Source organism: Solanum lycopersicum, chromosome 2, assembly GCF_036512215.1.
Source record: "Solanum lycopersicum chromosome 2, SLM_r2.1".
Taxonomy (NCBI): Eukaryota; Viridiplantae; Streptophyta; class Magnoliopsida; order Solanales; family Solanaceae; genus Solanum; species Solanum lycopersicum.
Window position 1 is genome coordinate 68,715,488 of NC_090801.1, and position 70,833 is coordinate 68,786,320.

The 70,833-nt window shown below is 30.9% G+C and overlaps 12 protein-coding genes and 1 non-coding gene across 62 annotated transcripts in view; 6 read left to right on the top strand and 7 right to left on the bottom strand.

The window, feature by feature from the left end:
* The window catches only part of LOC101251149 (triacylglycerol lipase OBL1-like), a 2,486-nt gene extending 1,937 nt beyond the window's left edge, over nt 1-549 (bottom strand). The window contains exon 1 of the mRNA XM_019212488.3: nt 26-549. Within this exon, the coding sequence (XP_019068033.3) occupies nt 26-323 (298 nt within the window). The 5' untranslated portion in view covers nt 324-549. The remainder of the gene's footprint in view (nt 1-25) is intronic.
* A 397-nt stretch (nt 550-946) lies between these two features.
* On the bottom strand, nt 947-5,454 carry LOC101267367 (triacylglycerol lipase OBL1). The gene is made up of 5 exons (XM_004231978.5): nt 4,971-5,454; nt 4,695-4,891; nt 4,115-4,148; nt 1,594-2,219; nt 947-1,411 (listed from the first exon to the last, which is right to left on the bottom strand). Exons 1-5 carry the CDS (start codon nt 5,290-5,292, stop codon nt 1,124-1,126), a joined length of 1,467 nt encoding a protein of 488 aa, XP_004232026.1. The 5' UTR covers nt 5,293-5,454; the 3' UTR covers nt 947-1,123.
* Nucleotides 5,455-6,716: 1,262 nt separating this feature from the next.
* Nucleotides 6,717-10,054, bottom strand: LOC101267075 (triacylglycerol lipase OBL1). Its single transcript, XM_004231977.5, has 5 exons — nt 9,454-10,054; nt 9,157-9,362; nt 8,644-8,677; nt 7,228-7,853; nt 6,717-7,151 (listed from the first exon to the last, which is right to left on the bottom strand). Exons 1-5 carry the CDS (start codon nt 9,785-9,787, stop codon nt 6,888-6,890), a joined length of 1,464 nt encoding a protein of 487 aa, XP_004232025.1. The 5' UTR covers nt 9,788-10,054; the 3' UTR covers nt 6,717-6,887.
* A 3,014-nt stretch (nt 10,055-13,068) lies between these two features.
* Nucleotides 13,069-13,141, bottom strand: TRNAR-UCU (transfer RNA arginine (anticodon UCU)). The gene has a single exon. It is a non-coding gene; the product is annotated as a tRNA-Arg (tRNA).
* Nucleotides 13,142-15,945: 2,804 nt separating this feature from the next.
* Nucleotides 15,946-17,466, top strand: LOC101250861 (transcription factor HEC1). The gene has a single exon (XM_004233580.5). The coding sequence runs from the start codon at nt 16,222-16,224 to the stop codon at nt 16,888-16,890; it is 669 nt and encodes a 222-aa protein (XP_004233628.1). The 5' UTR covers nt 15,946-16,221; the 3' UTR covers nt 16,891-17,466.
* Nucleotides 17,467-19,157: 1,691 nt separating this feature from the next.
* On the top strand, nt 19,158-19,884 carry LOC101266778 (protein RALF-like 34). The gene has a single exon (XM_004231976.5). It carries the CDS (start codon nt 19,276-19,278, stop codon nt 19,627-19,629), a length of 354 nt encoding a protein of 117 aa, XP_004232024.1. The 5' UTR covers nt 19,158-19,275; the 3' UTR covers nt 19,630-19,884.
* A 6,955-nt stretch (nt 19,885-26,839) lies between these two features.
* LOC101266471 (mitogen-activated protein kinase kinase kinase 20-like) lies at nt 26,840-28,250 on the top strand. The gene has a single exon (XM_004231975.5). The coding sequence runs from the start codon at nt 27,036-27,038 to the stop codon at nt 28,116-28,118; it is 1,083 nt and encodes a 360-aa protein (XP_004232023.1). The 5' UTR covers nt 26,840-27,035; the 3' UTR covers nt 28,119-28,250.
* Nucleotides 28,251-35,145: 6,895 nt separating this feature from the next.
* Nucleotides 35,146-36,594, top strand: LOC101250569 (mitogen-activated protein kinase kinase kinase 20-like). Its single transcript, XM_004233579.5, has one exon. It carries the CDS (start codon nt 35,350-35,352, stop codon nt 36,415-36,417), a length of 1,068 nt encoding a protein of 355 aa, XP_004233627.1. The 5' UTR covers nt 35,146-35,349; the 3' UTR covers nt 36,418-36,594.
* A 6,588-nt stretch (nt 36,595-43,182) lies between these two features.
* On the top strand, nt 43,183-44,760 carry LOC101250273 (mitogen-activated protein kinase kinase kinase 20-like). Its single transcript, XM_004233578.5, has one exon. It carries the CDS (start codon nt 43,407-43,409, stop codon nt 44,475-44,477), a length of 1,071 nt encoding a protein of 356 aa, XP_004233626.1. The 5' UTR covers nt 43,183-43,406; the 3' UTR covers nt 44,478-44,760.
* Nucleotides 44,761-49,821: 5,061 nt separating this feature from the next.
* LOC101266178 (uncharacterized) lies at nt 49,822-52,102 on the bottom strand. The gene is made up of 3 exons (XM_004231974.5): nt 51,254-52,102; nt 50,993-51,178; nt 49,822-50,403 (listed from the first exon to the last, which is right to left on the bottom strand). Exons 1-3 carry the CDS (start codon nt 51,740-51,742, stop codon nt 50,119-50,121), a joined length of 960 nt encoding a protein of 319 aa, XP_004232022.1. The 5' UTR covers nt 51,743-52,102; the 3' UTR covers nt 49,822-50,118.
* A 1,515-nt stretch (nt 52,103-53,617) lies between these two features.
* LOC112940046 (nuclear pore complex protein NUP98A-like) lies at nt 53,618-61,245 on the bottom strand. The gene is made up of 12 exons (XM_069294423.1): nt 61,122-61,245; nt 60,607-60,819; nt 58,790-58,932; nt 58,124-58,202; nt 57,515-57,796; nt 57,047-57,262; nt 56,410-56,903; nt 56,165-56,252; nt 56,004-56,067; nt 55,639-55,774; nt 54,755-54,877; nt 53,618-54,345 (listed from the first exon to the last, which is right to left on the bottom strand). The coding sequence occupies exons 1-11, from the start codon at nt 61,243-61,245 to the stop codon at nt 54,836-54,838; spliced, it is 1,881 nt and encodes a 626-aa protein (XP_069150524.1). The 3' UTR covers nt 53,618-54,345; nt 54,755-54,835.
* On the bottom strand, nt 53,802-54,206 carry LOC104644288 (nuclear pore complex protein NUP98A-like). Its single transcript, XM_026029632.2, has one exon. It carries the CDS (start codon nt 54,204-54,206, stop codon nt 53,802-53,804), a length of 405 nt encoding a protein of 134 aa, XP_025885417.1.
* Nucleotides 61,246-66,129: 4,884 nt separating the features above from the next.
* LOC101249705 (uncharacterized) overlaps nt 66,130-70,833 on the top strand; it is a 10,923-nt gene continuing 6,219 nt past the window's right edge. For 38 of the 50 annotated variants that reach the window (XM_026029633.2, XM_026029642.2, XM_026029641.2 and 35 more), the window contains exons 1-7: nt 68,497-68,782; nt 68,885-68,978; nt 69,280-69,350; nt 69,496-69,690; nt 69,842-69,919; nt 70,314-70,409; nt 70,654-70,728. In XM_026029633.2, the coding sequence (XP_025885418.1) occupies nt 68,645-68,782; nt 68,885-68,978; nt 69,280-69,350; nt 69,496-69,690; nt 69,842-69,919; nt 70,314-70,409; nt 70,654-70,728 (747 nt within the window). In that variant the 5' untranslated portion in view covers nt 68,497-68,644. Of the gene's footprint in view, nt 66,390-67,099; nt 68,783-68,884; nt 68,979-69,279; nt 69,351-69,495; nt 69,691-69,841; nt 69,920-70,313; nt 70,410-70,653; nt 70,729-70,833 lie in introns of those variants that run through there. The other 12 variants (XM_069293984.1, XM_069293987.1, XM_069293992.1 and 9 more) reach the window with 8 other exon arrangements.

Consider the following 70,833-nt stretch of genomic DNA (forward strand, 5'->3'; position numbering starts at 1 on the left):
ATTAAGAAAATTAAACTGGAATAACCTTGTAGGACTCTCAACAATAATGTAGGAAGGCTTTGGTAACTAGCAAGAAGATTTAGGCAGCTCTCTGAAGTTGAACCAAAGAAAAACAGAGGCTTTGAGATGAAATGAAATGCTTTTTGCACGGAGACCGAGAGAAAGATGTATCGTCGACGCTCAAAGGCTATCTCTTTCTCTGTCCAACTTTCTATGAATTTCTTGCTCTTAAGATCCCCTGAGAACAGAATACGTATGAGATCCAAAAGACTTGTTTCATCTGGTTTCAATTGAAGGTACTTGTTGCTACTCACACGTTCCATGATGCGTCTGATTAATTAACTATGGTAATTGGATCAATTTTTATTCTACTGAAATGAAGTAATGCCTTTGCAGATCAATCATTATCAAGTGCTAGCTTATTTATAACTAATGTGCACCTTGGATCTACTTTATTTAGCTTAACGAAGAAGAAAATAAAAACAGACTTGATTCTGTCTCTTATGCTTTTAGAAATCTATGGAATTTGCGTTCAGGTGACACTTTAGCATCTTTCAGGACATATGCCAGGCCAATATTATAGGAGTATAGTAATGGAACAAGTTCAAACAGGTGGCAATATATTAATATTATATTATTCTCACTCAATGTCAATCTTTTGGAAATTCTATTAAGTCTTCCAAGCTACCAATTTGAGAAGGCACATGAAAAGGATTCTAAGAGTGATACCATGGAAATCTACCTGTCCACGATACCTGGACGATCTTTTCCAGATCAAAAGTAGTGTGTAGTGAATCTTCGAGACTTATCGGATTAGGGCAACTAGCTTGTACGTTGGGAAATCTGTTTAAAATTATGAGTTAACATATATTAGTAGCAAAGTGGAGACGAAGATCCTTTCTGCCTCCCCAATTAAGAATATCCACCATCCTAACAAAAGTGCAAGTTTAGAACTCAAGTATATATTCCATTGGATAAAATGAATTTTTCACTTTGTTCTCCAAGGACTCGATTCAAGCTTCAAATCAATTAAATATCTAATAATACATTGGTGCAGGGAAAAACTAATATGTAGGATAAGAAATTCTAAAAAGCACACACTGGGTAGTTAATTATTTTATAATTATGCTGGTACTATGCCAATCTTTTGATACTTTGCAACGTCTTCAGTGGAATGATCAGATGATCCAAGCCTGGTAGAGTTAACATAATCCTGAGGACAATGAGCAGGCATGCCTGGGAATAGCAAGCCAATCACTCTCATGCATAAAAGAAGCCCGCCTTCCTGATACTTTCGTCCGTGTACACATGGTAGAATACAGCTTCTGATCAGCTCCCAAGCTGCGTTTAACATCTTTGGTATAAACATTAACAGAAACGACCCATTCTTGTCTGGTTCTTCAACTAAAATCTGCATTATTCAAACAACATATATTCGTTCAGGATAAGGAGTTAATAAGTTAAGAACTAATTAGTTAGATCTTATTTTATTTTATTTTTGCATATGTAGATACAAGTCGAAATTTACATCCAAATAAAGTAACATTTTCATGGACTAAATTTGTTTAAAAAGAGGTAGAAAAAGGTTCTTACTTTTTCTCTGTAGAGGCTATTGTAATAGATGCAAGTTCCAAAGTGCTTGAACAAGAAAGTAGAATTGTCAAATGGCAATCTTGGTACCATGTCATTGCTGTACACAACTCTGTAGTATGGAACCTCATGTTTTGTTAATTGTCCATTCATATATTCAATAAAACTTTCATCTCCAACTCTTGGTTGACCAAATGTGTAAATGCCCCCTAATCTTTTCAACAGCCAAGATTCCTCATGGAATGCTAATATTGCTGGAAACAAAATTGCAAGTGCTCCACCTAAGCTGTGACCGGTAACTAAAAACCTTGCCTTTTCATTTTTCTCCAGAAGTTGTTTGAGCAATTTTCTTAGGAAATAGTAGGCTGGAGGTGGCTGATTAATATTATTAGTATCAGTTTGTACAATATTTTTGGGCCATCCCAGGCTCTTTTGTAAGCCGAGAGCTTTCATAAATCCGGCATGGACTTTGCCCATGCCGGGAATGTCATACCAAGAGAGATTAAAGTCAGAAATCCAATCATCAGAATTGAAGAATTCAGTTCCTCTAAATGCAACAATAATCAGCTCAGGGTCCACGCTTTTATCTTGAAGCACGAATGCTTGTGTTGTAGCTTTCTCTTGATAATCTGTTCAAATCCAATAAAAAAACAAAATAAGGAAAATTCAAGATAAGGAATAATTTGTTCCCTACTAAAACGACACCCACACATCATTGATGATGTGTTCAATTATTTCTTGTTCAATTCGAATTTACAAGCAAATTTGGATTAAATTCAGATCACAGGGGTGGTGCTCCCCATTATGTGATTGATGCTTCAAGTAGGTGTAGGGTCCCACAACGTGTGTGTGCGCATTATTTGGTCTCCTCGCTATGACCCCCGGGTAATTTGTCTCACGACCTTTTATTTTCCGGCCCACCCTAAAAAAGATTAATATTATTCATTTATCTTTCAAAAAAATAACTCAAACTTTCAATTTATTAATTGATGATAAATGTATTTAATTAATTGAGTAAATTTCACTAGTTTCGTTTCATAAGTTAATAAGACTTCAAAAAATTTATTTTATTTTTTTGATAGAAAGCAAGATACATCTCAGTGGTTGGGCTAGAACAATCCTATATAGATTATAAAATGTGGGTTAAAATTACTAGTTTTGTTTTATGTCAAACATTATGCATCAATCATTTAGTTATAAGTGAACGTGCTTTCCTTTTCGATTTATAAGAAGTAAGGAAGAAATCGGGGTTTAATATTTATAAATAAATTATAGATTATTACATGATAATAAACTATTATTATATTAAATATAAAATGAACTTGAGATATATAGTAGAGTATTAAATATTAATATTGATCATTTTTATTTAATGTTAATTAAATTGTTTGTTAATCTAATTTCGCTCTCTTTCATTTTTAGAGAATAACCCTAAAATAGAAAAAATGATTATTCTAGACAAAAAAGAATGCATATAATTAGTGGTAGTATTATTAAAGATAAATGTAAATTATTTTAAAGCTCAAACCTATATATCTTAGCACACAATACTAATAAAGAGGCTACTGTCATAATTGTTCTTTAAAAAAGCAATAGTACAAGACTGTGAGATAGAGCTCAGCTCACGGTCTTATTTGAAGTGTACAAAGGTTTAAATCCTGCTATTTTGTCCAATTCATAATAAAAGTATTTTATATATAGTTTTATTATTATAAATTGATTTACATATATTTTTAATGTTATAAATATTGTTCATATATATTTTTATCGTTATAAAATTAATTTGAATTTTTTTAAAATTGTATATTAAAAAAAAATTCACGTATAAATTATTTTTTTGATTGATAAATATTATTTGATTTCTTATTCATACTTAAGTGTCATGAGAAACAAAACAGAATGTGAATGAAAACGGAGAAAATTTTTTTGAACTACATTTATTGGTTATGTTGTAATATAACTTTAATATCAATAAAAAGCTATGAGGCATCTTTAATAACTTTAAAGGAAAATGAGTGAAAAAATAAAAGAAAATTGACAATCAAATAATAAATTCAAGTTAGCCGTTGAATTAATTAAAAATGATTTAAAGTTATTTTTTCATTTTGATTTGAGAAAAATTATGTATGTAAATCATTTATATAACTGTAGCGTATATATAAATAACTTTTACGACGAATATATATATATCAATCTAAATGGCAAATTCGAGAAATGTATCATATCATTTGCCTATTTAAAAATAGTTATACATAATGAACAGCTCTAAATATAACTTTGAAGCAAAATAACTTAAAAATACCCCTATGGCAAGCAGATATGTTGCTGGTTCAAACTCCCTCTTATAGAACAAGAGAAATCGAACTTTACTTCCAATTGTAAAATGAGATTATTTTTGTTGTCACAAAATAAAAAGGGTAACTTAATTATATTATTTTCAATAATTTGAGCACTACTCCGTGATATAATCACTATGTTTGCAAAAGCTTATACATATTATTAGTAGGAGTAATAAATATCTTACCATTCCAGAAGTCAAATGATCCCACCAGATCCATCTGCATAATATTGAAACGCAAGATCTGAGCACATCCTTCTTCATTAATTATTAAGAAAAGAGAGAAATAAAATGGATGCCTGAAAACTTTTTCAAGTCTGATTTGTAAGAAAAAAAAATTAAAAAATATATTCATCTTAAGTTTCCCAAAAATGGAGTTAGAAAAAATAAGGTTGCTCCCACCCTACCTCTCTTAGTTATTACATATAGATAATCCCTTTGTTCCATTTTCTTTTTTATCGGTTCCAAAAAGAATATCACATTTTTTATATGATTAGTATTCAAAAGTGTTTTTTACTTTTGTTGATCCCACTTAATTTTAAATAGTACTCTAATATATTTATGAAGAGAGAGAAAAGTGAGTCTACTTTTGAACGACAATTTAATAAACAATTCAAAGTCTTCATTTATTTCTTAAACTCCGTGGCAGGTCATGTGATGTCACATAAAATGGTATAGAGAGTGTAATAAATATTAACAAAAACAGTAAGTAAAAAACTAGAAAACATTTTGGTTCATACCCAATATGTTAGCTCAGGTAGTTTACCTTCCAATGATGGTTGACAGTAGTTTCAACATATGCTTTGTTCTCATAAGCTGCTTTTGCAGCCATCATGCTGATTCCTTCATCATATCTTCTACGTCCTCCAACATTCTTACTAAAATCCAGATCAACTCTTTTATCCAAATTTCCAATAAATGACAAGTACGCAGCTGATTCCTTATCCGGTGATACAGCTTTACCTACAATTATTGTTCATAAATATCAGTACTACAGATCTAAAAGAAGAAAAAGTATTGGACAAAAAAATAAAATGCGTACATATTAAGGATTTGAAAAGAAGACGGAAGAATCCGCCATTGACGTTTTGAAGGTTAAGCCAGTACTCAATAGCATTGCCCAATCCAGCTAAAGGCTTAGCAGTTGCGAGTAAAATCTTCTGGACTAGTATAGATAAAAATATAACCCATCTACGTGACAAAGGCTCCTTAGTCATTTCTTCATTAGGGCAGTCGATGAAGTCTTTTTGTCCCAATTTTTTACCGGAAAGTAAAAGTTTTGCCAAATCTAATACGCTACATTCTTCTGGCTTTAGCAACATATAGTTGCTACAGAAAGATTTGTTGCAACTATTGCTCGCCATATACTGCAGATCGATGATTATTATTTGGTAAAGTAATTTATTTATTTATTTATAGAAGAGAAGTGCATTCCAGCTTGTATTGTATGGGTCTATTTATACTACTAGTACTAGTGAGAGGACAATTTTTGGAAACTTTTATTTCTACGCTCTTCATTATGTTTTAGGTGAAAATGGAGACATAGGTGGGGTACAAAATTATCGAGGATTAGAATAGGGTAAATCTAACTATGTAGATAAAATCTACACGTGTTACATGTTTTTTTTTAAATAATAATAAAAAATTATCAGGTAAAGTGCAAAATCAAAAAGGTAGAAATCATCAGTAGCGGCCGGTTCCTGGAAGCATTGGCAATTATAATTTTAGAGAAATCTTACACATGAAAAAGATGCAATTTTATTTAGTCGAACTTATTATTTTAATGGAAGGTATAAAATCAAGACATATACACTAACTTATATAATTAAGAAAAATTGACTACCTAACAACCATTGTATATTATCTTTGATATTAAACGAAGAAAAAAGATATTAGTACTGTATAATTTAAGTTGGTGTTTGCATAGTAGGGCTATATGCCTTTTGTTTATTAGGCACAACATCTTGAATATTGAAAAAGTTGGATTGTCAAATATACCTCTCATCTATTTTGTTAATAATATAATGATTATATTATTTAGTTTTATATAAGTACTTGATTATGTATATTTACCTTTGATATGACTAGGAGAATGATATAAACCTACTGGACCAGAAATTATAATGATAAATATAGTGTCTAGATCAATTTTAATTTCGATATGTTAACTAAGTATCAAGTAATTCGATTAAAAATATCATCTAGAATTTTTTGTTTCTAACAAATTTTAAACTTGAGATCGCAGGATTCTCGATGAATCACTGGGCCAATTCGAAACTATAATTAGTTACTAATTACTAAAAGAAATGATCCATTTGTGTAATAATTTAAATTAAATAATCAACTCAATCAAATTCACGTGTCCTGTATATTGTTTGACAAATCTTGTCTGATTTTGGTCTAGTAACGTAATTCTTTATTATATATATTACTGTTCCACCAACCTGTTAGACTTTTGGTATTATCACATTTTAAATTAAGAGTAATATTTAAGAGCCAAAGTTAATTATAGCAAGTTGTTTAGATAATAGTATTTTTTTTATTCATTTACTCTAGAATCAAATACATAGACATCATCATGTGTGGATATCCATCAGGTGTAAACGTGTAGACATCTGTAATGATTTTTTATTTTCATATGAAAAAAAAAAATAAAAGAGGCTATCTCCTCCTGATTGTTTGGATTATCGTTGATATTAAGCGAAGATCTTTTTTACTTCAAAGATGTGATTTTCTGTGTAGTTATTTGTTAAAAATTAAAAAGAATAGTTCATAAAATGATGATCTGTTTCGACAATCTCAAGTTAACTTTTATAGATAAACCACTTAAATATATAAAATGAATAATTTTGCTTTGTTCTCCAAGGACGCGGTTCAAAACTTCAAAACAATTTAAATATCTACATTGGTGCAGGGAAAAACTAATGAGTACGTTAAAAAAACACAAACTCGCCAATAATTATACCAATCTTTTGCTACTTTGAGACGTTTTGAGTGATCCAAGCCTGCTGGCATTAACATAATCCTGAGGACAGTGAGCAGGTATGCCTGGCAGTAGCAACCCTACCACTCTCATGAATAGAAGAAGCCCACCTTCTTGATACTTCCATCCGTTTACACATGGTAGAATACAGCTTCTGATCAGCTCCCAACCCGCATTTAACATCTTCGGTAAAAACAGTAACAAAGCCAAACCATTCTTGTCTGGTTCTTCACCTAAAATCTGCAGTAATATTCAAAAATAGTTTGATACATCCATATCTCTCTGGAGAAAAATAAAATAAATTTGAAATAATTACTTGTTTTTTGTAGAGGCTATTGTAATAGATGCAAGTTCCAAAGTGCTTGAACATGAAAGTGAAATTATCATATGGTAATCTTGGTACCATGTCATTGCTGTACACAACTCTATAGTATGGAACCTCATATTTCGCTAATTGTTCCTTCATATAATCAACGAAATTTTCATCTCCAACTCTTGGTTGACCAAATGTATAAACGCCCCCTAATCTTTTCAACAGCCAAGATTCCTCATGGTATGCTAATATTGCTGGAAACAAAATTGCTAGTGCTCCACCTAAGCTGTGACCAGTAACCACAAACTTTGCATTTTCATTTTTCTCTAGAAGTTGTTTGAGCAATTTTCTTAGGAAATAGTAGGCTGGAGATGGTTGATTAATATTATTAGTATCAGTTTGTTCAATTTCTTTAGGCCATCCGAGGCTCTTTTGTAAGCCGAGAGCTTTCATAAATCCGGCATGGACTTTGCCCATGCCGGGAATGTCATACCAAGAGAGATTAAAGTCAGAAATCCAATCATCAGAATTGAAGAATTCAGTTCCTCTAAATGCAACAACAATCAGCTCAGGGTCCACATTTTTATCTTGAAGCACAAATGCTTGTGTTGTAGCTTTCTCTTGATAATCTGTTCAAATCAAAATATATATATATGAGGAAAAATCGGAAGAAAGAAAAAATGGAGGGTAAAATCCTATCCGATAATTTTATTTTTTTTGGATATCTAAGCATGTTAAAATATAATTAAAATAATACAATATGATCTGTGTTATTAAATAGTAAATTTTAAATCATAAAAATAATTTTTTTTGTGAATAGCTTTTTAGCTTTAAAATATGGCATGAAGATCTCCCTGACAGAGATTTGATTCCCATACAAATAACAAAGAGATTGTTAATAGGTTGACTAACGACAATTACACTATTTGTATATTGTTAATGATCATCATAATAGGATTAAAATATTGTTTATGATGATCGTTGCACCTAATTGATGCTTTAATTAGGTGTCTGGGTCCCACCATTATTCTTAGTGGATTAGTTAGTCTCCTTCATATGGTTTTGGCCCTTTGGGCAATCTCGTGAGTTACTTTAACACTCAAAATTTATCTTTTTATCATGATGCAGCATGTATCTAACTGGTTTAGATCATGAATATGAATATGATAATCTTAGATCATTTTTTTAAAAAAAAGAATAGGATAATTTATTGATTAAAATGTTGGGTTATATTTTTTTACTTCAAATATAATGTGTCACGTCGTTAAATAATTATTAAAATATATTTAATTTAGACTTTATATTATATAATGATAAAATAGCTATACTAAACTGTTTATTCTACTACAAAATAAAAATAAATATAATTTTATTTTATTATTCTCGATGTTTGCAAAAGTTTACCCATTTATATCTTACCATTCCAGAAATCAAAGGAGCCCACGAAATCCATCTGCATAAAAATGGAACACAAAATCTGAGCACAACCTTTTCATTTACAAGGGAAAAAAAAGAAGAAAAAACGGATGTATTTAAATTGTATATATTTTTCTTAATAAATAGAAAAACAATTTATTTTTTTAAAGTGGAAATAGGAAAAACGAATTTTAATAAATATCATTTTATATTCCTTTCACACCTCTCTCTCACTTGAGCAACCCGACTGTGTCTTACATGTGCTCTACAGGCCCCTTTTGAACGGTTTCATTCTATTGTTGCTTGTGATTCGAAGAGTAGATTTGTGCTCAGCTGGATTCGTTGGACCATTTGGGACTATCTCTTTCTCATATATTCTTATAGTTATTGCATAGATTGATATACAACTATTTTAAGAATACTAAAATTTTGCTTAAATAAGTATATCATCTATATGGTAAATACATTTTCGTACCAAATACACCCAATATGTTATATGTAAGGTAGGTATTTTACCTTCCAGTGTTGGTTGACAGTATTTTGAATCCATGCTTTGTTCTCGTAAGCAGCTTTTGCAGCCATTATGCTGATTGCCTCATCATATCTTTTACATCCTCCAACTTCTTCAACAATCTTACTAAAATCCAGCTCAAATCTTTTATCCAAATTTCCAATAAATGACAAGTACTCTGCTGATTCCTTATCCGGTATTACAGCTCTACCTATAAATCGTAAATATATATATAGTACGACTCTAATAGAGAGATCTAAGTATCACATAAATTGAGACAGAGGATAATATATAGTACGTACCTCTTAAGGAGTTGAAAATAAGACGGAAGAAGCCACCGTTGACGTTCTGAAGGTTAAGCCAGTATTCAATTGTATTGCCAAACCCTGCTAAAGGTTTAGAAATTTTGATTAAAACCTTCTGGACTAGAATGGAAATAAAAAACACCCATCTACGTGACAAAGGCTCCTTGGTCATGTTCAATTCTTCATTAGGGATGTCTACATCAACGAATTCTTTTTGTCCCAAATTTTTGCTGGAAAACAAAATTTTTGCCAAATCAGATACACTACATTCTTCTGGCTTTAGTAGCATATAATTGCTGCAGAAGGACTTGTTGCAGCTACTGCTCGCCATTCTGCAGATAAGAGAAGGTTGTGTTTCAGGAGTATTATTTATATAACTACAATTCAAATTTCCATCTATTTGGAGGACTAGTCATTTTGACTTTTGATTTTTACGAAGTGGTATGAATTAACTTATTTTTAAATGGTTTTAAAGGTAATTTTAAAATGTTTAAATAAATTTAAACTCATTAATTAAGTCATAAGTACGAGCTAAAAACTAGAAGTTAAAATTTCTAACTTATTCCTTTTAATTATAAAGCAAAATTTCTAGATTCATGAATTTTGATTAGAAAGTAGAGAGACATATGGGGGTACTGCTGGCCCCTACAGAAAATTATTTTCATGTCCACTACTAATTAATTAGTCCGGTAAGGCTGTATGCTCTGTCTATATTAGGTAGCTACTTGATCCTTCCCATATATTTTACAACCAGTTGAGTTATTAAGATTTTTGCGCCATTCATTCTAATTTAATTATGTATTAATTTTCGTTATTTTTTAATTAATTTAAAAAATTAAAAAAAAATTTAACTCTATGTAAAACTTATTTTGAATGGTAAGTTTTAACTCTTTTTTTTCTTTCTAAATCATTAAAAAATAAGAACAAACATGTTAGTTGAACAAAAATCAAAATCAGCAAGAACAACATTTTCAGAATAGAAAAAGGAGTCAGTCCCATGAATTGACCGTAGATATAGTAGTGCTAAAAGTTAATAATTACAAAAAATTCATAAAAATGGATATAATAATATAAGCGTTGATATATTAATTTAATACGCGAGATATATTAATTTGATGTGCGAGATACACAAATTTGATGCAAGAGATACATTTTATACAAGATACACTAATCTGATGTGCGAGATACATTTTATGCATGATACACTAATATGATCAGCGAGATACATTAATTTGATGCGCGAGGTACATTTTATACATGATACACTAATATGATGCGCGAATACATTTTATACATGATACACTAATTTGATGGCGATATACACTACTGTGATGTATATGATACATTAATGTGATACGCAAAAATGAAAAAATTAAATATTTATAAAACTTATAAGGAATAATAGATTTCTCTATTTAATCCGTGGAAAAATGACAAGGCAGGTACCGAAATGGTAGCCATTAATGGACGTGTTAGATTGTTTTATTTAAATTTGAAAAAATTAGGTGCTTAAAATTAACTAATAAAAATATGACTAGTTGAATTCTTTTTTTAAAAAAATTACTTGCTCGTTTATTAATGCTATACCTTTGACATGAGAATCAAAAGTTAATCATTGCAAGTTTTAGGTAGTATTTTTTTTTTAATATTCATTCAACTGTAGAAACAAAAACATCATTATGTGTGATGTTACTTTTATTTTCATTAGAATATAATCAGTGGGGTGATCTCCTCTTGATTAGTTTGGATTGTCTTCTTCTTTTTTCCAATAAACAAAGGGTAAATTGGGCCCGGCCCATTTTATCAATTCAAAATCATAAAACGAAGTGGGTATCTTGATCATCTTTAATATTAAACGAAGAAAAAGATAATTCAAAAATAAGATTTTATATATAGCTATTTGGAATATTTAAATATGAGGTGATATATACAATAATAAAATGTCCAATATAATACTCACAAATAGAAAAAAAGAAATAGTGTGTACAATGTTAAATGTTAATCTACTTTGTGGTGGTATATATCTAATGCAACCATTTTTTACTAATTAATATATTCTGAATCTAAAGTTCCTATTTACTAATCGCTTTGGAGATGACAATTAATTTGTTTTGCTTTTTTTTAATTTATACCTTGAAACGATTTGATGAGGTTAAAAAGAAATTGGGAAGAAGGTAAGCTAAATAGCCAGTCCAATATTGCATAGATCATACACTTAAAAAAACACTAAATATCTATTTATATTACTCCATAAAAAATAACTTACACACATGAGTGTGCACTGTGAACTAATGCCTAAAACTTGATTAAGCACGTGCATAAGTTTTAATGGTTCAATTGGTTGACTATTTTAGAGTTTAATTCTTTACTTTGTAATTTCTTTCTCATTTTTCATTCTCTGTCCTCAATTTTTCTTTAAATTAATAAAAGAAACATCATTTCCACAGAATAGACAATGCAAAAAGAACAGTATACATTCGATGAACGGTATACTTCTGTCGGTTTATATTCTCTCTTGTGTATTTCAACTTCTATCATGATTTTTATTGATTATTTATTCAACTTTTCTGTTTGCAAGAATTTTTCAACCTAATTTATACAACACATACATGATTTAAATTGTTTACACAACATTTGTATTGCCACTTCTGTCGCATAAATAAATTTGTCATTTTTTCATATTTGATTGACTTAAATGTTTTCCAATCAACTTAAATTTCAATTCTTACTTTAGCCTTACCCCACCCTACCCCTGCAACCATAAAAAAATTTTAAAAGTATGATTTTGAAAAAATATTTTAGGGTTGAAAGTCTGCTCATATCTCAGGTCAGATTTTAGAATAGTCATTGTGGTCTCTTGTCCTAGATCAGGTGTGAGGATTGGGTCCTAAATTAATTGCGAGGGTTAAAATTTATTTTTCTAAAGAGCATTTTTTAGTCTCAAACCAAAAATAAAAGATAATTTCTGAAAAATATTTCTGTTGTTTTTAGATGTGAATTAAAGAAAACGAGAGTTATATTTAGCGAAAAATTTCTAATTATTAGTTGATTTGGAACAGGTCACAGTAACACTAGTTTTTTTTCATTTACAATATCCCTAAGTTCCTCCACGGCCTGTAGCATTCTCCATGGAGTTGTAGTTTCCTCATTCACATAGGCATTAAGTTTGAATCTGTTTCAGCAATCTAATTAGTCCTTTTAGACAATATTAATAGAGCCCAAACAACAGAGCGTTGCTTCCAGCCCAATTGCTTAGTACTGGGCCCAACAAACATAGAATAAGCCCAATAGAGCTCAAACTACAGAGCCTTGCTTTCAGCCCAATTGTTTGGTGCTGGGCCCAATAAACATAGAATAAGCCCAATAGAGCTCAAACTACAGAGCCTTGCTTTCAGCCCAATTGTTTGGTGCTGGGCCCAATAAACATAGAATAGGCCCAAAAGAGCTCAAACAACAGAGCCTTGCTTTCAGCCCAATTGTTTGGTGCTGGGCCCAATAAACATAGAATAGGCCCAAAAGAGCTCAAACAACAGACCCTTGCTTTCAGCCCAATTGTTTAGTGCTGGGCCCAATAAACATAGAATAGGCAAGGATGGACAAAAGAAAAAGTGACACGCCCAGTGGGACTCGAACCCACAATCGCTTGATTAGAAGTCAAGCGCCTTATCCATTAGGCCATGGGCGCTGATTGATGTTTTATGGCTGGGTTTGAATTTAAATAACCAAACTACACAACCGGTTTTGAGAAGTCTTTGGGAAATCCTTGATTTGAGAAGAGCCATTTAATATTTCTCCTCAAATATAAGTTATAATAATTTGCATACTTCTAAAACTGTATACCCTAATTATTCTAATACCAAATCAATCAGTGTTACTTTTGGTAATTTAAATATTTAGATATTCCAAACTCCAAAATTTCACATCTTATATTTAGTCCTATCCATATGTCATCAATTACTATCAACTCTTAGAGGTCTAATACCCTACCGGCTACCTATTATACATTAACCCCATAAAAAATGAATACCCCATGGAAATTATTTTACTAATAAGAGGTTCCCAGAACAAATTAACCTCTTATTAGTAAAACTAAGTGACCTTAAATCAAAGTGAAAGTGAATAATAATTTGTAAAAGCTGACTTGTTTTTCCTTCAATTTTTTGTGAAGGTGACTCCTCCACTGTCGGTTTAAAGGGATCATGACGCTCTCCATACTCCTCCTTTATAATAATATAAATATCATCAATCATCACACAGTGCCATCCAACAAATATCAAATTTCATATTATATATATATATATATATATATATATATATATATATATATATATATATATATTGTCGTAGCACCCTTCGAATCTTCTGGATTAATAATCAGATACATGCATATAACATCCTTCCTTTATTATTCTAGAGCTATTATCGTATATATAGTCGATCTCAATTTATTTAGTATCAAAGCATAATTGTCATTAGCTATATTGAAACCAGCTGTGGACTCTTCATTTCATCTAGATGGTACATATTTTAGAAGTTTTCTTTTGGGAGGGGAAAAATAAATAAATAAATGGGAAAAAAAAAGTAAGTTATCTTTTGGAACCACTTGCAGAAAAATACTTTATTTATGTTACTTATTACTATTGTATATATTATCTAACATTGCTGATGAGAAATATTTAAATCTTATAGAGGATACGTCCTACCCAGTACAATTATTTGGAATATATAGACATTTTTTTTCCTATGACATAATATAAGATTAGTAGGGTATAGCGCTCATTGGCTAATTTGATGGGAGTACTTAACAAAACAAACAATAAAATACTAAAATCAACAACAAATATGGAGTTGGGACTTTTTCCAATTCCAAATTGATCAGGTTACGAGGATAATTAATCGGGTTGCTTTGTGTTAATTTGTTGATAATTTCCAGACTCTACTACGTGTGAGATTACATTAAATACGTTATTTTCATATTGTGAAATTATATTATACATTCTTATTAAAGATTTTTACGATATAATTATCGAGGTTATATAATTTACCTTATGAGGTATTGCTGAATCCAAAACGAAGTGCGTAGGCCCCATTCTGATTTCTGATTATCTTCCCTGCATTCATTCCTGTGAGCATTTTATTTGGTGAGATCCAAGTTATTATAATTAGTGACTTATCTATTCGAATGATTGTATATTAACTTTTGAACATATTTGGCAAAGTTGAATGACATTTTCATTAAAAGAATTGGTTTAGTAATTTGTATTTAATCATTGGTAAACTAATGCAATTCTGTATAAGCATATACGCAAGTTTTCGAGTAGTATAAAATCATTGCTTCGTGTTGTGTTCTGATGAAGCAGAATATTTCAGAAAAGCCGTAACTTGTAAGCGGAGTTTGGACTTAAACATTTTCATGATGTTAAAATATAGTCAGACTGTCTGTTTTACCTGGCAGTTAAATTTCCATGTTTGGTCCAAAACAGGTCGTTTTCTCAACTTGAGAGCAGAAGCTGTTCACATATATTAGTGGCATAAAGTAAAAATTAAATGGAGTCTTAAACTTGAATTATTAATAACTTTTATACAATTAATTTTTTTTAGTTTTCTATTGATAATATAATCATTGTTATTTTAAATTATTTGTCATGACATATAATGCTTTGAATATGTCAAATTTCTTCTAATAATCCGTTCATTTTCATAAAAAGTTCACTTTTTCTACAAATAATATTTAATATTTATTAAAAAACTAATAATTTATAATCTATTATTATTAAAAATAAGGCCCCTTAAATTTGAAGTCCTAAATATCTTTTTTTAATACTGTCGTGATTGAGTGGAGCAGAGGGTCGGTCCAACTTCTCAAAAACTTACTAAATCGAGATCGAGATGCGTGCTATAGAAGCTATCATTATATTCAACTAAAACACTTGTGTAACAGGATGCCCATTATTCTTTCAGACCAAGGTAGTATTTGAAATTTATGACTCTAAACTCGTCCTCATCAAATTCATATTACATTTTAATCATTATATGTATAATTAATGTTTAATACTAACTTCTTTTATAGAAATAAATAATCTAAAGTACGAAAATACTAATTCGTCCTATAGAAAAAAAAACTAACAACCTTTTTGAGATCTTTTATATGTATAAATAAGTTTTTGTAAAGAGGTACGAAACCGGATCTCCACATCCATGATGCCTGTAGCTGAATGTAGAAATGGAAGATGGCATACTTTACAGGTAAGTTCATCTTTCTTGACTACCCCACTTCTGAAACCAGACTTGTTATCCTTCTGACAGATGTCATGTGTTGTGGGGTTATCATTTTGAGTTTTTTCAACTTAATTTTTCTATCTAGTTTTTCATTCCCAGGACCATACCTCTCTTTTAACTCTTTAGTCATGGCTACTCCTTTTTGGTTCATGCACCTTTACTCATAAGCATTCTCCTTTTATTTCATCTTCACACTATGAGTCAGGCTTTTGTAATTTGTGAAATTACCTTGTGAACTACTACTCTTAACGAAAAATAAATTAAAAAAATAAACAGAGTGGTCTGTATCATTGCGTATTATTTAGAATATAAAAACATAGGAGTAGGTCACAACTTGTCATATATATGCACATATAGCACTGACAATTCCATGCTGTGCTCAAAAGGAACACTTCTCATAGTGTGGTATCCCTTTTAGCCCATCTTTCATTCTAATATTTCTATATATCCTCTTGTTTTTTTATTTTTACCTTACAAAAACAAATCATGGATTTACAAAATATTGCTCACTCACTAGAACTTGGATTCTCCAATAGCAATATTGAAATGATACCTTTACAATCACCACTCCATAACTCCAATTACTTAATGAATTCTCCTCCATCTAATTTCTCATTCATGGGCAATCCAATTGAAGAGCCAGCCGCGATGCCAATACTCTCATCGATCGATGAAATTATAGCATCGACTCATGGTAATGGAAATGATTACTCATGTTTGCAGAGGAGGAATTCTATGGAGGCTATGAGGGAGATGATTTTTCGTATCGCGATGATGCAACCAATTCACATTGATCCAGAATCAGTTAAACCTCCCAAGAGGAAAAATGTTAAGATATCGAAGGATCCACAGAGTGTGGCAGCCAGGCATCGGAGGGAACGAATAAGCGAAAGGATAAGGATTTTGCAAAGACTAGTCCCTGGAGGAACTAAAATGGATACTGCTTCAATGTTAGATGAGGCTGTCCATTATGTTAAGTTTTTAAAGAAGCAACTTCAATCACTAGAGCAAGCCGCGGTTAATAATAGGCCGATGATTTCTGGATTTTCAACAGCAATGTCATCACCAGGGGGGCCAATGAATTATAATTCAAGCTCTATTAGGGCATGCCAGCCTCATCAATCCATGAACTCTGGTGCACAAATGCTTAGTTAAAATAAAATGAAAATAACATTTGTTAAAGAATGACAAAAGTCTCACATCAGTGGTTAATGAGATGGATAGACTTCTTATAAGGGTTGGACAATCCTCCTCCCTTTGAGCTAGCTTTTGGGGTGTGAGTTAGGCCTAAGACCTAATTTCACAGTTTCTACGCAGCGTCCTGATCATTACCATGCTAATGAGTAATGACTACTTTTTGTAAAGATTTGGTTAAATGGTGTGTATTTTCCAGCCTCATTCTTCAATCCCAAAGGCTAGTCTTAGGTTTCTCAATTTGTGCAATGTTAACTTTGTGCGAGAACTATGCTAATTTTTTCTGTATCGTTCCAATATCATAAGGGACTAGGTTTGCCTTGTGTTTACAATTCCAGTCTTGCGCTAGAAGCAAGGCAAATAGTGAGCAGAGTTGGACATTTTTTATTTAAAAGGTGTGGGTTCTTACACAGTTGAGTAGATTGATTGATATTTTCTCAACGTGTTACTAGACTTTGTGTGATAAGACTTTCTTTCATTTTCCTACCGTCATAAATGTAACTTTTTCTTCTATTTAAAAATAATTTGCTAATCAAACATCTTGTTATAGCAATAAGAAAAATATCAACGTACGATTGTTAGAAAGAATATTGTTGACAGTATTAAGATAATACATAAGAATCATCTTTGATTGACAAGACTAAAGATGCGCTAAATTTTTTGTGATAGAAATGCAATTGGCTTGGTATCTAATTAATATTCTGAGTGTTTTTTTATTTTCAATCAGACATTCGACCCACTATAATTAGCTAGTTATTATAAATTAGAAGAATTGGTTAACAAGTTGCACGTGAAATTACACATACAAATGTCTGCTCCTTTCCAAAAAGAAGTAAATCGAGAAGAACAACTAATGAGATCTTTATACCAACGAGGCATTTCGCTTTTCAGACCCACCTGTTTGCAACAACTTGGGGTGCTGTCTCACATATCTCCAACGACATTTTCTTTTTGTGCACGTATACAACAAACTTTTTTCTTCTATCAAATTTGTTATTTTTCATGGACAGTCTTACTATTAGAAAATATGACATTAATTATCAATTTATTGGTTATTGAAATTTCTTATTGACTATTTTCCGTTAGCTAAATGAGATTTTATTGTTTGACTATGAAATTGTCTGTCGCTAATTCTTCGTATTATTCTCTTTTATAAATCCTTTAGTTGTTTGTTTAATTAAGTAGTAGAGGTTGATGTGGTGGTTGTGCGGTGAAAGTGGATAGCAATGGTGGTTTTGCGAAAGAAACTAGCGGTGTTGGTAATAATTATATTGGTGGCGATGATCGACAACAATTAATATGTGGTAGGGATCAGTGTTGGTGGTTGTAGCTTCTATTATGCAGTCACAATATTATAGTCACGATAAAATCTTATATTCACGTGGGTATTTAAATTTTGTTGCAAAGATGCAATAAAAATGTTTATGTAGCGCGAATAAGGCACTTGGAAAAAGTAAATTTTTTCTTGTTAGTCTCTAGCTTCTTTAGTTGTTTGTTTGATTAAGTAATTAGGAATCGGTTGGTGTGAATGACAACATTAAATTATAATATGACTTAATTTGTATTCGGGATTAATAATTAGTAGCAGAATAAGTTATTGCTTTTTTTGGGTGGTATAATAATTTTGGAATAATTTATTTCGAAATTTGTATTCATGAATGATATTTTTATAAACAGATAAACTGTTCTTAAAATTTATTATTTTAAATACAACAAATCAAACACCCAATAAAATTAGTCTCATCATAATTTATCCCATCTTAACTAACTCCATCATAAAAATCTCATCATAACTTGAATTTCAACCAAACAACCCCCTTAGTATGCCTAAATTCCTCTTGTCAGAATAACATCTCCGGGGTAACCAGTGAGACAAATAAAAGATATTTGTTCTTGGGGTCACATTTTGATTTTTTACTCGATATCCAAAACCCATTTGAGAAGTGTCGCTTTCAATAAAATAAAATTTCATATTCAAAGCTCAAACTCAATTTCTTAAATTAAGAATAAAATAGTTTTATTACTATACCACAAACTCAGGTTTGATTCAAGGTTATATAATTACTTTTAAGTGTTAATTAGATGGTGTAGTTTGTAGTACAAACACAAAAATTAAGGAGGTAGAAAGCGTTCAATAAAATGTGTGAGCCCACAACATTTATCAAGGGCGATGAAAGTTAGATAACCTAACCGCAAATGTAGCAGCAAGAATTAATGGACAACGGGTTGCACTATTACCAAGACAATGCAGCCTTAATTGATGGACCCCTACAAACACTAGCAATCTGTATTCCAATTACACAAACACACATATTTCCAATTTTTTTTTGCATACAAACCTCAGTCATGGAGTCTCCAATACTTCTCTTCCTTATCATCTTCTTATTCACGATTGGCAAAAATGCAGTTGTTGTTGAAGCAGAAGTTGATAGATTTGGTTTAGAACAAGTGGTGAGTGAAGATTTTGAGTTGCCAATGGGAATGTCGGGTGATGATGAGATCCAGTTGGATGGAAATGGAAGATCTCTATTGTGGAACAAATTCAAGTACTACATTTCGTACGGAGCATTGTCAGCTAACAGAATCCCCTGCCCACCACGGTCTGGCAGATCGTATTACACGCACCATTGTTATCATGCTACAGGTCCAGCTCATCCTTACACTAGAGGTTGCTCTGCTATCACTCGTTGCCGTAGATGAACAATTAATATGATTTTCTATTTATTATTTTATCATCTATGCATTATAGTACCTTATTTGTCATTTCTGTGATATGGCTTGCGAATTGGGAGCTAGCTAGCTTTGTTCTGGTAGATCTACTACGTATGGACTGATATTTGGTGGAATTCTTATGTCTTTGTTTAGGTAAAATTAGTTTCAATTGTGTATGTGTTTTCCTATACACTCACTCTAATTTTCTCTTTCTATTCATATATGTTTGATTTTATTTAGCAACGATTTTGCTTCTATTATAGTAAGTAATAATAATAAAGTAATTTTTTACTTCTGCAAAAAAGTCATACGTACTTAAGTACCAGCTACAAGTTATAATACACTTAGGGGTCGTTTCATACAGGAATTAACAATGCAATGAATTAGCAATACAGGGATTAGTAATGCAGGGATTATTTTTATCAAGTGTTTGGTTCATTGTTTCTTATCTAATTTTGTGTGTGATTTAAATGTTTTTTTTTTAAAAAAAAACTTTACAATTATACCCTAGAGTTATTATGAGATTTTGTATTTCATGTAATTGAGTCAAATTAGATAATTAACGGAGAATATTATTTTTTTATAACATTTTTAACTAGTTAGGAGAATAAAATTTTTATTGTCATGTTCACTATTTTCTCACTTAAATTATTTGAGAGTAAATAATTGTCATCTTAATAAATTAGAGTTAATAACTCAAAAGGTCACACAACTATAATGATTATAGAGAAAATTTATTAAACTTTGTTTTGTATCAATAAATTTTAAAAAACTCTTTATCGTAAGATAAAATAAAAATATAAAATAAATATAGAAAAATAAATTAAAATATTTTTATACTCGAGATGTGTGTGTGTATATATATACACACACACTCTTGTTTTAGACTACTTGTGTAATGTTTAATGAACTTTCATTAAGAGACAATATTTTACTTATGAATTGTTCTTAAATTCATACATCAACATTAACATATTAGTCGAAATATAATATTTTATATTAATAATAAATAGATTAAGTAATTCATATTTTAGAAACAAAAAATTATATCTAAATAATAAAAGTTGTAAGCTAATTTATTTAAATAACTTTATTAGTATAAATATAAAATATAAAATATAAAATCAAAAAAATAAATTAAATATTAAAAGGATTTGAGGGGTATTTTTGTCTTTACCTATAATAGTCCATGGTATTAGAGCTAATACCTCCAAATGGAAGGAATTAGCAATACATCACATAATACCATGTAGGATGTATTAACTAATCCATGGATTAGTTACACATAGGCTCACATTCCTACCAAATACATATTAAATTATACCACATCTAATACATGGATTATTTCTTTTGATACATCCTACCAAACGCCCCCTTAGTAGTTGGTAAATGGTAATGAAGTACTTTCATAAGTCTCATATTATTTGTTTATATTATTTTGCATGTTTGCGTTTCATAGTAAATTTTATGTTTGTTACATAACTTTTGATTTGTAAAATTTGCTACAAACATCCAATTTCATACAAATTGTTTAGTTTTGTATAAATTCATTCATACATCAAAATTTGTATAATAAGATTAGTATTTGTATATTCATAAGTTATAGGATGAAATATATGTATCTGTATATACACTTTTTCGTTCGTTTTATATTAACACAAATATATTTTTAACCGAAATGTATAAAATAGCTAATTGTATATCGAATCAGATGGAAAAAAAAAAGGAGAATGTTCGTTGCGAATTACAATAAAAATAAACTATGACAATATCGTTTAATTTAAAATAATAATTTACTATTTCATACAATTTTCTCTATTATTAAATAATAAAAATATATTAGCGAAATTACTTGTCCATTTTACAAAATAATAATATAATTAATTAAAAATATGAAAACTTCCACTAATAAATGAGGTAGTAATTTCAGTAACAAAGCGGGAGGAAAGACGCTGGCCCAAGAAGAGCTGAAATCTAGGCCCAATATGAAAAAGACACTTTGAAGCCTCGTTTTGGTAACTTCGCGTCAAGTTCTGTGGTGAGAAACAAAATTATTATTGTGATTAATGGGTCAAACTCTTCAGTTTCACATTGAAAGATAATCAAGTTGTTTAATTTCTAGAAGAAAAATTAAAAATATATATAAAAATGATGACCAAGAAATATGAGGGGGTGTTGATAAGGTACTTGACCAAAATACAAATTTATTAAGTAATTAAAAATAAAATAATTATAAGAGATAGAGGTACACAATTGTTAAATTACTTATGGTATGACTCTCTAGATCTTTTAAGCAAAACAGTGCCCGTTGAAATTGACCCTTCCAGATTGTCTTTTAAACTCTTCAACATTTATATATTGAAAAGAAAAGGGCTACTAGTCAGTGCAATGACTCAAAATTGATCTTTTATTTGCATACTTATTGACCTGTGGATTTGTAGAGAATCTAATCTACAGATAAAATCAACTTTTCTTAGAAATATATCTATAAGTATTTTTATGAAGGATTTGATTTTATCAAGAGAGTACAATCAAACATAGCTAACATGGGACCGCTAAGAGGGAGAACTTGACCCTTTTTTGGTCAATGCATTCGCACCAAGATATATAACATAACATCAAATCAAACCACTAATAATTTGGTCTTTTTTTTTTTTATGGATATCAGCAGCCACGTGCTTAAATCTAATATTCCTTTCATACCATTTTATGTGGCAATATTTGTCTGGGTACGAAGTTTAAAAAAATAATGAAGTCTTTGATATATTTATTAAATCACCCTTCAAAAAAGTAACTCATGTTTTTCTCTCCTCATAAATGTATTAAAGTACTATTTTCAAAATTAAGTGGGATCAACAAGAATAAAAAATTAATTATACCTTTAAATACTTAAATATGACATTCTTTTTTAAACCGACTAAAAAGAAAATAGTGCCACATAAAATGGGACAGAGGGAGTAATATTTTTTACTATATCAAACACATCCTGAATCCTTATTAATTTGTACATGGTATATAAAAAAAAATTCCGTTGAAATGGGTTCGAGATGGCTCCACCCCTGGGGGAAATTGTGGAACTAAAGATTGGTGTCGTAAGTTTAATTAATTAAACATGTGATATGTGAGCTACGGAAGGATAAAATTTAGTTAATGTTCAATCAAAATATAATTCAAGATACATGCATGAACTCTACTCTTTTCACTCGGATTTGGATGCATAAATTAAAGCACCCTCACAATTTAAAATTAGAATAATTTTGGCTAATTAGTTTGTCTCTATCCTAATACTATTTCTTTCTGCTGATCGATAAAACTGATGTCCCATCACCCATGTTTTAATTTTTCTTCTTATTTAATATAGCCTAAACAGAAAATGAATATTGGATGTATAATGGATACTTGAAGTAGGAATGACTCAATTTTTGGTTTGGTCTAGATTCTAAATAGAGAAAGCAAGATATAGGTATAATATATGAGATGGCCATTTCTCTTTTTTTAGAAAGTGACTCAAACTTTATTTTATAATTCAAAATATCACTCAACTAATTCAAATATTTTTTCATCAAACTTTTTTAAACTAATAAACTAAATTTCAAAAAATAAAATGGTACCTATTTAACCATGGAATAAAAAACTCGCCTGTTCCCACATACTTGCATTCTCTTCGTCCGGAATTATTTGTCATGGTTTTTATTTTTAGAGTTAAAATTATAAAAATTTTGACTACATTTTAAGATGTATTTTTTCATCACATTAATATATAAAAAATTTCAATTTATAGTACTTTTCATATATTTTTAGAATGTTTAATTTTTTTGTTTAAAATATTGAATTAATGTGATCTAATTTAACTTGGAGAATTAATCAAATTAACTTTCGAAAAGTGAAACATGACAAACAATTCCGAACAAAAGGAGTAATATTTAAAAGATCATTCGCATGAGATAATAGCTATAATTTTGAGTGAATTACATATAAGTCACTCATTTATGGCTAATTATTTACTAAAGTCACTATATTTATTTTGTATCCACGAAGTCATTAAAGTTAATTTTAATTTTCCTACAAAGTCATTAAAGCTAAAATAAATTTAAGTCTGAGCCGGATTCATGTGACTGTATCGGATCTGGACCGGTCTGGTATATTGGGCCCAGCCCAACGACCTGTCGTATCCCCCCTCCTAGCCATTATGGACCGGGTGGGACATGAACCTGGATTGGACTTGGATGGTCCGAGATGTCCTAGTCACTGCACAGTCTTATAACAAAATACCTGTTACTTATGATTGATAACTAGAGAATTTTATTTTTTAAAGACTGTAAAAGACTTAAAAACATGTCTAAAGAATTCTTGGATCGTTTAAAGGCTAACAAGTCTTGTTTCATCCCAACATAGTGAATGTATTAATGATAAAAATCTTTGAAAACTGATTAAAAGAAATTGAACATGTGAGAGAATTGGAGTGAATATATAATAAAATACCTATTACTTATGGTTGATGAACGAGAGAAATTTTCGTCAAAGACTATAAAAGACTTAAAAGGCATGTCTAAAGAATTTCCTGGATCGTTTAAAGGCTATTTTTTTTTTATCCCAACACAATAATTATATTAATGATAATAATCTCTGAAAAATTCGATAAAAAAAATTAAACATGTGAGTGGATCGGAGCGAATGTATAACTGGTTTCACTCATTTTTGGTAAGCCATCAAAATGAGCCTTTTTTCCTCCCGTGTGTCTTCAACACCATTTGCAAACCGACAATGACGAGAAGCCTTACGCAAAATCAGCTGCTTTTGTCGATGCACGCAAACCTCTTAATTATTTCTTTTATTTAGGTTATATACAACCACGAAATCAACATTTTTCATAAGCAAAAATTATATTTTTCACAATACATTTTAATTATATAACTATAAAATACTCCAAATATATAATGAATTTGGGGCCTGGGCCTAAAGTAAGTGATTTACTTGCTTTAGGCTTCAGCGGGCCAGGTAAATACCCTTATAAATTTTGTTTCAAGTAGTACGAAATAACTTATTATAATCGAATTTCTATAATTATATTTCTATCAATTTTTTGATTAGTATGATTAACTTTTAAACGTTATTAGATAAATAATTTGTTAATCACCTTAGATTCCCATGTGGTAGTAATTCCGCATGAAACATGGATGAGATAACGTGTGTTTCACAAAAAAACATTTTCACACTCAGTAACAAAATGGGTTCTTTCCCTTTCTTTTTCATCGAGGACAGCATGTCCCATTTTTCGTTTGTTTAATTAGGCAATATGCATACATCTATTATAAAAAATAATTATGATATAGATATTTTATCAAGCTATCTCCTGTTAAATGATGTTTTAACAAATGAATATTAAATATTTGAGGGTAAAACATAAATAGATTATTATCTTTTTTCAAGTTAAAAATGACGAATAAAAATGAAAATCTATTTCAGATATAAATAGCAAGTGAAAGAGTATATGAAATACATTTTAGAACTAAGTTCTATATTATTGAACACAAGCAAACTATTTTCCATTCACAAGTTATGCTACTGTACAGTCCACTTTGGAAATCATGTGAAATTTTTTTTTTGACCAAACGTGATCTATCAAATGTGAACAAAATCTTCAACCTCTATCACTATGCATTCACAAATTATACAAGTATTAATTAGTGACTCCATCCGTGACATACCTTGAATGATAACATGCATTTATTTTTTTCAAAAGAATTATTTAGGAATATTAAACACGTTTAGGATGGTAAAACCATGAAACCCTTCTCTATAATTTGGATCAAATGCATCATTATCCAATACTAAACAAGTGATTAGAAAATGATTATGCAATGAATATAAAGCAGTCGGTTACCTTATATTTGCAATAATAATAACATCATATGAATTGTCGGTTGGGAATTAGTAGGTTGGGGGAAGTATGTTGGATATTGACTACACATTTCATCAATCTAAATTCCAAATTTAATAATTTATAAACTTAATAATTTCTTTCTTTTACATTTGTAGGAGCGGATCAAGCATATTAGTGTTTTAAAGCAAAAATTAAATGAGACTTTAAACTTGAATTATTAATAATTTTTATATAATTGATTTCTTCTAGTTTTCAAGTGATATATAACCATTTCTATTTTAAATTATTTTTCATTAGATATAATAATTTAAATATGTCAAATTTCTACTAATATTTTTTTTATTTTTCATGAAAGTTAACTTTTTCAAAAAAAAGGATTCAATATTTATTAAAAATAATAGCGTATAACCTGTTATTATTAAAAATGAGGCCTCTGAAAGTTTAAACTTACCTTTTTAATAATCCAAACAGTTAGAAACCTTTTTAACTGGATTAGTAGGAGCTAATCTTCTTATATCAAGGTTAAATCTAACAACTTTAAACACTTCTAATGATGGATTAGTCTAACTAATGAAACTGTTTGATTGTGATGTTAAAAATGTGATGCTGAATGTTCTTAATATGGGTCATGATTACTGATATGAATTAAATAATTACAAGTAGAGTAACCCCCCCATTTCTCAAACAAACACGTATAAAGGAGACAAAAATTTCAATGCACCTCACAATCACGTGTTATCAAATTCTTGCATCAACTAATTGTCCATCTCAATTTATACTTTATCCTCGAAATTTTGAGTGTCGATTATTAAATAATTTTTTTTGAAAAGTATTTTTTATATATATTTTTAGAAATAATTAATTATTATAATTTATATAATTTTATGCAATTTCATATATATATATATATATATATATATATATATATATTATTTTTTTACCTAGATTTATATGTGTAATTGAAATTAAACAAAGGGAGTACCACTACTCACTAGTAACTTTGCAAAATTGATAGATCAACCATATTAGATAGGTAATTACCAACATACTATTTTGAACTAACCCCAAATTTCTTTTGAAATTATCAGATTTTTAGTTTTAAATGTAATTTGTTTACTAAAGAAAATATCAAGGCTTGATTGAGTGGACGGTTCTTTGATAATAAAATGTGTTAAATACTTATGTTAGGTTGAAATATCTTTTGCAAAATCACGTGCACACTTTTTATATTAATTTACGTATTAAATTATTTTCTTTTGACAATTTGACTATTAAAAAAAAACTAATACGCACATGTGTTCGTCACTACTTTAATGAACATTAATTCATTTAATATAGCCTTAAATATGAACTTTGAAAATTAAAACTTAAAATAAAATTAGAAACCCCCAAACTTCTATATATAGAAGTCAGCTGCTTGAAACAGAGCTCATTGCCACTTCTCTTCTTTTTCTCTCAACAGACAGAAAGAAACCTTAAATTACCAAACTTCAGTTAATTAAACACAAAAATGGATTGGGTTAGAGGTGAAACAGTTGGCCATGGAAGCTTTGGCAAAGTTAGTTTTGTGATTCCGAGAAACCAGAGTACTCTGTTTTCTCCATCAATGGTGGTTAAGTCTTGTTCCGCTTCCTGCTCAGCTACTTTGATGAACGAGAAGATAATCTTGGATGAACTTAAGGGGTGCCCACAAATAATCAATTGCGTTGGTGACAGCTACAGTTATGAAAATGGCGAAAAGCTATACAATGTCTTGTTGGAGTATGCTTGTGGGGGTGCTTTGTCGGATAAATTAAAGAATTCCGGTGATCAGAGGTTGCCGGAGCTTGAAGTCAGGGAGTACACAAAGGGGTTACTCAGAGGGATTCATTATATCCACAAGAATGGTTTTGTTCACTGCGACATAAAGCTTCCAAACATTCTTTTAGGCGAAAATGGTCAAGTAAAAATTGCTGATTTCGGATTGGCAAAGAGAGCGGAATCAAAGAGAGATGATAAATTGAGATGTGAATTGAGGGGTACTCCACTGTACATGTCACCGGAAATGGTGATCGGAGGCGAACAGAATACTCCGGCTGATATCTGGGCACTTGGCTGTGTGGTGGCGGAAATGGCAACTGGTAATCCAGTGTGGAGATGTTTAGATATAAGTAAATTGTTGATGACAATTGGATTGGGTGACCAATTACCTGAAATTCCTCAAAATTTATCGGAAGAAGGAAAAGATTTTCTTGAAAAATGCTTGATGAAGGACCCGAAAAAGAGATGGACAGCTGAGATGCTTCTAGAACATCCCTTTGTTGCTGATGAAGATGACACTGTTTTATTAAATTACGAAAGATGCAACAGTGGCAGCCCTTCAACATCTCCAAGATGCCCATTTGATTTCCCAGATTGGGTATCTAACAACTCTGCTGAATCCTCAGTAACATGTTCAATTACATCACTGCCCTCGCCGGCGTTTCAAGAATTGATGAACTGGAACGACGGGTCATGGTCTACATCGCCGACAGAGAGAATTCGAGAATTAGTGTGTGAACGTAAACCTGAATCTGAATGGTCTACAGCTGATGGCTGGGTCAGTGTTAGGTGATGTCAATTTTGTAGTAAAAAAAATTAGTCACAGAGTTCTCTGAATATTTTTGCTAGCCAATTTGTTCAATTTTTTTGTACAGAATACATACTATGAATTTCTATATGACTAACAAATTATATGGTTAAAGAACAGTACTTTTTTAGTTTCTTAATTTGTTATTACCTCCTACAACAAAATCAATATTGTTGTTTTGATGAATTTAAGCTATTTCTTAATTGATTACCGAGTAAAACAAATTCTAATTCTGTTCAGTTAAGTGAGAATGTTTGTGTCGGATAAATCTTTGGCAGGAAATACTATTCCAAAATGGGGTCCTATTTGACGCGAATTCGGTTATTGTGGCACGTTTTTGTTGCGATTTGGGAAGTTAGCGGCTGCGCGGAATTGTGAAGTTTCCGTGGCTGGCACTGTTTCCATGCACCTTCCTATTAGTTTGGTATTGGATTTTAGTATGTCAATGTGTCGTATTGAGGCCCCTCCAACAAGTGTTTTCCAATTTTATATAGCATGTAATGTGTGAGAGAGGGCATGCGATTTTTAGTCAAAACTGAATCAAATACAAGGAATCATATATGTGCATGAATCCTAATTTTTTTTTTTACACTATTTACTTGTTCTCATCTTTATCAAACATGGGATTTGACCAACTTTTTAGGTTTATCATGAGAGTTGATTAAGATAACCATTCATATGCTTATCCATTGAACTTGAATGCCAATTATCAACGTAAGTTCTCTAGTAAATATCCCCTCACCCATTAAAAAAAGTTTCTTGCAAGTAGGATAGCCTACGCAATTATTTTTCAAATATTTTAGAAAATACAAAATTAAATTCTTCTAATTAAATATTTGGTAAAAAATCACAGTTCAATAAACAAGACACATTATTTTTTCAGTAATTACATCAGTGCGTGAAATATAAGAATATACACGTTTCAGTCAATTGTTTTATGTGGATGATTCATTAGAGTTATCCAACAATTAATTGGATTTCTAAGGTGATAAGCTTTCGAGGTGATAAAACCTTAAGAGATAACTATATATCTATTAATGTGGTGATCTTTGGGAGTGATATCTCAACACTATAAATAGAAATATCTCTCACCATTTGATATATACACTTGGATAAGAAGAAAAGTTCTATCTACATTTCTTCTTGCCTTCTTCTCTTTATATTATATCATTATGAGTTTATATTTTATAATAGAAATAATTAATTTAATATTTTTCATTTACTTCTTAATGAAATATTTTTTATAGCCACACAAATATTATAAAATGTTTAAAGTTTTAGATTTCTATAACTACTAAATATTAAATATTATAATGTATTTTAGATAACAAGTATGTAGCTACTTGTTAGCACGTGTTTTACTTGAGATGATTATTTGTTCCGAGTATGAACGCATGCAGTCACATCAATTAGCTACTTGGAAAGTTGAAGCACAATTTTGTTGTTAGTTGGTAGGGAAAATGAAACCAAACTTGAAGACTTTCTAAGCACTTTCCATGTAGTTTACTCCTCATATTTATCTATACTAGCTACCCCCTCTCACCAATATATCATATGTGAATGAGGCACCAAATTTAGTCAAATGTTGAATGAAATACAAGTATGAACATTGCTATCATTTGACTATTATTATTATTATTATTATTATATACCTTTAAATTTCCTAACTTTATAAGACTCTGGTGGGTTGGGGAGTTGTTCAGTATGATTTTTTTTTTAGATAAGTCAATGGAGTACTTCGATTTTGAAACTTTTCAACAATGATTGGTTTCAATTAGAAGTAGTACCATTTTGCTTGGTCAACTGCAGCCGTAATCATTACACGATTATTTGGACATCATATTAATTGTTGAATGAATATCGATTTTTATTCCTCATAATTGTATAGGGTTAATTTATAATTTATATTTTATTTCATACATATGCATGTCAAATTAATCTCATCTGCGTTTGCACAACAGAGAGACTACATGCTACTCACTCAGTTTCAATAAATGGCATTTTTTATAGTTCATTTGAGTAATTTTAAATATTAAATTTAATTCGATTTACTTAATATCTTAATATTAAAATATGTAAGAACAATAAGTTGCAATTTTCTCATGTTTATTTATATATAATGAGGTTAAAATTATATAGTTTAATTTATTTATAAAAATAAAATAAAAAGTGTCACATAAATTAAGACAAAAAAAAGTATGTATTTTCAAATTTAAATGACGTTTTTTCGCCCCTCAATATTACATAAATAAATTTTTCTTTGCATTTCATCCCCACTTCTTTTTTCACTTTTCAAACATTATTTCGTTTATCATTCAAGGAATAGAAAGAATTGGGCCTAGTCTAAATCTTTACTCTCAAATTCCCATTTAAAAGGTAAGTAGATATCCCTAACACATTCAGCAAAGGATAAAGATCCTCCTTTATCCTACCTCATATCTCAGTTGTGGTAGGAAGGAGCGTCATGGACTAATTAACTAGCTTAACACACCATATAACAAATGACAATAAAAAATTATATAATCAACCTGTCTTCAATGTTATTTATGTAGCTATAATTCAATGAATAGAATGAGAAACTATAAAAATAAATTAGTTCAGAGATATAAAGACAATAATTTTATCTAATATTTACTTGAGCCAATAGGATTTATCTGAAATAACTTCTCTACAGTAAAACAGAGCTAATGTGTCAATATATTAAAATATGTATGTTGATCATCATTAGTATCATAGTAAAATTTGAATACAAATATCTGAAGGCAAAACAAAAAAAAAAAAAAACTTTTGAGTGATGCTAATTAGTTATGATAATATCTTTTCACCAAAAGACTACTAGTGTTTACCTCTTTTACATTCATACTGTTTCTAATTTTTAAAATTTTCTATTAAATTGATTAGCAAAAAATATTCCTCCTTGGTACACATGCAAAACTTTGAAGCTAATTATCTACATATTTTTATTTATAACACTTTAACGAGATCTAAACTTCAAATATCAATCATAAATTTCTACTGGTTTGACCTTACTTTTAATTTATTTATTTAAAAAAAGAAGGTGTAGAGCACAAGTTGCAAGTGAGAATGTAGTATTGAATGCATTAAAAATGAGAAAGTCAAAGTAAGGTGAATAGAAAAGGAATGGATTTAATGGATATGTGAATATGATTGGACCATAATAGGGAAGCCAGCAGTATAGGTTCATGCTCCTTTAACTGTGCCACAAAACACTCCTTCTTCCCAATATGACTACTACTTCCCTCATATACGATACCAATTGTCTCAAAAAGGTGTGATTTATATATCTTGCTTGGGAAGGGATGCTATCAACAAAATACTATAAAAAACAGTCTATTTTCCTGTGGGCGGCTTTGGTATTTCATACAGTCTCCTTTCCAACAGTTCTTATTTGGAAATTGTTTTGTCATCCTTTCATCATCGGACCCCAAATAACGAAAGTTGCAACTAGCATGTGACAACCACACTTTTTTCTTAAACTAATTACTCCCTCCGTCTCAGATAGTTTGATTTGATACAGAGTTTAGATGAAGATTTTCCAAATTTATGATAAAAAACAATTGATATAAATTTATGTTACCGTAAATCATTTCACTAAGAATAAAAAAAATATTTTATAGTTGAATTGTTAATATAGAAATGTGTCATTATTTTGATAAATTGAAATAGAGAAATTATTATGCATTCTCCAAGGAATAAGGATAAAATTAGAAAACTTCAATAAGTTTAGAAACAAATGAAAACTTTAATTTGTAACCTGTGATAAAGAATACTCTTTAAGTTTAAGTACATAACAAAATTTTTAGTGTCAGAGTATGCAAGCGATAAAAAACATTAAAAGCATGTCCTTTGCAAGAGCCACCTTGTTAAAATGTCAAACATGAATAGGTAATTTCTACACTAAAACTGCGAGCGATAACATGCGACGTTCTATTAAACACCCATTTGGTAGGCTGATTGATAGAATAAGGATCAAATATTATGTAATCATGCAAAATTCGAGGAAAACAGAGTTGTATTCTTGTTACGCTCCACTCACTAATTCTAATTTATTACTCTTATCTAATATTATCTCATCATGAAAACAGAGTTATATTCTTTTTGTATATTGCTTGAAATTCATAATGTATTTACAAGTAGGTTGTCTATAGGTTATAACAATGAGTAGTGGTGGACTTACGATTTGTCGTTCAGGAGATATGAAAATAAAAAATAATAGGATCTTAAACTGATAAAGGCAAAAAATATACGTGTAACTTTTTAATGAGGAAATTCGAGTGAACCACCTGTAATCTATGTGGGTCTGCTCCTAACAATGAGACCTTAGTTAATGATAACAAGGTTCCACCATTAAGGACAATGTCTCTGTGTCATATGTTTATGCTATTTATATTGTTATCAATTTTACTAATTTACCTCCTAACTACATATCAAATATGATATCCCATAACTCACGGTATTCAATTAATAATTATCAAAAAACATTTAATACTTGAATAACTTATCTTTAAATCACCCGCCTAAACAAATGCAATATTAAGATTGCTTAATCCAAAAGAAATGAACAAAATCAAGCGATTTGAATGGATAAAAAAAAAAAAGTAATGAGAATCATACAGTATTCACCGGCTTTGCGCAAAATCAGCTATTCCTGCCGGCGCGCCGCAAAGCACATTCTTTCTCACATTTTCTTTTTTGAGTTCATTATATAGATTAGTAGTGTAAGTTAATTAAATAATCAAAATAAAGTAGTTAGCAATTAATTAATCCGTTTATGTTTTTAATATAAATTTCATATCATTGTACTAACAATGGGAAATGAGTTATAAGTAGTCCTCGATACATGAACATGCTCCTAATCAGCTGGCATTTTCCACTTAATAATAATAAATAACAGGATTTATAAAGATACTATAATTTGGATCCCCATGTGGGGAGCGTGGTTTACTAATTATTTTCACATGAACCACGGCTGCGAATATATCGTCTCTCAAGTTTCAATTGCATCCCCTACCAAATTCTTCATTTCCAATTGTTTTTTCAAGTCGAAATAAAAAATTTAATTTTATAATAAGTTTTGAATTTTATAACGATTATTTCAAGTGCTAATAATTGAGTTTTGAATTTTATATATTTAATAATTTTTAAATTAAAAATACGTTATTTGAACAAAAATTACTCATAATTTTTAATATATAATTATGAATTTCGATTGGGAAGCGATAGTTGTGGCAAATGAGCAGGTTGAAAATGAGTAAACATAAAATGGATACTCATTCAACCCGCTCATATTTGATATGGGTAAAATAGTAGTTTACCTATATTTTCATGAATAAATAGTACTTTACTTAAGAATTCAATATGGAGAAGATATTTTAGGCCTTTTTTTAGATTAAAAATCTTGAACATGTTTCATTTGTATCATAAAAATAAAAAAAATTACTATAACTTTTTAATATAAAATAGATTTATGTAATAACAAGATACTATAACATTAAGCAATGTCAATACTAATACATTATTTGCTTAATTTACACTACTATTGATTATTCAATATGATATTAAATAAATAAATAAGATGTAATTATAATTAACAAAATAAATGTACATTTCAATTATATATTTTTGAAAGGTCAAAGACTTCACATTTTCAATTATACAGAAGAATAGTTAGTCCTATAGAATAACATAAAAAGGAAGAAAAGTTAAATATTTTTTAGTGATATTTTGAATTTTGAGCGAATAAAAGTTAGAAGCTTAACCATTTAGTTAATTCATATTTTACTAATATGTTTTCATATCATCCACCACAATAAAATATAAACGAATCACAGAAATATGAACTCATTTTATTGGCAACGGAAAGGTGGAGGATGTAGGGGGTGATTAATTTGTTGTCTAGTTATTTTAACAACTCATACAAGTCATTTTTCAACATATAAAGTTCTCGTGGATGGAATTTCTCAGCAAGTAATGAATTGTAATTGTTTCCGCCGTCAAAATTAATGGCAAGGACCGCTAAATCTTTAGTTCAAGATTAGTCAAAATGCAATTAGCACGCAATAAATATTGTGGAAGTAAACAGTATTAAAAGAATATTAGAATCCACTAGAGCCAAGAAGCAGTGCAATTTGCAATATTGAAATGGACATGTAAATAGCAGTAGTATTAGTACTAACAAGTAGTGGCTAGTATTAATTATTAAAAAAATTAGTACTAATAACTAATAAGAAGGCACTAAAGTAGAAAAAGATGCGAATTAAGACTTAGTGGTGGCTAATTTTTGCAAAATTATTACTGTGACTTTTGGACGCACCTACTAGCCATCATTCATGTACAATAATACTTTGAGAAGTTTGATCAATTACTGATCGAGACATCTTTTTTGTTTTGCATTTTATTGATTGGGATGTTCAAAATGTGACCATGAATAGTCACTAGTGACATATTTGATAAACATTAACATCTACAAATTTCAATTTCAGTACGTAAATGAAAAAATCATAATAAGAATATCTAGCAGATTTATAATATTGAAATTAATATATTACGGATAACTATTCACACTTTTAATGCAGCATCAAAGTATAAAAAATCTTTAATAAATTAATTACTTTACGAATAATTATATATCTTTTGAATTTTATTACATTACTTGTAAGGTTGATCCACATGGTTTCCGTAACCAAAATTATTTCCTTGATCAATATCATTTTATGAGCCACATCACTTTGGATGTACACTCAAACTTCGATAAGATTTAATCCAAGTAAAAAAATAAAATATCATGATTTTTAATTTAACCTCTTCATAATGACTTGCTGACATAGACCAAGATTCATTGGACCAGGATTCTAAAATTGATTTAAACAGTTTGGCCAAATTACGAAGAAAAATCTTTCTGCTATCACGTGTCCTTTTTTATTTTATTATTACTGCCACTCTCACAACTTGTACTATTTATGATAAAACCAATAGGCGCATATATATTCATTTAATACTTGTGGAAAAATTAAAAGAAAAAAGTAAAGTTAAAAAATTCTCCTCACGCTATATATATATATATATATAGAAGTGGCGTGTGTAACAGAGTTCGATGTGAATTGCAGATATCTTCTTTCTTTCTATAATAGAAAAAAAAATCCTAAATTACCAAAATTTTAGCTCGAGAAACTTCTATTTACAGAAAATAACAAAAATGGATTGGGTAAGAGGTGAAGCAATAGGCCATGGAAGCTTCGGCAAAGTTAGTTTTGCAGTACCCAGAAAACAGAGCAGTCAAGTTATGGTGGTCAAATCTTCTCTAGCTTCTCACTCAGCTACTCTGATGAATGAGAAGCTAATTTTGGAAGAGATTAAGGGTTGCCCACAACTCATCAATTGCCTTGGTGACAGCTACACCTTTGAAAATGGCGAAAAACTGTACAATGTCTTATTGGAGTATGCCCCTGGAGGTGCTCTGTCGGAAAAGCTCAAGAATTCCGGTGATCGTAAGTTGCCGGAGATTGAAATCAGGAAATACACCAAGGCCTTATTGAAAGGGCTACACTATATCCACAAGTGTGGCTATGTTCACTGCGATATTAAACCGCAGAACATTCTTTTTGGTGAAAATGGTCAAGTCAAAATTGCTGATTTTGGGTTGGCAAAATCAATAAAAGACGATAAATTGCGATGTGAACTGAGGGGTACCCCACTTTACATGTCGCCGGAAATAGTCACAGCCGGTGAACAGGACACTCCTGCCGATATCTGGGCACTTGGGTGTGTAATTTCTGAGATGGCTACCGGAGTTCCAGTCTGGGGATACTCAGAGTTAGCCCAACTGTTGATGAATATTGGAGTTGGTAATGAGTTGCCTGAATTTCCGACGATGTTATCGGAAGAAGGTAAAGATTTTCTGGAAAAATGCTTGGTGAAGGACTCGAAAAAGAGATGGACGGCTGAGATGCTTCTATTACACCCGTTTGTTGCTGATGAAGATGACACTGTTTTATTGAATGACGAAAGATGCAACAGTGGCAGCCCTTCAACATCTCCTAGGTGCCCATTTGATTTCCCAGATTGGGTATCTGATCACTCTTCTGAATCATCAGTAACATGTCCAATTACATCTTTGCCCTCGCCGGCAATTCAAGAATTGCGGAATTTGAACGGCGGGTCATGGTCCACAACGCCGGCTGAAAGGCTGCGGGCACTGTTAAGTGGTGCAATCAGACCTGAATCTGACTGGTCGGCTGCTGATGGTTGGGTCAGCGTTAGATGATGTCAAATGTTTTCGCTGATTAGTCAGATTTACAGAGTTCTGCAGATTTTTTTTTTTTCAATTAGCAGCTCTGTAAAAATTAAACTTTAGAGAATAGCTAATTCGGCCAATATTTTTTCCTTTTGTACATAAATGACAGTTCATCGTATATAAACAGAAATGATATTTTACTTGAAACAAGAGTGATTGGGGATCACTGATATTTATTTTGTTTTTGATTATGAGGAATATATTTTTATTCCAAAATTATGGCAATGAATTAACAGAAATAGTTAATTACTGTTTTTAATTTTAATTAAAAGTAGTTGAGGTTAAGTAAATTATATTTTTAGCATAAAAAATTGACGCAGTTCTTGGAACTCGTCCATCCACTTTTCAAACATTGAAGTAGTTTTAAAGTAGTCCATTCAAATTGTGCAAGTCAAGGAAGAAGGTCTGCATTTTAGTGATTTGCAGATAAATAAAGATTACTACTTCCATTTCTACTTCTCCATTTAAATTTTGCACGCCCGTTGAAAAACAATGATTCATTTCTAATTTTTGTGTAATACTCGAGCAGGTGAGAGGCAAATCTTTGGTAGCAGTAGTGATGAGATTTTATTCAGTTAGTTGTTGAAAACGTCATTTTCCTAAGTTAGATTTATGAGAATCCTCAGTATTGCAATTTGCAAATAGAAAGGTCCCGAGACTATAGAGGCAAGTTGAGAAAACCCATGCCGCAAATGTTATAGTATTATACAAAAAAAAAGTAAGGCCATAGGAGTTATTAATTATACGTTGCCTTCATGCAATATTTGGGGAAGAACATGCCAACATGTGATTGCTACAATTCACTGCACAAATCCCATGATGTGATCTTTTTTAATCACAGCTACTACTACTACTTATATATCTCACACTCTCACTTGCATGAGCACTGATCATGGCCTTTGTGCTGTGGCCCCTCCACACACACACATAACCTATCATTTTCATCTACATATTTGTTTTGTATGGTGTAAATTGGGCCACAAAAATATGAAGCCAATCTTTGGTACTGAACTAATGTTAAGTTGCAGCTCAAGAGCATTTTAATAACTCCCTATTTATTTCAAATCTACCCTATATCTGTCCATACATTTGAAAATGGCATAGAGGTGGTACTAATCTTCTCAACTTTGACTTTATATGTAGCTTAGCTTATGCAATTAGGTTCCTCCTATATGATTATGAATTGAAATAAAATGAACTTAACAAGTTCTCCAAATTCAATCAAAATTCTTAGACTAGAGGAAATAAAAGTACTCCATTTGTTCAGTTATCCACTGTAACACATTTTTTTTTAAAATAAGTATCGTTGAACAACTATTTTTTTAATATAGTGAACAAGTAATGATAGATCGAGACTACTTAATAAGTGTATCGTGCAAATAAAAGGGCAATGACATTATGACGGTAGACGAAAAGGCTAGTAAAACTTATTTTATACGCAATAGATTGAACGGTTTCTGCTGTTACAAGTAAGGCAACTGCCCAAGTATTCTGTGCCTAATAACAGTAATCACAGGCAAAGCAGGATTTGCGCAAAATCAGGTCTTGCTGCCTGTGCGCCGCAAAGCTTCATATATTTTTTTAATGCGAGTTGAAGTATTTTAATAACATGGAAACAATTTGAAATTCAATTCTAAAAGTTCCAACTAAACCTCAAAGTGGCTTCTGCCATATCTCTTACCTACACTAGCTTTACTATTTAAAAAAGGTGAAGCATAGTGCATGAAGCACTCCGCGTTCATGGTACTGTCTAGAGTACGCCACTCTTATATAAGTAGTCAATATTGACACAAGTTCATTCCATGACTCATGAATTATGGTTCATTCCCCCAAGGCCATACTCCTTCGGCGATCACTTCTCTAACAGATTATGTCAAATTGTTTCACATGATACAATAACTAACAACATACACAATGTAATTATATACGCTGCTTGAATTTATGTGTTCGTGAACAATATTATTTACTTATGGAGTATATAGTACTCTGAGTGTCCGCATATGTATTTTACTTTAAATCAAAGTCGTGAAACATACTCTGCTCTTTTAAATCACATGTTTTACGAGTTTGTTAGCACATTTTGGAGGTTTGAAACCATGTCATAGATTCTTCTCTTTAAAAAAAATTAATCAGTACCAAACTACAAAAAATCAGATTTCGTATCCATATAAACTAGGATTACCAATTTATTATACAATGAAATGAAATATAAAATTAATGATTAGCCAACCAATAGATATAGCTGTCGGTTGCTATATACTTCCTGCCAGATATGTAAATTAGATGTACAAATAAATAAATAAAAACTGTTTTTGGTATGAATAAATATAATGCTCTCCACTCCCCTTTCAACCCCCTACCTACCCAAAAATTTTAACATAGAAACTTTTCTACTCTTTGGGATCAATCAAATAATTAATGCAACATTTTAGAACCATGAGGAGTACCACTAATACTGGAATTTGCATCAACATGTATGGACTTTTAATAAAATACTCTATCTCCATCCTATTTTATATATTACCTTTTAAATTTTAAGAGTCAAACAAATCTATATTTGATTATAAATTTTTCAAGATATTTTAAATATTTTAAATTATCAATTATTGTGACTCGTAATACTTTTTACGAAGTTTACAAATATGAAATTTTCGATTCAAAAAAATTGAAGATTCCATATGCAAATTTCCAATCAAATTTAAACTGTCTCTAAATATAAAATGTATCGTATAAATTGGAACAGATAGAATACACATATACTAGCAATAGTAATAAAAGATGCTGTGACTTTTGGACTCACATATTTGCCGCAATGCATGTAACAACAATTTGGAATGATTTAATTAATTCACAAATTCAACCATGATAGCAACTTTTCACCACTGTGTGGGTCTGATTTGAGATATCTTTGGTTCTGTTTTGAATTTTTTCGATTGGGATGTTTAAAATGTGATTGTGAGTAATAATTGAAACGAATATGGGACGTGCTTATATTTTTATGAAATAAAATAAAATAAAATGAGTGGTAGAGTATCCATTTCTAAGATTTCTTAACCATCACCATCCCTGCCTTGTAGGGTCAACTTTAAAATTTTGTATGTTTAACAAAAAAGATCCTTTCTTGTCTTATATATATATATATATTTACAGAAAAAAAAGATCTATTCCCACATTCTCCTCAATCGAAAGAAAAATAAATAAAATTGCCAGCTAGCTATAGGATATTTATAAATGTATATAACAATAGCTGGTTTTTAGAATCTCCATGTTTTTGAAAAGGTAAAAGATCGAGTAAGGAAATTTTCAATTGTGCAAACTCGATTTTTGAAAATTTCAAATATAACGCGACGATTATTGTATTGTTGTACTATTCGTCTATTGAAAAAAGAGTATTATTGAAGTATTCAAATTTGAGAAAGTTGAAGGAAGATGGGATTCTCACTACCTTATCTAATTTGCTTGGAAAGAGTGGAAGCAACCCAAAAAAAAAATAGTTTCGATTGGTTTCTTGAATCTAATTATAAATTTTACGTACTCTCCAATTCAAAGAGTTAAGTTGGTCAGGTTTTCACGATTTGAAATAGAGTAGGTGGCACTAACATGAATTGTAATACAGTGGTGCGACTCCTTTATCCTTCGCTAAAGATCTCTGGTTGAAACTCTAAATACGAAGAAAAAAATATTTGTAATGTCACTTCAAAATATGCCAGTAGATGGCACGTGACATGCCAATGTTTGTTAAATGATATTGTTGTAGAATAGAAATTAAATTAAGAAAACTTACGTATCATCATAAATGCAAATTGCAAATTAAAGGAAAAGGTCCATAGGCTATAGGCAAGTTGTATTAGCCGCAAAATTCGAGCCTTGCAGTTGATAAAATAACCAATTGCAAAGGCAGAATCAATTATCTGTTGCCGTCAATATACAATGGAACATGCCAACATGTGATCATTACACTAATTCCAATGATGTGGATTCATATATTTTTGCCTATTTTAACTAACTACAGTCACACTTCCATGTACACTGGCAGTAGTGGCATTACCACTCCGTTGTCTATGATTTGAAGTTTATAAACGGTGATAGTATTAATTTACTCAAGGCAATTAAATTTGTTTAGACCAAATGATGTACATTTTATGTGTGTGTCACGAAAACGAATGGCAATAAGCATTATTATGAGGGGTAAAGTGGATTCAAAATGAGGGCTTTATAGCATTCTGTGCCTATAAACATCTTTTGCAAACACAATCACCGGCAACCAAAGCTTTACCAAAATCTGCTGTTGCTTCTTTGCGGCGGAATATGATTCATCTTTTTTCTTTTCTTTTTTACCTTTGGACTAATAATTTAGTGATTTTAGTTTGGATATACCGTTAAAGAAATTACTTAACCGAGAAATATTATTCTATTTTTCATATAATATTACAATTTCATGATAACTTATCGACAATATTATTCCATCCAAACATAAAATGAAATCATCTTAAAATTAATTCTCATATTAGTTATTCCTTAATCTCTTATGAATTCAATATATAACTACTTATTAATGATGAAGTGAAGAAAAAACAAAGAACACAAATAGTGGGAAGCGTGGTACATTAATTATGTGTTTTATATGAAACATGGCGTGTGTCCATACATAACTTATTCCTAATTTGAATAATCAACTCTACCAAAAGCAATTAATCTCTTTCCTATTGTTTGACACAAGATCGATTCATTATTCCCTCATCCTTTCCTTAAGATTTGGCTATATTTCAGTATCTTGCTTTTAATTATCTCATATATATACTATCTTCTTTTTTAAAAAATGACTCTATTATATTTTTAGTCTGTTTAAAAAAAAATTCTTTCTTTTTATAACATTTTAGTTTTAACTTTCCACGTGACAGTGACATGTTTAAAACCACAAGATTAAAAGATATTTGGGTACATTTGACATAACTTTAATTTAGATTCATAAAATTAAAAAAAAAAAATTTACCTCCGTTACAAGTCAAACTAGATCATCATTTTTAAAATAGAGTAAAGTATAAATTTATGTATACATTGATTAGTGTGAACACCGATAATGCACTACCGGTTGATTTTATTAAAAATCAAAGTGTGTCATTCGTCAAGCTCTTTCATCTACATATTAGCGAATTTTCGTTCACAAATTATGCAAAACAAATATTTTACTATTATTCTAAAGTCCCACTTCTTAAACATGTAACATATTTGACAAAATTTATCAATTCACATTATAAGAAAACATGCAATACACCGGTCAAATATTAAAGAAAAACTAGACTTAGAAAATTATTATTTATTTTTGAGCACGTTAAATCGAATTATTTCAACAAAATTATAAATGTCACTTTGTTTCTCCACTCAAGGTAGCAAAGGAACAAAAACATAATTTTAATGCCATAAAAGTATCATAACCATATAATTTAGGACACAACAATTTGAACAACATGATTAACAACTAATACTAATTATGCAATACCACTAATAATTACTATTAGATTTTTTTTTTTGTTATTACAAATAATCAAATTAAATGCAAATTTGCATTGAAATAATACTACACCAAAAAAAATCTTTAGCAATATTAATAGTAACAACATAAAATCAAATAACAATTAATTAATATTAATAAAAATATTTACGCTATTTCATAATTATATAAATACTATATATTATCGTTAAAAATTATTTTTGCTGCCGTTTTAAATTCGTAAATTTTAGTAAAATGAGAAAGGAGCCCACACGAGCCATGAAGCGTGCCAAGAAAAAGGCTGCGACTCTTAGAGTTCCCAATTAGCCATTATATTTATACAAACAATTTTGTACGATTCAAATTCAACTCACAATTTAACCGTGACACAAACCGTCCACTTTATTCTCTGATTGAAAACTGACCTTTTGTTCTTTTTTTTTTCTTTCCTTTTTTGTATTTTGTTGGTTGAAAGGAGATGTTTAAAATGTGATCGTCAATTTTATTAAATGCTGTTTTTTATTATAAAAAATATATATACACATTATAATTTATAACTAACGGTGGAGTGTTTATTTAGTAGATTTCATAACCATCATCATCCAATCCTCGTGGGTCCAATTCTCTAAGCTGTTGATTTAATTAGTGATTTTGATATATTATTTTCTTACATATTTAAAGATATTTATTCACACTTTTTGAAAAAATTGAAATTGAAATATCATCATACTAATAATATACCTTCTTACTTCATTTTGTTAAACATATAATTTAAAAAATATAATTAACATGTCTATTAAATTTAAAAAACAAGTGATTATTTAACTTAAAGGGTAAAATAAAAAGAAAAAATAATAACTTTTTCAATGCCCTAAAAACGATAAAATAAAAATCTATTTTAAAATGAACAATTAAAATTTTAAAATGACTTCTGTCTTAACAAAACTAGGAAGAAATTCCATAGTTTGCTGGCAAAATATCTTACCCTATTAAGTCTCTTTTTACTTTTTATTTGTTCCCCTGTATTTTTATTATTTTTGTCTCTCCGTAACTTGAACTATTAATTAATTAAAAAAATCATGTAAGTGTATTCGTCACTGATACCTCAATATAAGAATATTAACAAATTAAAAAATGTGAAATGACATCGTAATAGGGGAAATAATATATTTTTTTGTGTTAAATATATTTTGAGAAAAATAAATAAAGTTAGAATAATATTATTATCCTAAAACAAATAAATAATATTTTAAAATTTATTTCTCAAATATGAGGAAATTACTCATTATTTAATTCACTCTGTTAAAAAAACACAAAAGAAATTATTTTAAATTTTTAAAAATCCCCTGCACTATATATAGAAGTCCTTTGTGTGAAGTAAAGCTCGCGACTAATTGCGCGTTCCTCTGTTTTCTTCTTTTTAACAGAAATCCTCAAAAAAACCAAAATTTCAACTCAAAATACATCAATGGATTGGGTACGAGGTGAAGCAGTAGGCCATGGTAGCTTTGGCAAAGTCGATTTTGCAATACCCAAATTGCACAAAACTCATATTCTTCCATTAATGGTGGTCAAGTCATCTGCAGCTTCTTCATCGGCTACCCTCATTAACGAGAAGATGATCTTGGATGAGCTTAACTCTTGCCCTTACATTATTCGATGTCTAGGCGACAGCTATACATATGAAAAAGGAGAAAAATTGTACAATGTCTTGTTGGAGTACGCTTCAGGAGGTGCCTTGTCAGAAAAGCTCAATAATTCCGGTGATCGTAGGTTGCCGGAAATTGAAATCAGAAAATACAGCAAGGCCTTATTGAAAGGGCTACACTATATTCACAAGAGAAGATATGTTCACTGTGATATTAAACCGCAGAACATTCTACTAGGCAAAGATGGTCAAGTTAAAATTGCTGATTTCGGGTTGGCAAAGAGAGCCGAATCAGTAAAAGATGATAAATTACGAAGTGAATTGAGGGGTACCCCATTGTACATGTCGCCGGAAATGGTTACCGGCGGCGAACAGGATACCCCCGCCGATATCTGGGCACTTGGGTGCGTGATTTCTGAGATAGCAACCGGAGTTCCAGTCTGGGGTTACTCAGATTTAACCCAACTATTGATGAAAATCGGAGTGGGTGATGAGCTACCTGAATTTCCGACGAAGTTATCGGAAGAAGGAAAAGATTTTCTTGAAAAATGCTTGGTAAAAGACCCAAAAAAGAGATGGACAGCTGAGATGCTTCTAAAACACCCCTTTGTCACCGATGAAGACGACACTGTTACACTGAATTACAGTGGTAGTCCTTCAACATCTCCAAGGTGCCCATTTGATTTCCCAGATTGGATATCAGACGACTCCGTTGAATCATCAGTAACAAGTCAAATTACATCTCTGCCCTCGCCGGCGATTCAAGAATTGCTCAATTTTAGCGGCGGGTCATTATCCACATCACCGGCTGAAAGATTAAGAGGATTAATGAATGAACTCACAAAATCTGAATGGTCCGATGCTGATGATAATTGGGTCAGCATTCGGTGATGTCTATCTCTATTTTTTAAAATTGATTAATACTAAAGCCAGAGTAGTATTTAGATTTTCAGAGTACTGAAAGATTTTTTTTTGTTATCAGCCCTGATTTTTTAATTTCTTTTTAGCTTCTTTATGTGTAATTAGAAATTAAAGTTCATTGTATACATATATAGGTTGTAATTAGGATTTAGGAAATCACTTTCAATATTAAGACAAGTGATTGGGACTAAACAAGGTGTAAATTTATAATAGCATTATTTAGTGAATTAAACAAGTTGGTTACTTGGAAAAATGGGAATTGTAGAATGGCAGTGGATGAATTGAAGTTTTTTTTGGGCCAACAATGATCGATAGAATCATACGCAATCATTCAGTTTATCTCTTGCAAGTTGCAATTTTCTTCCATTAAATCATTGGCTCAGTAGCCGAAAATCAGTAGTCGTATAAAGTGCTTCTGATAAAAAACCTGCGGTATAAATTGTAATTTTATAGATTAACTACATTCTTCCTATTCATCATTTTTTTTTCTTATTAGCTCGAGATGATATCTTATATAGTTATTCTAAGTATGACAAAAATATTTTGGAGATTTTACGAGGGAAGCCATGCAATTTTTTTTCCAAAAAAGGCAAGACATGTGACGTGAGAGGAGATAATGGAAATCTTCTTTTAATTTGGTGAATAAAGAAATGTCAACTTGTGCAATCAAATTTTGAAGAAAGGAATGAATTATTTGCTACTCCATCTACAGTTGCAAGTGGCTGCTGTTATGTCTTTGCAACTTTCTAAGCATTTGCAAATTGCTTCATGTCAGGATTGAATTTTAAACAATTCCAGTTGTTTTATCTGTAAAAAAATTAGTTAATTTTCATATTTGATGATGTATGACAATTGGACTAGGAATCTTTGCAACTTGAAAAACCCCTTAATTGGGCATCTTTACATGTTCCTAATTTTACATTTATTACACAGATTTTCAAAGCCTAACAATAATAAGATAACTTTCCATTATTATTATGACTAAATTACCCAATTTTAATCTTTAAGAACATGGGCCAAGGAATATTCCTCGAGCACCATTTTGATTCTTGGGGTTATTTGAATTTAATTAACATTTGCTTGTGTTTATGAAATGTTTGCAAGCCATACTAAGTGGATCAACGACTTTTAAGTACAATCTTTATTCTACATATCTCTCACAAGTTCACACATTGTGAAGTATGATCATGTGGTTTCATTCTATTAACCTTGTTAAATTATATATTTACAAGCATTAGCATATGACTTGCATGTGCTGTTCAGTTGTTTTTAGACGACTTGAAGTATTTAGGTCCTTATTCAACCAAGACACATTCATGTCTATATTGCAGTGCTAGTAATGTATGCATATTTTTTGGACCACTTGATTGAAAAATGCTTCAAAAATTAAAAAATGAAGGAAATGATCCATTTTCTGGCTTATTACTTGAAAACGTTCCTAGATTAAAGGCCCACTACCTCTTCCCACATGGGCCAATATTTTGGATCGTCATATTATGGGCCTTGGCCTATTTCCAGCTTCTGAGCATTACGAATAAATTAGGCCATTAGTTGAAAAAGAAGGACTAAGATCCTAAATTTATTGTAGATTTGAAATCTTTCCAAATCCACGATTTTAGGCTTTATTCTAGCTGTCATATCTACATTTTGAAATAAATCTAAAGAAGGAAATGTTAACCAGATATTCAAAATCTTTATCCATCCCCCACTTTCTCATCTTCCTTGATCAGTTTGATAACATCCTCTTTTATCCCACTTCTCTTCGTGTTGATAATATTTTCACTTATCCTTTTACATGACTCGAACTTCAACATATTTTGAATAGTTAACTCTCACCAACTGTAAATCCAAATTTTAGCCCTTCACCAAACAACAGCACTTTCAACCTACCTATTGATTAATGGTGGTTGTTAAATCGGAAAAGATCCGTCCAATTCGGATACTGTGGTTGACATTGCAATTGCCAATCACATTGAATGCGGAGAAAATTGCGGAACAACACCTTTCGGATTGAAGTTTCAGCCAAAATTAGGGAAGTAGATGCACCAAAATAGGCTGTAGCTCTCTTATATACGTTTCTTTTCTTTCTTTTTAAATAAAATATTTTTATTTTTGATAAATAAAAGAATAGTGTACTACATTGGGTAAATATGAATCTAATTTTATTTAAAATAGAAAATTTCTATTATATGATCTCTTTTCAAGTCCAAGGGATTGCAAGCAAAACACAAAATGATTACCAAAAAGAAAAAAGAAAAAAAAAGAAGCTAACTTCAATAATGAGATTTTCATTAAACATAACTTTTTGCTCTATATACTATCTCCTCAACCCTGTGGGGTACCTCCACCGGTAAAGGTTTGAGGACAAAGTACTTCAGGTTGCCAGTTCGAGCCTCAACAGGGCCACCAGAGGCATTATAAATCGTTGCGTCTTCAGGGCTCCGTGGAATTAATCATGGTGAACCTACCTTGAAACAGCGAGATCTGGTGGGTAAAGCTAGTCGGGTTCACATAGCGATAGTTGAAAACCACGGTAGAAAAAAAAATATTATCTCCATCCACTATAATTATTATAGTTTCATTTTATAAAGTCAAACTAAAAAAAATTTGGACTAACGTTTTATGATGTATTTTTCATCATTTAATATGCAAAAAATTATAATTTATAATAATTTCTGTATAATTATTGAATATTTAAATTTTCTATTTAAAATATTGAATTAATATAATTTAATTTGACTTTAAAAATTAATCAAATTAACTTTTAAAAAGCGCAAAATAACAAATAAAAATAGTTACTCCCTCTATTGCATTTTATGTGACACTTTTCATTTTTTAAGAGTCAAACAATTTAACTTTAACCGAATATTTGCGTATAAAATTTTTAAATTTTTTGAAATAAAATTTATATATTTATAAATTATATAAACAATAATATAAGTTACAATAATTAATAATTCAAAATGTAAAAATGATCTATGAAAAACTTAAGATAAAAAATAAATTTATTTGAATCTTAAAACGTAAAAATGTCACGTAGAATAAGAGTAAACAGAATATTATTTTGGTACTCATATTCATTGATTTGATGCATGGAGACGAAAAAATTTATAATGGATGAGGGATAGATATCATGTGACAAGCAAAAGTTGTATGAGGTTCCTCTTAGAATTTGACGAGTCGATTACTGGGTCCCATTTTCAGAAAAATGTGTCAAATTCTTTTTCCTCTATTTCTTTTTTTACTTTTTCTCTTTGATTGAAATCTTCACTTTTCCAACATCTCTTTTTTTTTCCGTCTTTTTTTAAATATAATTTTATTTATAAAAAAATGTGAAATTTAGTTTAATTCATCGTACTTTGAACATTTGATATTATTTTTCTTTCATGTATTTATTATTTACATTTCTAAAAACAATTATTAAAAATTATTTGTAAATTGACAAATTAAATTATATTTTTATTTTTATTTTCATTACCCAAATAATTAAACTAAATTTTGTACTATCTTAATGTCACCCAAAATAAAAAGAAAAATCATAAACATTTAAATATATACATACTCTTTAGTCAATTTATAAGATATTTTTTTATTCTTGAAATCAAGCAATGTAAAATTTTATTGATATTTAAAGTATATTTATTTTTTATATAAATTTAAGAACTACAACTTATAATGTTTGTTCATAAATAATCATTCCTACATAAATTGCAGTTCAACAAAAAATACTATAAGTTGCAATTCTTATCATGTTAGCATATGAAAAAAAACACATTTTATAGCTTGAATTTTGAGAAAAAAATAGTTGAATGAAATGATGGAGAGACTAAAATGAAAAAAAATGATTATATAATTTAAATAACTATTTATGTTTATCTTAAAATTAAAACAATTAATTTTTATGAGGTAACGTATCTTAGTTTAACTTTTTTAAGTACAAATTTATTTGACTTCAAATTTAAATTAGTATCAATATATTTATCTTGATTTGATTTTTGACAAATGAGTATTGATGAGCAATAAAAAGGCAACGAAATAAATATTAATTTTTAAGAGATAATGAAATGTTAATTTTAATATAGTATTATTTTTTTCTTTGATCCTGTCATTATATAATTTTAAATTTATATAATGAAATATATTAGAATTGAAAAACAATAATATCAAGGACTTCATATTAAAGAGGGATAAATAAAAGGTGGGGGTGAAAGGAGTAAGAAGAGAAAATGACATGGAGCCTACAAATATACTTTTTTCTATTAAAAAATTCCTCACACACCATAAAATTTTTCCTTGGAGACTAGAGACTAGATACACACACTCATGTGCCAATAACAATTCACCGATTAACCTGATGAGAAATATTTACTAGTATAATAAAAAAAAGGGAAACTTTTTATATATATCCACTTAAAAATAATTAATTACTTTTTATAGCTTTATTTTGATAATTATAATTTATAGTTATATGTTATATAGAGGAGAGAGGCGAGCGAGACTGGGAGAGAGAGGATAGAGGCGAGAGAGGGGAAAAAGAGTGGGAGAAGGTGAATTGTATATGTATATTAGTTAGATAATTCTATATTATACATATGTATTGTATATATGGCAAAAGAGATTAGGAGGGAGGAGAGAGGCGAGTGAGACTGGGAGAAAGAGAGGAGAGAGGCAAGCGAAATCGAGAGAGGGAGGAGAGAGGCGAGCGAGATTGGGAAAAGAGTGGCAGAGAGGTGAACTGTATATGTATAAAATTGTATATAACTATATATACATATACATTTGTATAAATGGCAAGCGAGATTGGGAGACGGAGGAGAGAGGCGAGTGAGATTGAGAGAGGAAGGAGAGAGGCGAGCGAGAGAGGGCAGAGAGTGGAAGAGAGGTGAATTGTATATGTATATAGATTTAAAAATTGTATATTATACATATTTATTTTTATATACTGGAGAATGATATATATACAGACATGACTGATCATACAAACTCAAAGTCAGCCCACGTAATTAACGTATAATATTAGTCACTAGTGGTAATTATATCAAACTATAATCAGTAATTAAATAATATAAATTTACTTAGCCACGTGATTTTTCTATAAAAAAAATAGCACACAAATCATACATACCGAATGACTTATAACTATTCCTTCCCTCCAATAAAAATTTAAGATTTTAAAGAAGTTTCATCTTTTTTCAAAATAATAAATTCAAAATAAAACAGGTAAATTTTTTTTGTCTTTTTCTGAATTATTAAAATAAACAAGTAATTAGAAAAAAATAAAAATTAAAAATTAAAAAATAAATAAGCAATTAGATGACGGAGAAAGTAATACAAATCTCGATTGAATGAACCAAAACAATGGAGAAATAAAAAAAAAGTATAAATGCATCAGTTCCTATGTTTATGATTTTCCTCAACCAGCATTTATAATTCGCTCAATATCACAATCAAAACCGACAAATTACCTGGCAGCCACACCTCATTTTCCTCTAAAATAATAATAATTCAAAAAATTATTACAAATCTAGCCGCTAGCAAGCACTTGCCTATATATTTTTGTCATCTTGTTTGTCTCTTTGTTACACCGCCCTTCGTATTTTGTGATTTTAAGTCATATATAGGTGCAGAATTTCTTCAACGAAATTGGAACGTTCATTTTCTTAGGGTCCATAACAACGTTGCATTGAACCCTCTTGTAAAACTTGGGCTGAACCAGTCTTCCCAAAACATAAGCCCTGGCTCGAACCTTGAAATCTAACGTCAACGAAACTGGTGCTACTGGTTTACCCTCCTTGCTCATCAAGTCCACTCCACCTCCATACAATGGAATTTTATTTCCTATTAAACTCACTGTTACTGTTCTCTGACTTTTTCTTCTTTGGTAAAACTTCTTTATCTGCTCTACCCAAACACTATGATTAGTAATACACCCACAATATGTAAAAAATTGTATTATCAATCAATTTTTATCACGCAATAGCATGATAGTTACGTTCTAATCGAAAGAGATTTTGGTAACTCAATTGATTCGTAATTTTGAACTTTATATTAAGCTAGAACTCGATTATGTATTTCTCATCTCGATAATTCTCTCCCTTATTTTCCCTCCCCCTCCCCCACCCCCTATATCATAATTACAAACATATATATAAAAAGTTATGATCTAACTAGAGATCAAATAATACTTATCAAGAGATTTACCTGTAGTCATTTAGTGGTAAGTGATCTAAAGTGTAGATATGTACTCTCCAGTTAAAAAAAAACTGACATTTTTTTGATTTATCTTAAGAAATAATTTATTTTCTTTGACAATATTTTAATTTCAGTTTTTAACTTGACTCGTAATTTATTTTCTTAAACTACGAGTCAAATTAAATTAAATATTTTTTTAAAAAAGAAAAGAGTATTAATTATTGTTTTCTAAGTACATCGATCAAGGCACAATATTAGTAAATAATACTAATAAGATGTAGTTGACTACTTACCGTTCCTGTAGCAAGGGTTAGCTGAGAAAAGGAAAGAACAAGAGGCGTAGACGTTACATGCACACCAAAGAATGTGCCTGTGTTGCGCACTATCAGCTTCACTGTACAGTTCATTGATACCATCACTGTTGCAACTCCAGAGAAATCCATCCCCGATTGAACCCCAAATTCATTATATGAAATACTCTGCACACATTTATAAATCAATTGAAGTCTGTTTGTTGTGATCTGATTGTATAAATATTTTTTTAATTATATTACCTTCATCGTAACGACAGGTTTCTGATTTCTGCTAGCACCCCACAAGATCAAAGAAAAGAAAGTGAATAGCAAAAAGAATCCAACAACAAAAGCCAAGAAATAACATCGACGAGGGACACCTTTACTATAGGCGTCATCATCAAGTAATCCTTCTTCTTCTATAGCATCAAATTCTTTCCATTGCTGTTTATCTCCTTTACGATGACGATGATTATGGTGTCTCCCACTGTTGCTCCTAGACCCGTTACTCGACTTCTGCGAACCGGGCTTTAGCGAGCCCGAATAACGCGTAGAGGAAGAGTCGCGAGATTGTCGGCCCGGTGAGCCCATCGGGCTAAGTATAGGAGTGGAGTGGAACGAATTAGTGGTCTTTTCTCCATCATGTGAATCTCTTGACGGGCTTTGGACGTAGTAAACGGGCCGGTTCGGAGATGACGGGGCTAAACTCGTCACCTCCGAATCTGTCTTAGCATGATGCGTTGACGACATTGTTGATTGATCTAATAATTTCTTAAGAAGGAAGAAGAGGAATATAATTGGAGAAATAATAGAGATGAGTAGATCTAGGATACATGATGAGTATATAATGAAGCAGTATCATATTGTATTTTTAATTATAGTAATAGAAAAGTCCAACACCCACGTTGGTCCTAGTTTGTTTATTTGTTTTGTATGCCAAATATTGCGTGAGAGTGCAGTTAATTGAGGGACTGAAGGGCATGGAAATAGGAGACCAAGAGTAACTCTCACAGGAAATAATAAATGTTAAAAACATTTTTTTTTTTTAGTATCAACTGCCAGTTGGAATTTGATTATATTATGCAGTTTGAGCAAATTTAGACGTACTACCTCACTATATATATATATATATATATATATATATATATATATATATATATATATATATATATATATACTTGTTCATTTTTTCTAAAAAAAAAAAAAGTAATCGAATTACAATTTTACTAGCTGAGTTTTAATTACTTATTGATTTTTTACTCAAAGAAATAAGTAATTGATTACAATTTTATTAGTTGACTTTTACTCTCTTCCTCTCATTTTATATGTTATCTGTTTTTATAAATAATTGATTTATAATACTTATCATTTTATAAAATCAATACATAAATTATCATATTATTATTTTTTAATCTTTGTGAGTTATTAACCTTAAAATTACATATTTGATCAATTTAGAAAACTCAAATAAATGATTGATAGATTTGATTTGGCTTTTATTAGAGGCAATGAACCGGTACCTTCCTTTTTTTTGTTTTTTTCCTATTCTTTTTACAAATAGAATTGCAGCCACTAATCCGTAATCTAGTGGTCGGGTAAAGAATTATAAGATTTTTGTGTTCAAATTACAGCAAAGGAAAGGCTATTGGATGATTCTTTTTCCCTTTATATTCAAATCTCGATGAATAAAGTTACTTGCGATAAAAAATAACACGTGATTATACAATTAAAAACAAAATAACAAGTTCTATTTTAAGTATTCTATAACTAATTACGTGAATTTGATTTGGAGACATGAGATTAGTGAAGACATGATGGTTGCCACTTTTTATTGCTGGGCTGTTATTACGTAGATGTTTCATTTTAGATCATATTATTTATTTTCTGATCCATTTTTCAACTAGGCGTTTTTCACTACTATTAATATACTTTCTTTATTTTATAATTATAAGTGAAGTGAAAATAAGAAATATTTTAATCCCTAATTAAATGTCTTGAAGGAAAAAGTAATTTTTTAATAGAGTTAACTCCATGATAATTTTTTGGGGAAAAAAATTCTACACCTTATTTTAAAAATAAAACTAGGTAAAGAGGCTGCACTAAGGTGAATATTTTTAATTACCAATAATATAGTAGGCAATAGGGGAAAGGACATTAGAAACGAAATGGTAGACCTCGTTTTATAATTTCTTCTCAATCCATGCCACAAAATGAGAAAATAAAATCCTGGATCGCGAACAATGATTCGATTGATGATGAAGAAAGAGAATTTTTGGTTCGGTTCCCCACCTTAACGACAGAAAATAGGATTGATCAAATTCTATGTTGGCTGATGCCGCACTCGTGTCGGATTCTTCAAAAATATAATACTTGCGACACGCTCCAAAAATACACTATTTTTGGAGAATTCGTTACGCACCCACTGACATTTTTGCATCATAGACAAAATGTACCTATGGAAGGAACATTTAGAAACAAAACGGTGGAATATGACGCATCAATGGATTCATCAATACGAAGGATCCGTTATCCTGTTTACCACAAACAAGTACAATAAGAAAGGTTACATAACTTGCCACAACCGATAGCTCAAACTAGAAAAAACTTTGCAAGAGATCCACAATATGAATAAACTTCGAAAGAAAATCAGTAATAACTTGGATCAACGGGAACCAAAGTGCATGATGAAAAAGTGGAAATTCTAGTGGGACAAAATCAAAGTGAGCAAATTGTAAAAAAGGAAAACATCTTTAACAATTCAATCATTTGGTTATGCCACAAAAGCAACCAAGAAAATTTGAACTCACTATTACAAGTGTGACACCCTAAATTTCCACTGCCCTTCAACTGGATCATAAGAAAGAAATTCTGTATCAAGCTCTACTGCTTTCTTAATTAGCATATCTCTGTATTTGTTGACCATTGGTCCATCTCTGTACTCCTTCCCAGTCGAGTTGTTGATGCATCTGACATTAAGGAGAGTTATCTCAGCTGGCCTGTTGAGGCCTTGTCCAACTGGAGGCTTCTTGCTCTCATCCATATAGATAACCACCTCACGATGATTGAACTGGATAGCAGAATCAAGGTCAAACTTCCGGACATCTGTTTCTCCCAAGAACTTGATGCTTCCATACCCATGTCTTCCTATCACAAAGTCCTTCACGTGGCAACAAAAATCAGCTTCTTCCTTCTCCTTGGATAGCAACTCCTCCATAGAAGGAACGGTGTAGTAATCAGCACGTTGAAGCTTTGGGATAATGCCATCCACATCCTTATCATCGCCACAATATCATGATGCATCTCTTCAGGCTCTAACTTGGGCTTGTCACCAACTTTATCTCTGTCATGCATCCCTACATTTTAAACAGAAAAGGGAATTATTACACAATTAAATAGCAAACTTGGTTAGTTTCGTTCTTAATTCTTGGAACTTGTAAAGTAGCAAGTTACATTTTATATCCTTGGATATACTCAAAACAGATAACAAATGATGATTTTTCTAGTGTCCAAAATCTTGTAAATGAATCACCAATCCATGAAATTACTTGGTTTTAGATTTGCACTATTAGAGATTCCAGGCTTTGAGCTTTAACAAAATGGGATCTTGATGGAGCAGACATAAAATGGTACTTGATATTAAGTAATCCACTAAAAAATTACATGTAACAATGATAATTGACTTATGCATCTAATAGAATCCAGCTTAACCAATCAATGAAAGAAAAGCATGATTGCATATATTTATCAAAAAAGAAAGCTTACTGTCCATAGATGAATCAGCCCCCAGTGGAATTCTGAAGTAGGACGAACCTGGTCCCTTGGAATGACGATGGACTTCTGTCCTTAGTACACCAGAAGCGTTTTCTTTATCCATGAAAAGAGTACCTACATAAACAAATATTATAGTCCTGTTAAATCTTCCAGTGTTAAACTTGGATTAGAGGAAAATATGGACTTTGTCCTGTATTTTTTCACCAAAAGGATACCCATACTTGCAATCTTTGCATATGAGTGCAACTTAAACTTTTGGTCCATCAACCAAAGCATGCCCAGGAACTACTAAACATGTCTCGCATAAAATTTTACTTCTCACCTTTGGTTTATCACTTGTAGGTTTGTATTCCTGAGGTGGCAACCTATGCTGACTAAGAGATGAAAGTCGAATTATCAATGGTGCAAGGTTGTTAGAAACCAGCAACCAACAAAAGGATAATTTTTAATAATACCCTACAACGGTTGTTTTCACCTTAAGCATAACCAATATAGTGAATCTAATAAAAACATAATCACGCCTGATACTTTGAAGAGTTTGTTTGGAATTTGGACAACTATATTGATGTTTATATCTGATTGGAGAAATACTGAAATTTATTTATATAAACCTACATGATGCAGTAAAACCAAACAAATATAAAGCCAAAGTCCAGCAACTAGACCTAATAAATAATCTGTCTTTCAAGGTGCATAGCATTATATCGACTGTAATGAGGTATCCCAGTACATTATGTAACTACTTTTTTTTTTTGACAAAGATAATGTTGAGGATTATGTAACTACTAGTGAGTATAATTACTTGGTTTGAGACCAATGAACACATCCAGGAGCAACATTAATTATAATTACTTGTTCAGAAATGTGAAGCTTACAGGTAAACTAGAAATTCCATACCGAATGGATGTTTCCAAAAACGGGTGCTCAACTGAGATTTGGACTGAAGGTTGTGGTTCAGCAGGAGGCATAATTGGTGATGGTTTGACTTCCATGATTCTCGGAAAGTAAGACCTGAAAATAGAAGGTATAGCCGGTGCATGAGAAAGTACAAAAAGAAAGATCTCTGAGGCAAGAAAAAGAAGAGACACACAAAAAAAACGATCAGATTAAAAGGGGAGTGTGGTGTAATAACTGAGGCAACAAAAATAAAAGAATGTGAGTGAAGTCTAGAAGTCAAAATTAGGCATTCAATAACACACAAAAAAAAGTAAAACATTAGATAGTTAAGTTTGATACTCACTGTTGGCCATCGACACTTGGCTGCTGACCAACTCCTTGTCCAATTTCTGAGAAACTAGCACCTTCTTACAGGAAACAGGGTCCAGGAGGATCAATTACATTGTTTACAATCCAACATACTGTTGACATCAAAAATAGCAAGATATACTGCACTACGTGTACCTGTTGATGGGCGAGAAACCTTGGTTATTGGAAGTGTTTTTCCAACTTTAGGAGTCATTTCGGGCTGCAGAGGAACAGAGAACAGAGGCTGCAAGAGTAGCAACAACTTAGATGTATAACACCACAATAGAAGAACTTCACCGCTTCTATAGACCACAGGGTGCCTTTTATATTGTTTATGACAGAAAGCAATGACAGAGACATATAACTAAGATCTAATTGGATATACGTTTAGAAACACTTACAGTATTTTGACTCGTCGCAAGTGGAGCGCTTGAAACATTAGAAAGTCCTGGTGGAGTAGGCTGTGACTGCTTTAGGCAGTTCAAGCAAAATGTGGATAGTGGAGCGCCTCCTGTAGTTAAAACAGGTGTGGGAGGAAAATAGTTCTTTTGATCAAAATCAGGGCCTGATGGTACTGCTAACAAAGGATATGAAGAGGGTGAAACTGAACATGGAGATAGAGGGGTAGATGTTGATAAAGACCACGGATTCCTTAATGTAGAAAAGGTGGAGGTAGTGGAAGAACTGGAAGCTGGATTAAAAGGTGCAAATGGACTCGAATGGGTCCACGGAGAAAAAGAAACATTTGAGGCAGTAGATTGCACTCTACTTCCAGTGCCACAAGAGTTTAACAATGATGTGTTTGGGGGAAATATATGGGAAATGGACTGCTGATGTGGCTTCGAAGATGGGTTAGAATTTTCATTTGATAGAGAGTCAATCCCTGCTCTTTCCACTGCAAATGTACTTGGAAAATGGGAATAAACAGGTTGATTAATCAAATGAAGGAGCTTTTAGAGGTCCAAATGCACCCATGAAAGTATAAAAAAGTAAATGAAATACAAGGTAGATTTCTTTGTAATCTACAGATAAGAATACCTTTATCACCTAACTGGTAGTCCTCAAACCTCAACTCCTCCTGGCTTTTATGTTGATAACTCTGCATTCCACAAATGGATTGTATTCCTCCACCATCGAGAAATATGTTATCTATATCTGGAGTTGCAATGTATGATGCTATTCTACTTCCTTTCTGATTATTACCAACTACTGACTTTCCAAAACCAGAGTTCTGGAGCAAAGTACTTTCTTTTCCTGGTCAGAAAGTTTGATCTAAAGATTGAACAATCAGGATATTCAAAGCTATAAAGTAGGAATAAATGGTTCTTAGTACTATTTAACAAAAGCTTAACATGGATTTCAGATCAATATATAGAGCATATATTAGCACTTTTAACAGTATATAATCTTATATCAACCGGATCATCTAGATTACAAAACAAAACTCTCCCTCAAATTGTTGAATAATCTGGTCCAATACATGAGAAAAGGGACAATAAAGCAAACCTTTGATCCCTGACATGGATATAGCTGGTTGGCCAAAGGAATAGGAACTAAAACTTGGGGTGCCAAAGTGTGAGTTGCTTGAAACACCAAATGAAGGAGCTTTTAGAGGTCCAAATGCACAGAAGTCTGTGACATTGGAATCTCCGGGCCACAACAGAGGTTCATTAGCCACCCTGTTAATGTCATATTTCTTTCCAAATGTCTGTGAAGTGGATGAGCCCCGGTATATGTTTTGCAATAGACCAGATATAGCATTCGTTGTTGTATTAAAGGCTAATGTTCCTGCAGATAGGAAAGCACATTGAATTGATTTGCTAATCACCAATTAAAGACAGCTACAAGGCATCAATAGCTGGCACAAGATTGGTTCCGTAAATAGAAACAATAACATTACCCACCATAAGAAATCACTGAGATATTGCAGTAATTACTAGTAACATATTTGGAGAAAAGTGCAGCTCAATGTGCATAGCTACTTTCACAAGGAGAAGATTTAGCTTTTCAACCAATTCCAAAGCCGCTTCTCTGCTCTAGAAAAGCATACATGATATCTCTCCTTTCATGAAGTTAGTCGTATTAAATGTAGCATCTATATATGTCATTCCTCACCTGGACCACAGGCGAGAAATAAAGCTGTACTTAATCCATTTGGCAGAGAAATCACGGGGATAACATAGTCAAAGAGTGTCTGTAGATCATTCCCACACAATAGCTTAAGCGGTCTTTCTTCTGAGTGTATTTGGATAGAGACCAAAGAATTTGTTTAAAATTAATTTAAACAAGATATGCACTTATAAAGGTAGCAAATAACATATTTTAAGAAGCTTAATCTAAATCCACATAAGAGAACAAGTTAAGTATACCTTTATCACCTAACTGGTAGTCCTCAAACCTCAACTCCTCCTAGCTTTTATCTTTATAAGTCAGCATTCCACAAATGGATTGAATTCGGGATCCTGTGATATCGTTATCAGGAGTTGCAGTATATGATGCTATTCTACTTCCGTTTTGATTAATGCCAAATGCTGACTTTCCAAAACCAGAGCTCTTGAAAAAAGGTGTACTTTCTTTTCCTGTTTTGCAAATTTGGTCAAGATTGAACACTTGAGCTATCAAAAAGTATGAAGTAGAAATAAATAGTACTTAGTAGTATTTAATAAAAGCTCAACAGGGATTTCAGATCAATACAGAGCATATTGATTACAGAACAAAATTCTCCCTCAAAATGTTGATTAATCTGCTCCAATACATGAGAAAATGGACAGTAAAGTTAACCTTTGCTCCCTGAAATGGATAGTGCTGGTTGGCCAAAGGAGTATGAATCAAGTCTTGGGGTGCCAAAGTGTGAGTTGTTTGAAACACCAAATGCAGGACCTCTTGGATATCCAAGTATGGAGGAGTCTGAGACATTGACATCTCTGGAACACACCAGAGGTTCATTGGACACACTATTAAAGTCATATTTCTTTCCAAATGTCGGTAAAGTGGACGAGCCCATAGATATGTTTTGTTTGACTAGATGTAGCATTCGTTGCTGCAGTAAAGTCTAATGGCCCTACAGTTAGGAAAACAAATTGAATTGATATTTTAGTCACTAATTAAAGACAACTACAAGCATGAATAGCTGGCACAAGATGGGTTTTAGAAATTGTAAGCCATAACACTACCACCATAAGAAATCCCACTACTGAGGTAAGCAGTTATTGCTAACAACTTTTTAGATGAGTAGATCTCAATAAGCATAGCTACTTCCACAAGGAGCAAATTTAGCTTTTCGACCAATTTCAAAGCCTCCTTGCTTCTCTAGAAAAGTAAATATGATATCTCTCTCCTTTTATGAGAACAGATTCTTGTTATAAAGAATCGTAATCTACGTCATGCCTCTTTTCTTGGATCCGCGTTAAATGGATTGTTGAAACTGATTTCAACTACATCGATTCATATACTTATGTAGTAACGTATCAACCTGGTACGTAGTCTATGCGTACTAACTAATACCAAGAACGTACTCACTGGATAAAAGTGTTGTCAACATATAGAAATACATACATAATGGATTTAGAGAATGGGATATTAAATCACAAAGAAAAAGGAAGAAGAAGAGAGAAACATTCCCAGATTACGTTATCAAGATTCAAGAATGCAAGGAAGTGGAGAAACTAAAACTTGTGTTGTCAATACAGTTTCAAGAATCAGCATATAAACTATTTATCAACTCAGAACCAATATGGAAGACCCACAGAGAAAGCATAAACAAGGAACCAAGAAAAAGGAAGAAGAAGAAGAGAGCAACATTCCCAGAATCAGCTATCAAGATTCAAGAATGCAAGAAAGTGGAAAAATTGAAAAATGTGTTGTCAATGTATATGTGAACAAATTCTTCTTTTCAAGAATAATGTATGTGGAGATTGGACCAACCACATAAACTATCACGTAACCGGAACCAACATGTAAGTAATCAAAGAAAATTTACGAAAACTCATATACACAGGACACAGTGCATTAAAAGGCCTAAAGAATGAAATTTTACTCAACTCACATGTAAGTAATCAAAAAAATTTAGGAAAACTCTTGAACACAGGATACAATGCATCAAAAGGCCTAAAGAATGAAATTCTACTCACTATTTGTAAGTAATCAAGAAAATTTAGGAGAACTCATAACACAGAACACAATGTATCAAAAGGGCCTAAAGAATGAAATTTTACTCACTTGTAGAGACATGTTTTGAGACAGAGAAAACAAAGAAGAAGAGTCCTTTTTGATTGTCAAAGTTTTTTGGAATATATATAGATAGAAGAAAGGTTGCATAATCTATATATGTCATTCCTAACCTGGACTACAGGCGAGAAATAAAGCTATACTTAATCCATTTGGCAGAGAATTAATGCGGATAACAGATTCAAAGAGTGTCTGTATATCATTCCCATACAATAGCTTAAGTGGTCTTTCTTCTGAGTGTATTTGGATAGAGACCAAAGAATTTGTTTTAAATTAACTTTACTGCCGGAGAATATACACATATAAAGGTAGAAATAACATCTTTGAAGAGGCTTAATTTAAATCCACATAAGAGAACAAGTTAAGTATACCTTTATCACCTAACTGGTAGTCCTCAAACCTCAACTCCTCCTGGCTTTTATCTTTATAAGTCAGCATTCCACAAATGGATTGAATTCGGAATCCTGTGATATCGTTACCAGGAGTTGCAGTATATGATGCTATTCTACTTCCTTTTTGATTAATGCCAAATGTTGACTTCCCAAAACCAGAGCTCTTGAAAAGAGGTGGTGTACTTCCTTTTCCTGGATTGCAAATTTAATCAGGATTGAACACTTACAATACCCAAAAATATGAAGTAGGAATAAATAGTACTCAGTCGTATTTAATAAAAGCTCAGCAGGGATTTCATATCAATACAGACCATATAGATTACAGAACGAAATTCTCCCTCAAAATGTTGATTAATTTGCTCCAATACATGAGAAAAATGGACAATAAGTTCACCTTTTGCTCCCTGATATAGATACTTCCGGTTGTCCAAAGGAGTATGAATCAAGTCTTGGGGTGCCAAAGTGTGAGTTGCTTGAAACACCAAATGCAGGACCTCTTGGATATCCAATTATGGAGGAGTCTGAGACATTGACATCCCTGGTCCCCACCAAAGGTTCATTGGCCACACTATTAAAGTCATATTTCTTTCCAAACGTCGGTAAAGTGGACGAGCCCATGGATACGTTTCGTGTTTGACCAGATGTAGCATTCGTTGCTGCATTAAAGTCTAATGGTCCTGTAGTTAAGAAAGCAACTTGAATTGATTTTCTAGTCACTAATTAAAGACTACTACAAGCATGAATAGCTGGCACAAGATGGGTTTTAGAAATTGTAAGCAATAACGCTACCCACAATAAGAAATCTCACTATTGAGTTATTACTAACAATTTTTTTTAGAAGAGTAGAGCTCAATAAGCATAGCTACTTCCACAAGGAGCAAATTTAGCTTTCAAAGCCGCTTTGCTTCTCTAGAAAAGTTAATATGATAAGTGATTCTTGTTATCAAGAATTGTAATCTACGTCATGCCTCTTTTCTTGGATCCACGTTACATGGATTGTTGAATCTGATTTCAACTACATTGATTCATATGCTTATGTAGTAATGCATCAACCTGGTACGTAGTCTATGTGTACTAACTAATATCAAGAACGTACACTTGGGATAAAAGGGTTGTCAATATATAGAAACGGATCTAGAGAGCGGGAAATTAAACTCATAAACAATATATCAACTAACAAGAACTAATATGCCAGAATCACAAAGAAAGCATAAATAGGAAACCAAGAAAGAGGAAGAAGAAGAGAGCAACATTCCCAGATTAAGTGATCACGTCTCAAGAATGCAAGAAAGTTGAGAAATTAAAACTTGTGTTGTCAATAGAATTTCAAGAATCAGCATATAAACTAACTAAGACCAATATGGAAGACCCACAGGAACCAAGAAAAAGGAAGAGAAGAAGAAGAGATTCAAGAATGCAAGAAAGTGGGAAAATTCTTCTTTTCAAGAATAATGTATATGGAGATTGGAACCAACATGCAAGTAATCAAAGAAAATTTGCGAGAACTCATAAACACAGGACACCAGTGCATTAAAAGGCCTAAAGAATGAAATTGTACTCAACTCACATGCAAGTAATCAAGAAAATTTAGGAAAACTCTTAAACACAGGATATAATGCATCAAAAGGCCTAAAGAACGAAATTTTACTCACTTACATGTAAGTAATCAAGAAAATTTAGGAGAATTCATAAACACAGGACATAATGCATCAAAAGACCTAAAGAATGAAATTTTACTCGAAGAGTCCTTTTTGATCGTCAAAGTGTTTTGTTTGGATATATATATACAGAGAAGAAGAATGGTTGCATACTCTCTACGCAGATATCAAAACGTAAGCGTATTTGCTTGGGTTTAAGCTAATATCCTTCTCATATATTAAATTAAAAACACGTTTTTCTTTTCTCATCTCATCTCAACTATTAATAAAACCAAAAGCTCAAACCCAATATAATATATTATTTTAGTTATTTTAATTTGTACGTCACAGATAAAATAATTTTAAATCTAAAAATGATATATTATGCAGGAAGAAGAAAGTCTCAAATTTAATTTAAAAGATCATCAAAAAATAAGTTAAAATTAATATATTCTCGTTAAAAAAATTGCTCACATATAACTCCATCTTCACATAAATGACCTAGAATACTTTTTCATCTGACAAAAGTGAAAGAAATTAATTTGAAGTTATTTTTTAAATTCTTTTTTAAATCACGTAATCATATTCGATCCTTCTAAAACAAAGTTTTAAGAGTATACATAATTGATCCTTCTCAAACTTGAGTATAATTTTTTTGAACTTCTTTGATTTAACGATTAATTTCAATTAAGAGTAAATTACATAAATATATTATACTATAAAAATATTTATCATTTATGTCAAAATAAATATTTTTAACTAAATATATCATTTTTTTTATAATTAAGAAAATTGTATAGCGCCTCTTTTCTCAATCCTTTTTCCTTTTCTTATTTTCATTGTCCATCTTCTTGTCTTTTTCTAACTTTTTACTCCTATGCTTCTTTTCCCTTTCTTTTTTTTTTTTTGACTCTTTTACTTCTCTGTCTCTTTCTTTTGCATTTTTTATCTTCTTCCTTGTTTTTTGCTTCTTTTGCTTTTCATCTAAAAAATCATCCTCGATCAGTTTTTGCCCATATATCACTATTTTTATCCAAAAACAAAATGAAAAGAAGAATAAAAAGACCAGAAATTGTACAAAATTACGTTTTTAAGCAGAAATTTTAGATCATTAATATTACAGAAACAAGAGTTCACGATTGATGGTCACTATAAAGCTTCAAATTTTGAATTTTATGGATCTGTGATTAATTTGGATATGTAGTTCCTATAAATAATTAAAAATGTCGTTTGAAGTTTATATCTCAATTTTAAGAGGGTTGATTAAGTTTATAATTGATTTTGGAAAAAAAATAGATTGAAACTCGAAAAAAGTGAAGTTTGTGAAACTATATCGCAATTGTATTAGAGTTGTATTCCAAACTTCACACTCTTTTTTTTATAGTGATATCAACCAAAATAATTTAAGAAAACACTTGTAATACATTTTTAACATATACATAATTCATATTGCAAACATCACTGATGTTCTTAAAGATACAAACCAAAATAATTTTAGGATACTTATAATACATAATTTATTCATGAATAATACAAGTTTAATTCGGTCTATAAATTATTGTCTTGTCTTTCGTTAGTTGTGTTTTTCATTGTTAATTTTCTCTTATAATTCAACTTTAATATTGTGTGATACACTTTTAATATGTTGTATTTATTATTTGTTACTATTAGATTACTTGTTTAATTCATTATTGATATAAACTTAGTTCACTCTATAGATCATTGTATGGTGTTTAATTAGTTACGTTTTTTTTTATCCATGCATAATTCTCTCTTTTAATTCAACTTTAATATTTGTGTAATGCACTTTTATACAAATTAATTCATTTTGCAGTTTATTGATTGATTTGTTATGATTGAATTACTTGTTTAATTCATTATTGATGTAAGCTTTATTCAATTTACAAATCACATAATGCTCTTTCGTTTGCTTCATTTTGAATTCATGTTTAATTCGCTTCTAATTTAACTTTAAAATGAGTTACACATTTTAAATTTAAATTTAATTCATTTGGCCGTTTATTATGTTTCTTCATTTCTTACTATTAGATTATTTGTCTAATTAATTATTGATACAAGTTTTATGTAGTTTACGAATCAGAAATTAAAAGAATTCACTCAACATAAACTATGGATAAAAAGATCACAACACGAAGACTTGCAAAAATGTAAGGCCTTACGATAAAGAATAAAGAATAAAGAATAAGGAATAATATCTTTTTTAGCATTTTATTTTAGAAGTTGAATAGTTTACTATAAAAATTCAGATCATTTTTTTGTGTTCTAATTAAGTATTAACGCATGTCTAGTATTATGTATGAACGTTATAAAATTTCCAATGTTTATATCATTACACAATGTGTGTTAAAATGCTACATATAATTCATTTATATTATATAAAAATTATAAGTGGTGAGAAAAAAATATTAAATGTGTATTAAAAATAGTTATAATTTATTTGTATGACATATGTAAGTTTTAACAAAATTTTTAAACTGAAGCTTGCATTATGAGTTAGTGTTGTATTAAATATGTATTAAAGTTATTTTTAAATTATTTTAAATAAGTATTGCTAAAAGTTGACAAAAATGATATTAAATAAAAAATATACTTAAAAGTGATAATTATTAAATAAAAGACTTCACTTATATAATTTTCACTTTTTCTTTTTATATACCAATGAATGTTTTTAATCCTAATTCATAGAAATTATACAACTATTATAGAATTTAGTATACTTACTTGGCTTAAAAATTCGTAGGGGAAACCATTGATTTATTTCAAGTTATAATATAATAACAGAGTTAAAAAAATGGATGTACATATTTGAATCAAAGTATTAACATGTCTAGCGAGATTTTTAATATAAAAACAATTAATTATAATTAATTAAAATATTTGAAAATAAGGTAGACGGTAGTTTTTTTTCCATAAGAATCTCAGTGATATTCTTAAAAATAAGAAATAAAATGTGCCAAAATGTAGTGTTAACAATGCTATTTTTAATCGAAGTGTTTTGAATTAGGCTCAAGTCTTGAGTAAAGATAGAGGTCTAGGAAATCTTGGGTCAAAGTAGAAGTTGGATCCCAAATTAGGATCAAAAGTTCAAGGTGAAGTCAAATTCTATATTAAGACAAAATCAAAAGTTAAAACTCAAATTATATTTAAATCACAAATCGAATTAAATTTTAATTTAAATTTTATATCAAATTAAAACATGATTCGAATCACATATGTATGGGTCGACCGGAGAGTGGGGTGAGGCGCGACAAACCGTGTGTGCCGTCGAGGTGAATTAGTTGGTGGTGACATGTGTGATGAAAAAGAAAGTGTTGAGATTTTTTTCTCTTCCTAGTTTCTACTAGACACACTTGATACATGTCTTGAAACTTTTCAATTTGAACATACAATTACATTAATTTTCTCCATGAATCTGAGAATCTATAAGTTTATTGAAATAAATTTTTTACATAATTAGACAACATATACAAAACAGTTATAACAATAATAAAAGTTATTTGAATCTTAGATATCCAAAAATTACTATATAAATTAGTGCATAAAAGTATTAAATTACAAATATTTTTTAAAAGTAAATAGGAAGAATTCCTCCGTATCGAAAAAGATGACGTAGTTTGACTTGAAATGATTTTTTTTTAAAAAAAAGACTTTTTAATTTTATGATTCTAAACTAAAATTATATTAAATGTATCAAAATGTCCTTTACTCTGGTATCTTAAACATGCCACGTAAAAAGTTAAAGTTCAAATATTATCAAAAAAAAAAGTCATTCTTTTTTAAACTGATTAATTTTTATTTTTTTAAAATGGGAAGTATTTTATTATTATTTATGATATTTTTATTTACCGCCAAATAAGTAAAGCTTACATTGTCCATTCACCACGGAAACAATGAATCAGTAAGGCGAACAAACGCGTTTGCTCTCACAACTGTGAATGATAGCTAAGAACAATGGTGTTCTTGAAATCCTCTGGTGATATTTTGCCGCAAAATTCGTCCGGAATTTGCAATTATAAGTTATTTGGTGCTATCTTGGAGATAATTGACGCGACAAATGGAGTTGCGTTGAATCGACGGAGAAGAAAACTACTTCTTACACTTTAGGTTATGCTTCTTCTTTCTGGATACTATAATATCTTTGACCGTAATACTTACAATGTTATGAAGAAAATCTACTCGGCAAGTCACAATATTGAATTATTTCTTGAAATTTTAAATTTGAAATCTCGTTCTTGCACTAGGTTATCAAATTGAGATATCCTAGGTGCTGTTTCTTTCTATTTGTATGCATGCCATATATATATTCAACATTATGTTCACAAAATCAAGAAAACCCCAAATTCTGAAGAAAATCTACTCGGCAAGTCACAATATCGATCCTCGTTTTTTTTAGATGACTAGATAGAGCCCTATGACCCAACTGATAACCCTTTCTGGATATCTGAAAAAGTACTTGGAGCTCACGTTATTTGATTAGTGTGACTGTATTGTAGTTGTTATCTATTTCTCATGATCTTGATATTTTTTTGGGATAATGCACAAGTACCCCTCCACCTATGCCTGAAATCCCGAAATCCCGGAGACACATTTATACTATACTAAGGTCCTATTACCTCCCTGAATTTATTTTATTAATAATTTTCTACTCTTCTTCGGCTTACGTAGCACTATCTCATGGGGTCAACGCTGATTGACTTTTTTTTCAACCTAGTGTCACGTAAGCCGAAAAACGGTAAGAAATTACTTATAAAATAAGTTCAGGGGATAATAGGACCTTAGTATAGTATAAGTGTGTCTCTGGGACATAGGTTGAGTGGTACTTGTGCATTTTCCCTATTTTTTTGCTTATTAACATTATTATGGCATAACACATGTGTTTGCTGATCCTACTGGGCACTAGCTACTTAACAAAGGAAAATGACGTTATCACATTGGAGGATTGCACATTCCTTTGGCTCTCCTTGCGGAAGATGCTCAATAACAACTTGGGCAGGTCCTAATTGAAGATTGCTATTTTATTTCTTTGATAATATATTTAAAGTTTGTATGATTGTCATTCTGATTTTGAGATCACTGATCACTTTATTACATTAGAGAGTTGCACAATCCTTCAATTAGTCCTTCTGAAGATGCTTAAGAATAAATTGGTACGTCCAAATCTAAGCTTGATGTGCTTTACCTTGCTATCGTTGTTTCTTCAAGTTCGTATGATTGTCATTATGATTTTTTTGGACAATCTTTAGACATCAAGATATTTCACTAAACATGTTTATGAAGCTTGTTGCAGTAGATTAGTTAAAGTGATTTAGTGTACATATTTTGCACCAACATTAGTTGGCAGTGATGTTGAGGCAAAGCAACAATATTAGCATATATATTCTTATACCTTTGTTTAGTTCTTGACTTCTTTCATAATTTTGATTTGAATGGTTTGATTGCTTATTGGCCACAAAGGATAGAGCTAGATCTATCATCCAGGACCCCACTTGTGGTATTTCACCGGACATGTTGTTGTTGTAATTTTCTGGGAGTAGAATTCTGTTTCCATAATTTTGAGGAAGTGCATATAACTTCCATGTGAAATTTGTAGTCTGTGAACTATTATCACTCAGATTTTGGGATTGTTGTCAGGTAATGATGAAGAAGAACCGTGGATTGACCATATTTACAAGAATTTTATATGGACTATGATCGATCAACTTGGGTGTTTGGCGCCAATTTATTCTGCAAACAACAAAGTAAATTTAGTCTTTTTAATTATAAATAATAATATTTACCACTCATGTTAGAAATCCTTAGCTTAACCATGTCATAGATTCGTCCCATGATTATAGCTGTCGTAGCACTATTTTGTACAGTTCAATGCTTTATCATACTGTCTATAGCAGTTTGCCATTGCTTCTTCATTTTCAGTATTTCCTTTTTTTATATGCTTTAGACTGTTTTTTCTTGAGTTGAGGGTCTAATGGAAACAACCTCTCTACCCCCAAGGTAGGTAGGGGGTAAGGTTTGCGTACGCCCATCTCTACCCTTCCAGAACCCACTTTGTTTACATTGGATATGTTGTTGTTGTTGAAATGTACAATTATATCTGTAAGGTACTCCCGAAGTCAAACATCTAGAGCACGACAAATAAACATTTATTGTTCAGACATTTTCGTCAAGAAATCCAGTCAATGGTAAAATCAAAGGTCGTTTCTTTATTAATGATGAACACATTTTAGAACTAGTCCTAATAAATATGGAAGTAGCGACAACTTCAAAATTAATGCCTAGTAACTCTCTTGGGGGTGGGGGCAAGAAAGAAAAGGGAGTTACAACATGGTGCTCCTGCTATTTAAAGGCCCTTCTCCCCTGATATGATCCAATATAGAGAAGACATGCATTTCGATAGTTCGTTAATGGAACTCCCAGAATCCTCATCAGCACTACCTTCAGAATTACAAAGACCGATTTGTATGCATAGCTCTATGCCAAGTAACAACAAAATTCAGCAGGTAATCAATACAATAAAGTCTAGTTTTCATGAGGAACTTTTTACATCTAGTACCGATTGATTTAAGCTGAGATTTGTCCCTTTGGTTTTCTTGTATATGTAGGATGAAGATGAAAGGGATCCAAAGTTTATGCAATTGCTAAAAGAAAATCTCTCCTGTTTCTGGAATCAACAAAAGGAAGAAATTCTACGTGCAGGTGTTTTTTGGCTCCTCACACGTGTTCACCTACAGAGACCACTGATATATTCCAATCATGAGTAATCTAAGGATATTCTTGAGCTTTGGCCATTTTAAGACCAGCCACGGCCCTCACATATATTTATTTTGTTAAGTATCTCGAATCATTGCATAGAGATATGTCATATATGGAATTTTTTTATTTTTTACTTTTAGACAAGGGTAACTGATGTCATATATGGAAATTTTGGAATAATACATATGCTGCTGTTTTTTCCTGTTGATTTTACCTTCAAGCAGCTGCTTCATTTTTTCTGTAGATCCAAAGAGAAAACCTGAGATGCCCATTTCAAGGATCAGACGGGCTATGAAGTCAAATGATCAAGTAAAGGTATGTTCATGGCTCTGACTTATTCCATTGACATAATTAATTCATTTTCTTTATTTGCTATTAGTTGGAACTTGAAACATTTGATCTAATACTTGTCTTATTAACTTTCATTGATCTGCTGTCTCTAACTGGGGAGTAAATTCAGATGGTTAGCGCAACTTCTACGGTTCTGTTATCGAAGGCAATTGAGATGCTTATTATGGACCTCACCTTACGTGCGTGGATGCAAGCTGATAAAGGCAAATGTCGAACTCTGAAGCGTTATGACTTTGCTAGGGCGATAAGGGATGAAGAGCTTTTCGATTTCCTCTCTGACATCGTTCCACTCCAGACCTATAAGGTTGGTTTATATGCTAGTATTCCTCTTTTATATCCCACAATAGATATTTTGAACCATGTATTTGATTCCCGACATGAATTTTGGAACGTTTGTTATAGTTGTCTTGAAGTTTAAAGTACTAAAATAGCACCAATTACCGTGCCAATTCCAGGTGCAAAAGGACGCAAATGATGGCCAAGGAAATGAACCTCACCCAGCTTATCAAGTGCTTGAACCTAGTAACATTCCAGTGAGTGCTGTTTATCCAGGCTATTTTGTCGGTGTTGTTTATGCTAAAAAAACTATTAGGTGATTTAAGCTTCATAAAACCGTACTTCTGCTTCCTGCAAAAATACTTCCTCGATATATTTTTATCATTTATATGACATTATGACTAAATAGAGTTAAACCGGATTTTTTCTTGTCTACCTATTTTGAATCCTAAAATATTGTTGTCTTATATTATAGAGTATTACCTTTTTTCTAGTGTTTAAGTATATAAAATTGTATTTCGATCTAACTGAGGAGTCAATATTCAACTTCACATGGATAATTACATACTTTGATCCATGTAAGTGAATCCTGCCATGAATTTTGGAACATTTATTAGTTAACTTACAGTTTAAGAACTAAAATATCCCTAGCTGAAGTACCAATTTCAGGTAGAAGAGGATGCGAATGGTAGCCAAGGAAATGAGTTTCACCCGGCTGGCCAAATGGTTCAGCATCAGAAAATTCTAGTAAGTCTGTCTACTATTTTAAATCCTATTATTTTAATTTGAATTCTATTCTGTAATTTTTATGTAGTCTCAGAATAGGTAAATTTATTTTGATAAAATTAAGAATCAATGTTAAACTTCACACTGATGGTTAAATATTCTGATCCCCCCTGTTCATCGATCCCATCACAAATTATTGATCATCTGTTAATTATCTTGCAATTTAAAGTACTAAAACTTCACTTAACTATTGTACCTGTTTCAGGTGGAAGAGGCAAATGATGTCCAAGGAAATAAATTTGACTTGGCTAATCGTATGGTTCAGCCTCATAACGTTCCAGTGAGTGATAATGACTTCCAATCCTACATAGTACCATGTAAACTTTATTCCAAATAAAAGTAGCATGTTGTTTATCATAAAAAACAATGTGGTACAACATCTGCC

Bases quoted from the DNA above. Each gene is read 5' to 3' on its own strand.
- LOC112940046 (XM_069294423.1), bottom strand. From the start codon at position 61,245: ATGGGCTCGTCCACTTTACCGACGTTTGGAAAGAAATATGACTTTAAT. The intron at 56,068-56,164 runs GTACACGTAGTG...GTTTCCTGTAAG, and splicing joins GGTTTCTCGCCCATCAACAG to AAGGTGCTAGTTTCTCAGAA. The intron at 55,775-56,003 runs GTGAGTATCAAA...TTCTATTTTCAG, and splicing joins CCAAGTGTCGATGGCCAACA to GTCTTACTTTCCGAGAATCA.
- LOC101266178 (XM_004231974.5), bottom strand. From the start codon at position 51,742: ATGTCGTCAACGCATCATGCTAAGACAGATTCGGAGGTGACGAGTTTA. The intron at 51,179-51,253 runs GTAATATAATTA...AAATGTGTGCAG, and splicing joins AACCTGTCGTTACGATGAAG to AGTATTTCATATAATGAATT. The intron at 50,404-50,992 runs GTAAGTAGTCAA...TGGGTAGAGCAG, and splicing joins TAACCCTTGCTACAGGAACG to ATAAAGAAGTTTTACCAAAG.
- LOC101250861 (XM_004233580.5), top strand. From the start codon at position 16,222: ATGGATTTACAAAATATTGCTCACTCACTAGAACTTGGATTCTCCAAT.
- LOC101267367 (XM_004231978.5), bottom strand. From the start codon at position 5,292: ATGGCGAGCAATAGTTGCAACAAATCTTTCTGTAGCAACTATATGTTG. The intron at 4,892-4,970 runs GTACGCATTTTA...CAATAATTGTAG, and splicing joins TCTTTTCAAATCCTTAATAT to GTAAAGCTGTATCACCGGAT. The intron at 4,149-4,694 runs GTAAACTACCTG...AATATTATGCAG, and splicing joins CTGTCAACCATCATTGGAAG to ATGGATCTGGTGGGATCATT.
- LOC101266471 (XM_004231975.5), top strand. From the start codon at position 27,036: ATGGATTGGGTTAGAGGTGAAACAGTTGGCCATGGAAGCTTTGGCAAA.
- LOC104644288 (XM_026029632.2), bottom strand. From the start codon at position 54,206: ATGGAGGAGTTGCTATCCAAGGAGAAGGAAGAAGCTGATTTTTGTTGC.
- LOC101267075 (XM_004231977.5), bottom strand. From the start codon at position 9,787: ATGGCGAGCAGTAGCTGCAACAAGTCCTTCTGCAGCAATTATATGCTA. The intron at 8,678-9,156 runs GTAAAATACCTA...ATTTTTATGCAG, and splicing joins CTGTCAACCAACACTGGAAG to ATGGATTTCGTGGGCTCCTT. The intron at 7,152-7,227 runs GTAATTATTTCA...ATATTACTGCAG, and splicing joins ATAGCCTCTACAAAAAACAA to ATTTTAGGTGAAGAACCAGA.
- LOC101266778 (XM_004231976.5), top strand. From the start codon at position 19,276: ATGGAGTCTCCAATACTTCTCTTCCTTATCATCTTCTTATTCACGATT.
- LOC101250569 (XM_004233579.5), top strand. From the start codon at position 35,350: ATGGATTGGGTAAGAGGTGAAGCAATAGGCCATGGAAGCTTCGGCAAA.
- LOC101250273 (XM_004233578.5), top strand. From the start codon at position 43,407: ATGGATTGGGTACGAGGTGAAGCAGTAGGCCATGGTAGCTTTGGCAAA.